General features: G+C 42.5%; 1 pseudogene; it reads right to left on the bottom strand.

The window, feature by feature from the left end:
* Positions 1 to 57,514: 57,514 nt before the first annotated feature.
* Positions 57,515 to 59,380, bottom strand: LOC100762606 (annotated as a pseudogene).
* Positions 59,381 to 72,089: the final 12,709 nt, after the last annotated feature.

Here is a 72,089-nt window from a genome sequence, read left to right as displayed (position 1 = left end):
CTTTCAATAAGTAATATAAAGACAATTGTTGGTTACAGTTCTTAGGAATATTTTCATTTTTAAATAATAAAAATTTCAACTCAAATTGACTTAAGGAATAAAGGAAATGTATCAGCTTATATGAAATACAATGTCCAAAATAGGCTAGATGTCAGACCAAAGATGACTATAGAACAGCCAGTGGGTGGAGGATGGATAAAAGGGGTCCCCTCTTGGAAGAAATTCAAAGGCAGAAAGCAACAAAGGTCATTGCAAGTTCAATCCTGGGGGCCAGACTGAGATGCGGTATCTCCTGTCTCAGTGGTACCCCATTCCTAAAGCATTTCACCAAGCTTTGAGAGACTGTCCCTCAGCCCGTCTTTGGTGGTGGCTAGGAACAGAAGTCTAGGGTAGCATGACAGAAATGGGGGTGAATGAGAATTGATACAGAACAGGCTAGATTTTTCCAGCTCCACAGACAGAAGTCTGTGTCTGTTCACATCCATGGGGAGGGGTTAAGGATGGAATCGTCACCTACCTTTTCCTCTAATGGAAGCCAAATGCCTTTTACTCACAGATGTACTAGCCAGAATTCCCTTCAGTAAGCCAAGTTAGAGAGGAAAGAGCCTGCCATCAGCCATGGCAAAGTCATTCTTTCCATGGAGAGATACCAGAGGCACTCAAGGCAGAGGGGAGCCCTTCTAAGCCATGGTCCAAAGGCCTAGGAAAGATGGCTAGAGATGTTGTGGCCTTACCTGCAGGAAACGGAATGCTGGGGGTGGTGTGGCTCAGAAAAATACCCTTTGGTTTTTTTATTGATCCACTTCTAAGCTTACCGAGAAAGTTCAGCCCAGAGCGGCAGCCTCGCCTCTCTCCACCCACTCTGCAGTGACTTCAGAGGAAACTTGTGGGGATTGAGTTCTCCATCCCAGGAAGAGGAGAAGAGGAGAACGTCTCCCCTGAGGTTAAGGTGTGAGATGACAAAAGCTACAGCAAACACCACGGAAGACCTTTCAGTGCTGAGACTTCCTGTGTCCACCTCCAGTGACTCTAGAGACCAGAGCAAGGTGATGAGTTCACTAGGCTCTTCACAGGAAGGCAAGCAGAGCTTTCGCCATCATTTTACAGCACAGTGACCTGCCCTCAACAGGGCAAGAATGTATATGGGTTTATTAATTTATTTATGCTAGGACCCGGGACCCACTTGGAAAGGGAGAGTGACCAGGGAAAGGAACAATGGTACTGCTCATTGAACACCCATCCCACCCCACCCCTACCCTGCCAGAAATCTGAAGGGCTCTGTCTCGCCTTAGGGACCTCCATTCAGGCAAAACCAGGATGGTTTTTGAGGAGGAAAAGAATTTCAAGATGGACCAAAAGGAAGCAGAGTTGGAGATTTATTAGGAGGCTTTTTTTTTTTTTTAACTTGGGTTACTAGAGAAGTGACTGGGGAGCAGGGATGAGACTTACCCAAGTTTGGGGATGAGCTTCTCCAGGATGCCACCCTTAGGTGTCTCTACAATGGGGATTGAATTTCACAATTTATATCTGTAAAGAGTAATAAGAAGCAGTACTATAAGACACAGACCACAAGATGATAGTGATATGAAAAGTACTGTGGAATAAGCTCTTTGGCACCAGAGATCTTCTTTCATAAGTGAGGTTTAAGGAAAAAGCCTAGGAAAGGCATAGTGGGATAGATATAGGGGATTCTGGGTGAAAACCTGATTTTTCATCCCAAGTAGTAAGAAGTCCCACTTCGGCTCTGGAAGAAGGATGTCCTCATCAGGACAGTGCTCAGTGTTTTCTAGATGCTTAGTGAGCCCACTATCTCCTCTCCTGTTCACCATGCCTTCTCCAAGGCATGAAGTGACACTCTCTCATGTTTCTCAAGGACAATCTCAACAAGACACATGATTGAAATTTTCTCTCAATATTTGCCCTGCGGGTCCTCAGGTCAGAGTCCAGGATGCAGGATTCCCCTTTGAGAAAGTCTAGTTTCCCCGCTGTATACAGAATACAGACATAGGGTACTAGGAGCAAATGACCTCATTTCCTACTTTGAGGATGGAAAGAATAAAAAGCCACTCCAGGAAATACCCCAGGAAGCTGACCCAGATGGAGGAAAGGAGAAAATAAATAGCGAGAAGGCAAAGTTAACAGGATACCTCTCATCACGTCAACAGTTGGAAATGTACCAACATGGCTTCCAGGAAGAGTTTTAACCATTATATCAAATGCCTTCAACCTGCAGCCATGGGAAAGGTGCAAGTCCTAAGTGTGGCAACCAAGGTTAGGTTCACTGGGTCACGACCCACTTGCTCTGTACCCTGCATGGCCTCAATATCCACGCTGATCCCTTCGCCCCTGCCACACACACACACACACACACACACACACACACACACACACACACACACACACACACAGCTGCTGACTAGGCCCTCTCTTGCTGTGGATTTTAGAGCCAGACCCTAAACTCTGATATCCCTAACAAGCTAGGCTCAGTTACCCACCCTCAATTTGCTCTTTTAAAGAAACAAACATTATTGAAAAAGCAGAGAGACCTTTTTATTTTATTTCAGTACAGCTGAATGGGGAAGATGAACAAAATGAAGAGGCCCAGCAGCACCACCGCAGTCCACTTCTGGTGTCCTGATGTGGGGAAAGGGAGTTAGGTTCAAATAGAGGACACGAGGCTGTAACCAAGATCAAGGTGTGGTCCTGCCCACCAGTGACCCGCCACTTTCCTTGCCTCCAGTCTATGCGGTAAAGTGGTCTGACAAGAGGGAACTGCAGAAAATGATGGGGCAATTTCCTCCTTGGTCTGGCGCAGACTTTGGCTTTCTATCCTCCTCAAGCAAGCCATTCTTGGCGACTTTCTAATTCTTTGGAGTACACTGCTTCAATGCTCTGATAGTACGAGCGACTCTCTTCAAAGCTCCTTCTCCCATCGGGATGGTCACACTTCAACAACACCTCTCTCAGTTTCTTCCACCACCTTAGCAACATTCTTCCTTTCCCCAACTCCTTCAAAACCCATTGCAAACTGCTCCCCTCCCCTGAAGCCTTCCCAAGGCGCCAGTTCAGAGGGCACCATCCCGTCTTTTATCACATTGACCAAGTTTTTGAGAAATGTTTTCTTTGCTATTCATTGTTCCACCTGGCTTGCTATCTCCTACTAGATGTAGCTCCTTGCAGAGATGCAGTTTTGTTTGCTTTCTTTTTAAATTTCTCCTCACTGTGCTTCACTTCAACAAATGAGTCAGTGAGTCAGCATTGTACCTGGAGCCACTTGTAAGTATTCCCATCAAGGTTAACCGGCAACTAAAGAGTCCAGCTTCAGACATAGCTGAATTGGTCCCTAAGTCTTCTGACTCTCCAAGGCTAGGAAACACCCTTTTGATGAAAGGGGCTATACCCATGTTATACATGCCTCTTCACCAACCCGTACCATTCTGTGATGTTCTTACATAATTCAGAATCATTTGAGCATTCAGGAATATACTTAATCTGTGGCAACCCCTCCTCCCATAGAACTAGTACTGGACACACTCAGACCTCCCTCGGCAGTGAAAAATAAACCAACCAAAAATGGTACAGTTCAAAAGAAGGGGGAATGAGTTTTCTGATGTGACTTAGAGGGGTGAAACAATATAAGCAGAATAGAAAAATGCAAAGAAAATGGCTTGATTGTAAAATTACAGTTTTAGATCCCAACAGAAGCAATGGATGTAATACCTACCACATAATACATGAAACAGGATGTGAGTGAATTAGTGAGAAAAACTGGAGAGTAATTTTCCAACAAATTGAAGGGAAAAATCATAAAAACAAGAAAGCAATAAAGCTGAAGCACCGGAAAAAGACAGGTAAGGTGTGAAAGATAGAAATTGTAGTGATGGGAAGAGGCTTGGCAACATAGTGCTTTCAGCACAGTCATGAGGACCCAAGTTTGGGTCCCAGTACTTACACAAATGCTGAGCATGGTGTGTGCCTGTAGGCCATGACTGGGGACATGGAGGTAGAAGGATTCTTGGGGTTCACTGGACCGTTAGTCTTGGCAGTTTGGTGAGTCCCAGGTTCAGTGGGAGACCCTGCCTCAAAAACAAAAAAAAAAGAAAGAAAGAAAAAGAAAAGTGGAGAGCAATTGAGGAAGATGCCTAATGTTGACCTGTAGCCTCCACATTCACCACAGTTCAAGCACATACCACACATGGACACACACACACACACACACACACACACACACACACACACACACACAGAGAGAGAGACACTGAAGTAAATGCCTGAGATATGAAGGCCTACTTACAGATAGTAGGATACAGCTATGTAAGCTATGTAGAGATTGGTGGAAGCCCAAAATAAATGAAGTCTTGAGGGAACATATGTTGTTGACATGGGCACAACTGTGTCAAGGACACTAGCACCTCAGACCTGTAGAGGAATGACAAGGCCTTCCCCAGACTCTGGGATCAAGCTCAGAGGAAAACTTGCAAAGCCTTCCTCCAGCCCATGTGTGGATATTGATAGTATGTGTGGAAAATGTCCACCATACATACACCCCTAAGATTACGGCATGAAGAATGCTCCTGAAGATTAGCCAAACCTGTTTCCTTGACCCAGCTGTACACCACAAACCCCACCTCCTTGTTTATCTGTAGGCAATAATCCCACCTACCTGTTCAAGTCTATATAATAAACACACTAAGCTTCCTGGGGTTTGCAGTTTCTCCATCCAGGAGCCCAATCTGCCTGACACCAGTTTTTCTGTGTGTTCATCTGTGTGTCTTTTCTTCATTCCCTCACTGCCTTCCCTGGAGCCATTCAAGGATGTGTATAGTACAGCTGTTGACTCATACAAGGTACTCACTTGAAGGTGGGGGTTTTAATGAGTTCACCAGACTCAAGATAAGTAATAAATAGGTTTTATTAGGGAAGGACTTACACAGATAAGAGTAAGTTGTAAGAGACTCCAGAAGATGCAGTCTCTGCTCTCCTGATGCTCTCTGCAACCCAGAGAGTGAGAGCCCAAAGCTCCTCTCCCTTAATCTATACCTGAAACCATGCCCCAAGGGTGTGGCCACTACTACAAGTTCACTGGCAAGGCAAGATGCCACTACAATTCCCTTTTTAGTCTACAGAAGACGGTTTTAACCACTACACTCACTCTAAGTAAAAAGGTAACATGATCAAGAATATTTCAGATATGGATAAACACTTGTAAGGATAAAGACTTGTAGTCTTCATTGTCAACTTGACACCATCTGCAATCACCTAGAAAGAGGTCTCAATGAGGAATTGTCTAGATTAGCTTGGTCTATGTGCAAGTCTGTGGAAGACTTGAATACATTTATTGAGGCAGGAAGATCTAGCCAGCCTGCTGTGGGTAGCACCATTCCCCAAGCACAGGATCCTGGTTGGATAAGAGTGAAGAGAGTGAGCTGAACACTGGCATGCATGCATTAATTCACTGTGCTCTGCTCTTGACTGGGGATGTATTATGACCAGATGCTTTGAGTCTCTGTTGCCTGAGTTACTGGCAGTGATGGATTGTAGCCTGGAGCTGTCAACCAAATACACCCTTGCTATTGCTTTTGTTATTGTATTTTATTAAGCAACAAGAAATGAAAGTAAGACACATTTCAAAGAAAAACAGTAACAACAGCAGGGTTTGGTGATGACTGTTCTGCTGTAACCTGGGGAGTCAGGGAAGAGTGCTCAGGAGGAAACAAGTGTGCTGAGGCCTGAATGAAAGAAGGCAAAACATGGGAAGTCTTCTAAGGAGAGAGACTAGTTAGTCAAGCATGCCATGGTTAAGGAAAAGAATTAAGATCAGGATGACCACAATGAGGCAGGAGAGTAGGGCAGAGTGGGGGTGCAGAAAGCCCACAAGATTAGCATATGAAAGAAGCTGATTTACATAGAGGAAGACTGGAAACCTCTCAAAGGTCCACAGGTAACAGATAGGGTATGTGTGGGGAAAGCCCACTGTGTACAAATCCACAAGAAAGCCAGAGCTATGCAAATGACTTAGGAAGGATCACAGCCCAGGGCCATTGTTGTAGTTTGTTTCTCTTCTGCTGTGATGAACACCATGACCCAAAGCAACCTGAACAGGAAAGGGTGCATCATCACTGATGGAGGCTAAGGCAGGATCCCCAGAGGAAACAGAAGGAGGGCCCATGGAGGAACACTGTTTACTGACTTTGTGCACTCCGGCTTGTTCAGCTAGCTTTTTGACAGAGCCCATGCCACCAGTCTGGGGATGGTATCACTCACAGTGGGCTGGCTCCTTGCAGGTCAATTAGCAATCACAAAAGTGTCTCACAGACATGCCTACCGGCCAGAGAGAGGCAATTCTTCAATGGACGTTTGCTCTCTTGAGGTATGTCAAGGCTTATGTCACAGTGTTGACCATGGTTTAGCCATTGCTTCTAGCCTTTCCTCCATCTCTGACCCGACTCCTCCCTTTGGCAGTGCACTCTCTCTTGATAACTATTCTGAGACTGCTACTTCGTGTTTTTCTATTCACTTTTTTCTTTCTTTCTTTCTTTCTTTCTTTCTTTCTTTTTTTTTTTTTTTTTATTCCAGGACGCAAGAACCTGAAAATTCCAGCAGTTGTTGACTAGACTCTGATAATTACTGATAACAACACATTGAGCAAGGCTGGGGAGGGGTTGGCAGTGAGAATGGGGAAGTAGGCTTGGAAAACATGATGATCAAGCATAACCATGACAATAGGAAAAAAGCCTGTGGGGTGCCACAGGAGAATTTGGCCTAACCACTGCTCACTTTGGTCAAATGGGGAGTGGCCTGTCACAGTAGACTAAGGGACTTACTAGGAACATATTTCAATAGCATCTAGACCCATGGTTTTCGACCTGTGGGTCACGACCCCTTTGAGGGTTGAATGACCCTTTTATAGGTCATTCATTCAGAAAATACAGATATTTACATTATGATTCATAACAGTAGCAAAATTAAAGTTATGAAGTAGTAACAAAAATAATTTTATGGTTGGGGGGTCACCACAACATAAGGAACTGTATTAAAGGATTGCAGCATTAGGAAGGTTGAGAACCACTGCTCTAGACAAAAGACGGCAGTAAACTTGGAGCTGAGTCTTATTTAAAAAATATGTCTTTTTGTTTTGTTTTGTTTTGTTTCCAGACAGGGTTTCTCTGTGTAGTTTTGGAGCCGATCCTGGCACTTGCTCTGGAGACCAGGCTGGCCTCGAACTCACAGAGATCTGCCTGCCTCTGCCTCCCGAGTGCTGGGATTAAAGGTGTGTGACACCAACGCCTGGCTAAAAATACGTCATATTTTAATGCAATATATATTAGCATATGCCACCTATAATGTACTTTGGTGATATTTACCTCCCTCTACCCTCTCCCCCTGACTCTTGCTGGGTTCCTTCTTCTTTCCAAAGAATCCCCTCTTCTTCATGTGTTTAAAAATCCCCTGTTATCTAGATTCTGCCTGTGAGAGAAAGCATGTGACAGCTATTGTTCTGAGCCTGCCTTATTTTGCTTAACTCAATCTCCACTTCCATCATCCATTTTCCTGCAAATGACATAATTTCATATTCCTTTATGGCTGAATTATATACACCATTGTGTGTACATGCCATATTATTTTGTACATTCCTCTATTCACACTGGCTGCAAAGGCAACTTGTGGTAGCTTTAACTTTTATTCCCCTATGGCTAAAGATATTGAACCCTCTTTGTGTATTAACTGCTGTTTGTGCTTCTTTTGAGAACTATTCCTTTAGTTCATTGGCCCATTTGTTCTTTGAGTGTTTATTTCCTTGATTTCTTCATATATTCTGATTATCAAACTCTACCAGATAAGTATCTGGCAACAATTTTCCCAAACATTTCCTAGACCAGTGGTTCTCAACCTTCCTAATGCTGCCACCCTTTAATACTGTCAGGCCCTTGTGTTATGGTAATCCCCAACCATAAAATTACTTTCATTGCTTCTTCATAACTGTAATTTTACTACTATTAGGAATCTAATATAGATATTTTTGGAGATAGAAATTTGCTAAAGGAGAACCACTGTTCTAGAATGTTTCTTCAGTCTATGAATTGTTTGCCATGTTGTGTGGAAGACTTTTAATTTCATGCCATTCCATTTTTCAATTTTGTTTTTTTCCCCCCTGAGCTACTAGTGCTCTATTCATAGTGCTACTGCCTATGTCTTGAAACATTTTCTCTCTTAACTCCAGGGTCTTGGGTCTTATATATTAAGGTCTTTGATCTATTTTAAATTGATTTTAGATTTGTTAAAGACTGTCTCCTTTATAACAAATGTTTTTGGTATCTTTGTCAAAAATAGCCAGGAAATGGAACCAGTCTAGATGCCCATCAACAGATGGATTGATAAAAATACAGTACACACACAATGGAACTTCATTCTACAGTAAAGGAAAATGAAATCATAATGTTTGCAGGAAAATGGATAAATAGTATTATATTTAGAAAGGTAATATACGCTAGGCGTTGGTGGTGCATTTCTTTAATCCCAGCACTGAGGAGGCAGAGGCAGGCAGATCTCTGTGAGTTCGAGGCCAATCTGGTCTACCGAGAGAGTTCCAGGACAACCTCCAAAGCAATACAGAGAAACCCTGTCTTAAAAAAAAAAGGGCAATGTAGATTCATAAAGACAAACACCACATGTTTTCCTTCATATATAGAAGCTAGAATTTAAATCGCTTATTAGTATATTGATATGTATAATGTATATTAGTATATATATATATACATACATATGAATGTTTTTGTGTATATGTATATCTGTGTAGAGGTCACTGAAAGGGATCATCATGAGGGGGGAAAATAGCAATTGGATACACATGATAAGAAACCATAACAGGGAAGGAAGGGATGCCTCCAGGAAGGGGCAGAAGCAAGGAAGTGAGGGAGGAGGAATAGGTGAAAATTCCATAATAAAATAGTTTATTTTGTATGCTAACAGATTAAAATTTACAAATAAAGAATCAAATGACTTCTGGGTCCTCTATTCCATGAGTGTCTATTCTTTGTAGCCATATTGTGCCTGCTCCTGATACATTGGCTTGTGCAGTATTGCCTTAGGTATTCAAGGTCTTTGTGGCTTCCAGAATCATTTAGGACTAATTTTTCTATTTCTGGGCAGGGAGCCACTGGCATTTTGATAATGTTAACTGCACTGATTCTGTGGGTGGTTTTTGGCAACATGGTCACTTTTATATTACTGATTCTTCATAATCTACAAACATGGGCGGTTTTCTTTCTTAGTATTGAATTTGTGGTTTGGAAGTAGGGTACCAGGAGATGGATTAAAATAAAAAAGGTGAAATAGATGAGACAAGGAGAAATCAGAAGCCTTAAGAGACAAAAATGACTAAACAAAATGAAACTGATTTGTTATAACCCAAAATAATGATAAATATTCATAAACATTTGCAGGCTGAATTATAGCTTTGGAAGGCAATAATAAAGAAGAAAAGGATTGGTTGCAAAATTGATAAAACTGTAATCATAATACACATTCTAAGCATAATTATCTCTAACTTTAATAGAACAGAGAAACATCCAGAAATTTGACCTTTATTAATAAATAAACTGAGCTTACTAGAGACAGTAAACACCATATTTTATAAACATTGATTATACATTTTGCTAAAAGACTCATAAAAACAATCTTAATGTATTTTCCAAAACAAAATATTATTGTTTAGATTTTTTGAACCATAATATTGTAATAAAAATAAGAAAGTTAAAACTGCCCTAAATAAATAAGAACAAATCATCTAAATAACTTTGAGCCGAATAAATCTCAAACTGCAGTGCTGAGAAGACAGCTCAGCTGGTACAGTGCCTGCTCTGCAAGCATGAGGACCTTGTTGAGTATAAGCTGGGTGCAGCCTGCACATGTGTAACCGGGTGCTGGGGCTCACTGGCCAGCTCAGTTGGTGAGCTCCAGGTTTGGTGAGAGACCATGTCTCAAAAATAAGGTGGACAGTGATTGTGGAAGATACTGACCTCTGTCCTCATCATGCATACACATACATGTGCATGTACATTGCCCCTACACACACACACACACACACACACACACACACACACGTAAGAATATAAAATTTTCAAATAAATGAAAGCAAACACCATAGTATCTATGTATTAAAAACATATGGAATGGATTATAGAAAACAATTCAAAGAAAAATTCCAGGATATACAACATTACAAAAGTACTGCCTACACCCTCCTTACAACAGCAACATCTAGATACATTAAAAGAAATCATAATCTTTCCTCTGCTAGTCAGAATGGCAGGATCCCTGGGAATCAAAATGCTTAAAATCCTAAGAGACAGCTGGGTGTAGTGACATAGGCATTTAATCCCAGCACTTGGGAGGCAGAGGCAGGCAGATCTCTGTGAGTTTGAGGCCAGCCTGGTCTACAGAGTGAATTCCAGGACAGCCAGAGCCACACAGTAAAGCCCTGTCTTGAAAAAACAAAACAAAACAAAACAACAAAAACCTAAGAGACAAACTTGCAGACCCCAGAATAGTAACAATCACAAGCATGGGGTCACCTGTGGCAGAACACAGGGGAGAAATGATGGGTACCACAGATACAGGTGAGAAGACTTCCTGTGGACCGCCTAAGTCCATGCCAAGGGCACAGCAGGGCTGAGGTGAAACAGGCAGCTCCTAGGTGGTACACCTAGGTGCAGTATAGGGGGAGCCTCACTGCTCACCTGGTGCTTTGCCCAGGCCTTACTAGATGCTCATAAAATAACAGAATGGCCCCTTTGGCTGGGGACTTCTCAAGGATGCCTTCATTTTGTAGAGATAGCAGGAGAATGAGGTCTCCTCCCATAGCAGTAGAACAGCCCAGTGGCCTGGGGCCAGGTAATTTACTGTTCTTCTCATTGTTTGACAGTTTCCAGAATCTGGAAAAAGACAACAGATCACTCTCACTGGTACCCACCACTGGGAAAGCAATTGTGAATAGGAAATAACAGATCACTTCTGGAGGAGCAGGAAGAGTGTATCAGGAAATATCCCCTAGACATCCATGCACAAAGTCTGAAAGCACAGTAGGACCATAAAATACACAAGCAAGTGCTCCAAGGGGCAGCACCTTCCCTGGGCACAATATTTTGAAACTGGAGGTCTGCAGAAAGCAGCCATAAAATTAAAAAAAACCAAAAACCAAACAAACAAAAACAAAGTTAGCAATAATAATTAAAGAATAAAAGACCACGGATTTGAGAAGCAAGGGTACATGGGAGGGATTGGGGAAAGGAGACAGAGGAGGAAATGATGCAATTATTTTAACTAAATCTTAAAAATTACTTCAAAGCCAAAGTCACAATTAACTATGGTGACCAAACTGCCTACACCACTGACTTAGATGGAGAAGTAGACACATTGTCAGAAAACATGAGTGATAATAATAGTAATGTCATTGCTTACATAATTTTACATGTAATGTCAGTGTGTAATCAAAATTAAAGAGGCAGACATGCTGGGAGACATAGCAATTATTTCAAGAACAACTCTGATACTTGAAATATCCAGTTAGGAACTTAATATACCTGTGGTTAATAAGGTTAATTTTTTAGTTTTTTTTTTAAAAAAGATGATATACACAAACACACAGAGAGTTTGAGAAGTTGGAAACCTCAAGAAAGATCTGATGGAAATGCCAGAGTGAAAAAATAAAATAGAGGACCAAAGGTGCCATGATGGGCTCACTGGAGACCTGACAAAGCTACATGGTCTCAATCCACCCTGGGACCTGAGGCCCAGGGTGGTGGTGATGAGGGGTGGGTGGGGGACATTTAAGAGATTAATCACAAGAGTAGAGTGCTTGTGAGTGGGCTGAGGTACTTCATGAAAGATCTGAGGGACTGGCTAAGCTCTTTCTGCCCATTTCTTCTGCCATTTGAGGACACTATATTCAAGGTGCTGTCCCAGAAGTGGAAGCCAAGCCTCAGCACCTTGATCTTACAGTTGCTGAAACTGTAAGAAAACATTTTTATTACTGAAAATATTAAAAAGGCAATACTTGAATTTGCATATGTGCTGTGGAATATTTGTTTAACTATGCAAAAATGTGTTGCATTTAACTATATAAAGATGTATTGCATTTGTTTAATTATGTAAAGAAGAGCTGCATTTGTTTATGTTGTGGAATATTTGTTTAGTTATGTAAAGATGTGTTGCTTTTTGACCTTGCTTGCCTAAGGCACCTGATTGGTCTAATAAAAGGCTGAATAATCAAAGGTAAGGGATGAGGTACAAGCAGGACTTCTGGGCAGGGAGAGTAAATAGGAGGAAGAATTTAAGCTAGGGGAAGAAAGAAAGAAAAAGGAGATGCCAGGGAGACACGAAGGACCAGATAGCCAGACACAGGAAGCAGGAAAGTAGGACATACAGAATGAAAGGTAAAAAGCCCTGAGGCAAAACATAGATGAACAGAAACAGGTTAATTTAAGTTAAAAGACCTAGTGAGACAAGCCTAAGCTAAGACAGGGGGGTCATAATAAATAATAAATCTCCTTGTCTTTATATGGGAGCTAATTGACAGCCCCCCAAAAAAAGCCACCTACACATATGCCCCACCCTGTGCTGGGCCTGTGTAAATGACAGGCAGTGTAAGCACACCTTGCAGCCTCGAAGATCTTCAGTCTTGCACCCACACTCTGCTTAGCCTTAGGCCCCATTCATTTGTATACTTGAATTTCAGCCCGTGACAGACATGTCTGTACTGAAGCCCCAGGGGCTGTTTTCCTTGTCATTCCCTAAGCAACAGAGTGCAGCTATTTATACAGCATTTACTCGAAGTCTGGAGAATAAGTCATCTGGAGATGTTTTAAAGTTCAAGGGAGGGGGCTGGAGAGATGATTCCACCATTAAAGCTGTTGTTGCTCTTGCAGAGGGGCCAGGATTTGTTCCCAGCACCCAAATGGTGATCACAGTGAATTATAGTTGATCCAACACCGTCTTCTGCTCTCAGCAGGCACTGGGCCTGCACTCAGTACACATACATACATGCAGGCAAAACACACACATGCAATAATATAAATAAGTCTTAAAGAATGAAACATCAAGTATATACAAAGATGTGCACATTTGATGGCTAATGCCGATTGTCTACTTGACAGGGTCTAAAATCATCTTGAAAACATATCTCTAGACACGTCTATGAGAAGCCTTCTAGATTAGGCTAAATCTAGAAGGCAGCATTTTGTTAGCACACAAATGCAGACACTGAGCTGAACAACAGCATCCATCTCTCTCTCTGCAACCCGAGTGTGGACACAGTAGACTGGTTGCGCCATACTCCTGCCACCATTCCTCTCCCACTTTTTTTAATGTTTTATTTTTTTTTGGGGGGGGGGGTTCGAGACAGGGTTTCTCTGTGTAGCTTTGGAGCCTATCCTGGCACTCGCTCTGGAGACCAGGCTGGCCTCGAACTCAGAGAGATCCGCCTGCCTCTGCCTCCCTAGTGCTGGGATTAAAGGCGTGCGCCACCAACGCCCGGCTTCCTCCCCCACTTTTAAGCTGTGAGCTAAAATAAACCCTTAAATTGCTTTTCTCGGGCATTTTGGCACAGCAGACAGAAATAATTGCTACACATAGGTTATGTGAAGATACTGCCCCCCCTTTTTTTAAGAAGAAAGGGGCTTCAAATGTTGGGTTATATCCTCAAATGTTGGGTTCCTAGACAGCAGAGTGAGACTTTTAAACAAACTTAATCCAGAATTCCATGCCTAGAGAAATAACATTTAAAATTAATTGATTTGGTGGTTTAGAGCGATGGAGCAGAAAGGACAGTTTGCATGCCATCCCTACTGCTGCCTATGTAAACCTCCTCCACCGTTAGACACCTACCTACTACCGTGTATGTGCTATAACAATGAATCTGTATGCTGACATGTGGTTAACACTGTAAGTTCACAGTTTACAGTTCACACCGGGCATGGCATTCTGAAGATATTGACAAACACATTCTGTAGTGTCAACAAGGATGCTGCCATTTCCCTAGAACTCCCCTATGTGGTATCCATTACCACCTAGTCACCATTGACCTCACTGTCTCAAGAATTTAACCTTTGCCAGAATGTCCTCCATGTATTAGAGACTTCACTCAGTCCTTCAGAAGAGCTGCCTCCACACAGCAGGCCCTTAAGCCTCCTCCTTATCTGCTTGTGCTCAATACCTGAATAGTCTCAGTGAGTGCTTCACAAATTTGTCTGCTCACCCGTTGATGGGTATCTTGGAGGCAAGCAGGGTATGGAAACTATGGAAAAAGCATCTATGAGCATCTACATGCAAGTGGACATACACTTTCTTTTTTTGTGAACATACACTTTCATTTTTAAGTGTTGAGTGTTTTATTAATTTAATTTGTTCTTTGGCTATTTTATATACTATATAATCAAGATTATCTGGAAAAACGAAAGTGATAGAATGAAATCTATGTGTGTACAGATATGAATTGTGTATGTATGTATGTATGTATGTATGTATGTATGTATGTATGTATGTATGTATGAAAAAGGGAATTTTTAGAGGCTGGGGTCTGGCTAGTCCAACAATGGCTGTCCCAGTAGAAAAACACAGAATTTTGGTAGTTGTTCCTTCTGTAAGGCTGGATGTCTTGGCTGGTCTTTGGTAGAGCCCTGAAGAAATGGGTTCTAATACCAGCAAAGGAATGTCTCAGCAGGACAGGTGAACTTGCCAGTGACAGTGAGGGCAAGCCAGCAAAAAGCAAGAGCTTCCTTCTCATGTCTTGTTATGCAGGCTGCTACCACGGGTGTGACCCAGACTTAGGCTCAGTCTTCCTACCTCAAATGATCCATATTTAGGGGAGGTCATGTATCTTCTCACCTCAGTTGGTAAAATCAAGAAAAATCTGTTATAGGTATGACTGGCTGCTTCAGTTTCAGTTGACAGCCAAGATTAGCCATCACAATAATGACAATTTTCCTACATAATGGGCATGTGCTATTTGAGCTCACTAAGTAGCCCTAGAGGTAGGATCCCCACCTCACCCCCCATTTTAGATGCAAGCCTGTTTGTTTCCCAGTGTCCTTCATCTTGTGTGAGATGGCCTACCCTTTTGACTCTATGACAGGGTGAAGAGGACAACAAAACAGCCCAAGAAAAAACACTGTGCTCTTGATAACAGTAGAAGCTGAACCACCCCCAACAGATGTTACTATTGTTTGTCCTGTGATACAAAAGCACCTGCAGTGTGAATAGAAAACAGACATTTCACAAAAGGAAAGCTTATTCAGGAACTCCAGTGACTGCCTCAACTTCCCCAGTTGGTTTCTGCTGGATACTTTGAGTGCCCAGTTTGATGATGTTTCTCTGTGTTGCTATTTCTTTCATTTGGAAGGCTTGCTTAAGGGCCTACTCTGCTCTGTGGCTGCCTGCCTTTAGGGGCACTCTCAGACAATTTCTGCTGAGCATTTTGAATACCTGTTTCCATCATGTTTTGCTCTCTGTCTGCTGCTTCTGTCCACCTGCTACTTGCTATTTCTTCTTTTACTTTGGCTTGCTGTATATATTTTAAACTTACTCGTTCAGAATAAAAAACATAGCTATCATTGACTGCTCTCAATTCTGTACAGAGTTCATGTGTATATACTCTCTATATATATATCTTCTGTGTCCACCCTGACCCTGCCAACCCCTATTACAAGTTCTTTCCCACATAAATATCTTTTTGTTTTGTGACCCACTGGTTTTAACCAGGGTCTCCTGTTGGAACTACTCATTGGAGCCTGATAAACTCACCAGTGAGTACAAAGATAAAGACAATTAATGCGCCTAGTCCTAAATTATAGTCAACAACAGTTCATCTGCAAGAAGTAAAGCCTCACAAGCTCTTTCCTGATCCATGACTGAGAACTGACAAGCTCAATCTTCTGCCAGCCAATTAAAGGCAGCTGTAGCTACTATGAGTTATTTTAATGGCCATGTCATACTCTGAAGGTAGCATTTTCAGCCTTTCTTCCTACCTTCCAGCTCTCATATTTTTTTCCACTCCCTCTTCTATGATGTTTTCTCTGTCTTAGTTAGGGTTTCTATTGCTGTGAAGAGATACCATGACCATGGCAACTTTTATAAAGGAAAACATTTAATTGGTGCTTGCTTACAGTTGTAGTTCATTAGCATGGTGGGATATTGTGGCATGTAGGTAGACATGGTGATGGAGAAGGAACTGAGAGTTCTTTCTACATTTTGATCAGTAGGTGACAGGAAGTAAACTGTATTACTAGGTGTAGCTTGAGCATAGGAGACCTCAAGGCCTACCCCCACAATGGCACTTCCTCCAACAAAGCCACACCTGGTGCCACATAGTGCTACTTCCCTTGAAGGCATTTTCTTTCAAACTACCACATCCTCTGAACCTTAAAGGGACTGGTCTAAACGTCCTGTTTAGGGCTAAGCACTCTATGGTCACTTAGTCTCAGTACTTTAAGCAGTCTTGAGTCTCTTCATCAATTGCTGTTCATTGCAGTGAGCAGCTTCTCTGATTAAGGCATAAATAGTTTGTGTCATGTCAAATTAGCTAAAGAACAATAGTAAGCTCTCTGTTAGAGCCCATGAAACCCAGCCATTTTTTTTTTCATTTTTTTAGGTTTGTTTTCGGTTTTGGGGTATTTTTTGTTTGTTTTTCTCCTGTGAAGGAGACCTCAGATCCATTTTAATGATCATTTACCCCACAACAGTTGAGCCACGATTGCATCAGTGGCCACATCTTGCCTGATAGGTTGGCACTGTAGTTCATAGGGGTTTTCAGATGAGTAAGACCATTGACACCTTTTCTCTCCTCGCAGCTTGCATAGCTATGAAAGCTAACCAGCAGGGAGGAAGCTTCCAGCCCAATTCTATCTTGATTTCTCTATGTCTTGAAACCAAGGTTGGTGGTATCATCAGCAATAGGGTCTCATCATCGTGGCAATAGCCTGTATTGTTCGGGGGAGGCCCAGGGCCTCCCTGAAAAGAAGTGTCATGTGGATTTAAGTTTTCAACTTGTATGGCTAAATGCCAGAGTGTGGTTACTGGATCATATAGTAAGAATATATTGGCTTTGTGAAAGACTGAGATTGCCTTCCAAAATGACTGTCTGTTAATATTTAGCACATTTGTAGCCTCTGTTCTTTGTTTCTGGTTTTGGTCTGCCACTTCCTTTATGCATTTTATAATATTCCACAAGTATTTGGGCCTTCTATTTCTGTCCTTTCTTAGAAGTTATATTTTATTTCTTTGCCATCTTAAGTGATTGCCTTAAGAGTTTGGTATCACATTTCCACAGTGTCAAGTCCAGTGTCAAAACAAAACATCACAACGTGATGAGAGACCCTGACTTGAAGTTTAAAGTAGAAGAGTGCTGGAGGGCGATTTTATAGTCAACATCAGACCTGCACTTGTATTCCTTGGGGAGCCTGTGCCCTGGAATATGAACTTCTCCAGTGTATCTCAGAGTCTGTCCCTTTAGGAGGAGCAAGATGGCAAAAGTGCCCCAAAGATGGCATTTCTCCTTTCTCCATATTCATTAGGTTCTGATAAAGTCCCAATCGGTCACTCTGGTAAACAACTTCTCCCAAAGGAAGAATGTATTAAAAAGAAAAAAATTTACATTTCAGAATGAGTGTAGAACTAGGAATTGATTTTTCTCTCATCTTCCCATGAGAATATGAAAGCTCTTCTGGAGGTAAATATAGAAAAGCATGGTGATTGTCTGGGTGCCTGGGGGCTCATGCAATTTTTACCTCTTAAATTTGTCCACCCAGAGTTCCCAGCAGGAGCTTCAGGTGTCTTCTGTGTCCCTCCTGGGTCCTCTGAGGTGATGCTGGATTGGTCCTTCTACTCTAGGAAATTGTGGGCTGGCTTTATTTTGTTTTTATGTGTGGCTTTTTTCCCCTCTTTGTTTCTCCAGTTTGGGAAACAGAAGCTATCCTATGATGTCACTTTCAGACCCCTTGAAAAACTGTTTGGCTGTTTTTTTTTTTTCTCCCAGTTTGATCATCTTTTTATTTATTATTAGAACATAGTAGCAACTTCTGCTCACTTATATGCCAGAAGTCCTAAATCTTTTTGCATAAAAGCTGAGAAAATTCATTGTTCACAGATCTGCCCCACAAAAGTAGTAGAGGTGATTGGAAGTAAATAAATAGAGATAACAATAAGTATTTTTCAATGCAGGGGTGAAGAAGGGTGAGCAGTTAACCCACCAACTGCCTTTTGGCTTTACAGAGGAACAGGGATTGGTTCCCAGCACCATGTCACATGGCAGCTCACTACCGCACAGAACTCCAGTCACAGCAGACACGATGCCCTCTTCTGACCTCCACAGGCATGAAACACACTGCACACATAGTGTGTACATGGGTGCACATGTGTGTGTGAAAGAGAGAGCACACATTTATGAGTGTGTATAAGGGAGAGAGAGAGAGAGAGAGAGAGAGAGAGAGAGAGAGAGAGAGAGAGAGATAAAAAGACTAAATGTCATGCTGTGGATCACACTGTTGCAATTTAAGACAACAATGACACTTTACACACATGTTATACACCTGCTTCTGCAGAACATAAAGTTACAGAAACCTCATTCATTACTAGTAGGAGTGAAGAAATAGTACAGTCATTTTGGAAGATAGTTTGGCAAGTTTCACACAAACCCAAATGCTCTTAACCTATGATCCCGTAACCACACTCCTTGGTAGCTAGCCAAATGAGTTGAAATGGACGCCCCCACAAAATATTTGCATATACATATTATAGCAACTTTACACGAAGTTTCCAAAAACATGCTTGCAGACAATAGATGAAAGGGCTGACAAACTGTAATACAGCTTTACAGTGAAATACTATTTTGCAATAAGAAAAAGAACCACTGGGAAATCTACACACAACTGTGGAGGAACTATAAATGCACATTGCTAAGTGAAAATGCCTCATTTAAAGGGCTATATAGTGTAAGAATCCATAAGACATTTTGGGAAAAACAGAACTATTGAGGCAGTAAATACTAGTGGTTATGAAGGGCCAGGGGGATGAATTGGTGGAATGCATAATTTTTGGAATTTTTAAAGTGTGACACTTATGCTTACTCTGTGTGATATTCTAATGACTGATCCACCTTGTATATTTGCCAAGTCCGTAGACCTGGTTATATTGAGGCATTAACATCTGTTCATTGTTTATAACAAACCTATCACATGGATACAAGATGTTGGAAAGGGGAAACTGTGCAGAGATGAAGACAGGATAAGAGAGGATACCCCCTGTTCAGTATCTCTGTAAACTTAAAACTAACCTAAAAATAAAGTCTAAAGGCTGGAATCAGGGCTTCCAAGATGGCTCAGCTGGTAAAGGTGCTTGTCACCACAACTGATAATTTGAGTTCCAGCCACAGGACCCACATGGTGGGAAAGAAGGGAGATGGCTCCCACAAGTGCTCTAACACACACACACACACACACAGACACACACACACTTGAGATAAATAAGTAAATTAAATGCAACAAAAGTAGTAGTTTTAATGGTTGGAGATACAGTTAGTTCAGTGGCCAAATGGATACTGGATTAATTCCCAGTCTCAAAGGTAAAACAAGTCTCCTGATGAAATAATGCAAGATGACTATGTTGTATAGTCACAACACAATTCAGGGGCAGTGAGAAGGCTCACCGGGTAGAGAGGCACCCACTGCCAGGTCTGGCCAGCTGGGTCTGTTCACTGGTATCCACAGAGCGGAGGGTAAAAACTGATTCCAGCAAGTTGTGCTCTAGACATGTGCTGTGGGGTGAGAGCACTCCACAGCACACACACACAGTTGTAATTTAAGAAATCCTTATAGTCACAAGCCAGAGCAGGCAAATTACAGTTCAGAACAGGAAATCTGAATATGTATCAAATTAAATATCTATGCTGATAAAGTGGTAGGCAAATTAGCTCAGAAGATATAATAATCCTAATTTCCTGTATGCTTGACAAAGGTTTTCCAAATATGTGAAGCAACAATACAACTAAGCCAGGAGTATAGCACAGGCCTGCAATCCTAGAACTCAGAAAGCTAAGACAGAAGGGTTGCCAAGTTTGAAGCCACTCTAGGCTACACAGTGAGATCCTGTCTCAGAAAAACAACCCCCCATTCCCCCCGCCATAAAAAAAAAAAACCAAGAAACCTAAGAGAACTGAATAGAAATCTATAATTACAATGAAACATCAATTCTCTGTTGTCTATGGAACAGAGAATGTCAATCAGAATGTCAAAGACCTAAAGAACACTACTAACCCACTGACCTTGCTGCCCTCTGAAGCACACTCAACTCAACAATACGAACCATTCACCAGAGGTGCAACTACATTCCTGACACTAAAGCAATTCTCAACAAGTTTACAAGCATTAGGAACACATAAAGAATGTCCTCTGACCACAATAGAATAGAATTACAAGTAAATAACAATGGTATCTGGAAAAAAAAAACCCAAATACTTGGTTATTAGGCAACATGCTATGAAATATCTCATGAGTCAAAGTGGAAGTCATGAGGGAAATTAGATAATATTCCCAATAGAGTTGAAATACAAAACAGCTCGAAATCTGTATGGTGACTTTGACTAAATAACCAAGGTTTGCTTCATCAGCATCGCTGCGTGCCTCTAAGTGTTGCAGTACAAGGCCATACAGCCCATCCATAGCTTCTGCTAAGTCATAAGAAAGCAGCAGATAAATCTAAGGTGATGGTCATAGTTTAAAATGTCTCAACAGAATTCTTTGTCTTGTCAAGCCCATTGACAATAAGGAAAGAGTGACCTCAGGAGACATGACAGATGTGTATACTGAGGTGTCCTGGAACAAAGGAGGGACATCAGCAGGAAGTTAGTGAGGGCTGGGGAGAAGGCTTATACTGCTCTCACAGAGGAGCCAAATTCGGTTCCCAACACCCATACTGTAACTCCAGCTCCAGGGAATACAGCATCCTCTTCTGGCTCTGCATACAACCACATCATGTGACACATGCATACACACACACACACACACACACACACACACACACACAGAGAGAGAGAGAGAGAAAGAGAGAGAGAAAGAGAGAAACAGAGAGAGACAAAAACAGAGACAGAAACAGATACACAGAGAGAGAAACAGAGACAGAGACAGAAACAGAGACAGAGACAGAAACAGAGACAGAGACAGAAACAGAGACAGAGAGACAGAAACAGAGACAGAGAAACAGACAGACAGAAAATAAATCTTTTTTTAAAACCAAAGTAAACATATAGAGTGGAGAGTAAGCTCAAGGGTCATAAGACTCTGAACTTATCATCATTTTATTTTGAGACAAGGTCTTCTTAATGCAAGTAACTAAAGACAAATTTTGTCTGCTGAGATATACTAAATGGACAGACAGCCCTTAAATGCTCAGAGATCTAGAGAATATGGAATTTAAAATGTTTTATTAAAAACCTTTCCATAACAGAGAGACAGGCTGGCAGCTGGCATCAGCCCATTTCCTCCAAAGAATGAACACTGAAGAAACTCCTCCGACAAAAGTGGCACCGATAGCCACTGAGAAATCCTGCCTTTCACCTCAATTGCTGCTAAGGACTCTTTGGACCATGGACAAGAGGACAGTGGAATCGACTATCTCTATGTTGCTTGGACCAATGGTAGGCAAGTCTTTCTATAGCTCCTAATCCACAGGTCCCATGCTATCAGCAGAAGGCAGGTGTCCTTAAAGCCTCTGCCCTCAACAACTATGGAGGGCCTTGCGGGTGGCTGTTCATGTGGCCAGCTAGCAAGTCTCTCTCGTTTCTAATAATTAACTCAGGTAAAATTTTATCCTTCTCCAGAACTCTGATGCTTTTACTATTCCTTTCTTTAAGAAGATGTTTTAAGGTTTAAAATTTATGTAAAAACATAAAAGCTTAAGATATATAAATATAGCATTGGCACAAAAATAGATAGGTAGACCAATGGAACTGAGTTGAAAACCCTGATATTAACTCACACACCTACAAACACCTGATTTTTGACAAAGAAGCTAAACTTATACAATGGGAAAAAGAAAGCATCTTCAACAAATAGTTCTGGATGCTTCTCATGTAGAAAACTGCAGATAGATCCATGTCTATCGTCATGCACAAAACCTAAGTCCAAATGGATCAAAGACCTCAACATAAATCCAGCCACACTGAACCTCTTAGAAGAGAAAGTGGAAAATACCCTTGAACAAATTGATACAGGAGACTGTTTCCTGAGCATAACACCAGTATCACATATACTGAGATCAACAATTAATAAATGGGGCCTCCTGAAACTGAGAAGCTTCTGTAAGGCAAAGGACACAGTCAACAAGACAAAATGGCAGCCCACAGAATAAGAAAAGATATTCACCAACCCCCACATCTGACAGAGGGCTGATCTCCAAAATATACAAAGAACTCAAGAAGCTAGTCTCCAAAATAACAAACAATCCAATTAAAAAGTGTGGTACAGAACTACATAGACAATTCTCAATAGAGGAATCTAAAATGGCTGAAAGACACATAAAAAAGTGTTCAACATCCTTAGCCATCAGGGAAATGCAAATCAAAACAACTCTGAGATACCATCTTACTCCTATCAGAATGGCTAAAATCAAAAGCACCAATGACAGTTTATGCTGGAGAGGATGTGGAGAAAGGGGAACACTCCTCCACTGCTGGTGGGAGTGCAAACTTAAGCAGCCACTTTGGAAATCAGTATGGTGATTCCTCAGGAAAATGGGAATCAGTCTACCTCAAGATCCAGCAATTCCACTCTTAGGCATATACCTAAAAGAAGCACATTCATACAACAAGGACATCTGTTCAACTATGTTCATAGCAGCATTATTTGTAATAGCCAGAACCTGGAAGCAACCTAGATGCCTCTCAACTGAAGAATGGATAGAGAAAATGTGGTACATTTACACAATGGCATACTACTCAGCAGAAAGAAAAAAAACAAACAAACAAAAAACAATGGAATCTTGAAACTCGAAAGCAAATAGATAGAACTAGAAGAAACCATTCTGAGCGAGGTAACCCAGTCACAAAAAGACAAACATGGTATGTACTCACTCATATATGGATTTTAGACACAGAGCAAAGGATTACCATCCTACAATCCATACTGCCAGAGAAGCTAGGAAACAAGGAGGCCTCTAAGAGAGACATACATGGTCCCCACCCCCCACCCCAGAAGGGGATAGGGACAAGATCTCCTGAGCAAATTGGGAGTATGGGGGAAGGGAGAAGGAGCTAGGAGAATGAGAAGGGAAGAAGAGGAGGGGTGAGGAGGACATGAGGGAGCAGGAAGGTTGAGTTGGGGGAAGAATAGAGGAGAGCAAGGTAAGAGATACCAAAATAGAGGGAGACATTATAAGTTTTAAGAGAAACGAGGCACTAGGGAAATGTCTGGAGATCTACAAAGATGACACCAACTAACAATGTAAGCAACAGAGGAGAGGCTACCTTAAATGCCCTCCCCTGATAATGAGATTGACGACTAATTATATGCCATCCTATAGCCTTCATCCAGCAGCTGGTGGAAGTAGAAGCAGATACTCACAGCTAAACACTGAACTGAACTGGAACCCAGTTGCAGAGAGGGAGGACTGATGAGCAAAGGGGTCCAGACCAGGCTGGTGAAACCCACAGAAACAGCAGACCTGAACAAGGGGGAGCTCTTGGTCCCTAGACTGATAGCTGGGAAACCAGCATGGGACTGATCCAGACCCATGAACGTGGGTGTCAGTGAGGAGACCTCGGAAATCTGTGGGGTCTCTTGTAGTAGATCAGTACTTATCCCTAGCATAGGTGTGGACTTTGGGAGCCCATTCCATATAGAGGGATACTCCCTGAGCCTAGACACACGGAGGTGGGCCTAGGCCCTATCCCAAAGAATATGACAGACTCTGAAGACCCCCTATGAAGACCTCACCCTCCCTGGGGAGCAGAAAGGGTATGGGATAGGTAGGGTTTTAGTTGGGGGGGGAGGGGAGGAGGGGAGGGAGAGGGAACTGGGATTGACAAGACTGAGCAAGACAGTAAGCAGAGTCCCTTTATGGTTTCTGCTTCAGTTCCTTCCTCCAGCTTCCTGCCTTGAGTTCCAGTCATGACTTCCCTCAATGGTGGAGTGTGACATGGAAGAGTAAGATGAAATAAACCCTTTACTTTCCAGTGTGTGTGTGTGTGTGTGTTAAGGTATAACTAACAAGGTATACAAATGCAAGTTATCAAATTTCTTTCTTGTTCATAGTCTTAATCAATAAGGCTTTAATGAGCTACAAATCCAACTCTGACAGGGTACTAAACACCATACTATGCCACTATATGATTATAACTGCAAGGTCAAAATTAAGGTCCTTTTCATTGTCCTAAAGATATTTGTCAGTTTTCAAAGTGTTAATGCTTTCAACAAAATCGTTTCTGACATGAGTGTACTGCTAATGATTCTAAAATTTATGTTTTCACAAACTCAAAGGATTCTTGTAAGTTCCAGAGAGCCAAATTGGCCCACCCAAACAGGTCAGATTCACTCCAAATTTCATTCAATCTTTCCCTGATTCGGGGACTCCCTTCCCTCATCTTAGGACACCCCCCCCAACAATTCCCTCATCTTAAAATCTTCCTCTCAAGTACCAGAAACTAAGAAAAAATGTTTTCTAAACTTAACCTTGTCCTCTGCTCTGCCAACATCTTGCCAGGTCTAAAGAGGTGCCAGAGTTCCATACAGCCAGGACTGTGATGAAACAACCAGCTACCCCAGGACGTGGCAGCATCCCAACCTTCTCAGGTCCCCCCAAAGATGGTCAATGCCCCCCAGATCAGCAGGAGGTATTCTTGAGAACTTGACGCCCTTATTCCCTAAACTGCCATACCTAACTCCCAACCTTTTTAATAAGAAGTGGTGAGATTGTTGGAGCCCAGCATTATGCTGACCCCACCCCCTGACAATGGGTAGGACACATGTATCAGCATTCAGGCAGATACTTAGGCAGCTCAAAGGGCCATGTTTCGTGGCCATGACATGACTACATCACAAGTAACCGGGCTGGGTAAGGACTCATTACGAATGTGCAAGCTTCCCCTTTTAAGTGAGCACCCCCACGTGTCCTTTGTCTCTCCTGTCACTCTCCCTTCTCCGCCCCTCTTCTCCGTTTCTTTCTCTCTCTCTCCCCTTCTCCCTTTTCTTCTTCCCTTTCCCTTCAATAAACTCCATCTGGGTTAATGAGTCTTTTGGTTCATGTTCCATCACACCTGTAATTTAAACAAAAGAACAACAAGGTCTCCATATGTGACCCAGGCTGCCCTTGAACTCACTATCATCCTTCTGCCTCTATCTCCTGATTGTAGCTGTGCATTGGTTCTCAAAATTCTTAAGACATTAATTCTCTTCAGAATAACCTGTGGAACCTGTTGCAATCCCAACTGAAACCCCAGCATTCATTAAAAGTAGTAATACTTTACTCAGTCTGTCTGGATGACTACCACACACAACTCAAGCAGGACAATTCACTGACAAAGGCACTTGTTTCTCACATAGTTCTGAAGGCGCAGAAGCCTAGGACAAAGGAGTCTGCTAATTCATTGTCTGTAAGGGTTTCTTCTCTACTCCACAGATGGTCGTCTTGCTGCAGCATATTCATGTAGTAGAAAGGTGGGAAGGGTTAACCTCACCCCCTAAAGCCCTTTTATAAATCGGTAAATCCAGGAGGGTGGAACCACACCATCTACTCTTCCCCAGAGACCCTGCCTCCTGAAACTGTTGCCCCAAAGGTGTTAAATTCCAACACAGAAATTCTGGAGGAAGGACAACACACAGGCCAGAGAAGACCCACTAGCAATGAACATTAGAAACTTGAAGTTTGAAAACAATTCCATTTCAAACAGTATACCCCAAAGGCAGACAAAGGCAGAGGTAAAGGCACTCACTTACTGCCAAGCCTGAGTTGGTGCTCTCAGACCTACATGGCAGAGAGAACTGACTCCAGTGAAGTGTCCTATGATGTCCATAGGCTCTGTGACACAATCATGCCCCCTCCACTGCCACACACACAATATAATGAAATGAAAAAACAGTACATGCAGAACCCCATCACAATAGAACCTGAATCTACATGGAGCTGCAGGTATTAGCTTTTCACAAATTCAAAATGGAGATGTGCCTAAAGAAACAATGAGAGTTGAGAGTTCCTTGGAAAGGTTTTTTTTTTTTTTTTTTTTTTTTTAAGTACCTAAAAAACAGTGTATGAATGAGAGCTTGTCAGACCCTCAAAATAGAAGCACAAAATAAAGGCATGTCTGAAAGAAAGTGGAAAATAAAACATTTTAAAAAATCCCCAGAAAAGTAGGGCACAGCAAACTCATTGCTGTGTCCAAAGGATGTGTTATCCATATATCAAAATTACAAAGACACTCAGTAAAGAAGTAGCCATTAAAGAAACCCAGAACAATCTGAAGCTTCAATCTACTTATAAGCTGTAAGGCTTGTAAGGTGGTAATGTTAATCCTTCCAAAGTTAATTTGGAAAAGCAATAATATTTGAATTTAAAAATCCCCGGGGAATCAGCAATACTGCATCCTAATTCAGAATTAGAGGAGGAGAAGGAAGAGGGAGGGAGGGGAAGGATGTGGGGAAAGGGAGAGGAGGAAGAGGGCGGGAGAATGAAGTAGGGAGGAGGGAGAGGAGGAACAGATAAGGGGAGGGGGGAAAGGAAGGAGAAGAGGAGAGGGAGAAGGGTAAAATGGAGTGGGGGAAGAAGATAAGGATGGCAACGGAAGGAGGGAAGGAGGAGAGATTAAAGGAAGAAGAAGAGAGAAGGTGTTGGAGGAAGAGGAGGGGACTAACTCTGGGCCTGATAGTAAAATGCAAAAGTTGAAGAATGCAGTGAGGTTCCTGAAGAAGCAGAAGATAGTATGGGGAGGCCAGAGAACAAGGGAGGCACAGAGAAGCAACCTCAACAAGTTGGCTTGGCAAAGATTTCTCTGAAAAAGGAGCCATTGTGTGTAGGTGTTGATGATGAAGAGCTGCCACAGTGGACGGATGATGCTGGCCAGGGATGCGGTACTCTGGTGCCTTTTAGTAAGAAATGCTATTTCTGGGGCCTACCGAGATGACTCAGTTGGCAAAGTTCATGGAAGCATGATGAGAATTTTCAGTCCTCACCATCATGTAAGAAGCTAGATGTGGTGGCCTGCATCTGTCACCCAGCACTGGAGAGGCAGGGACAGGCACATCCATGGATCTATTGGCCAGCCAGTTTAGCCTAAATGGGTCAGCTTGAGGTTCAGGGAAAGACCCCGGTTCAAAGAACAAGTGTGACTGAGGAACACATGTGATATCCATCTCGGGCCTCCAATGTGCACATACAATTTAATATTGTATTAAATTTAAACACAATTTAAATTTAAAAATTAAATTTTTTAAGTTTAAATTTTAAAAAAATCAAAGAAAGAAAGACCATTTCTAAAGCAAAATTGTTGTTAGGTTGATCATGTAGATTTTCTTATGCTTTTTGGCTTTTAGGGATGGGATGTGGGACTTTTCCAAATCACACTACACGAAGCCCTCAGATCCGAACAGCCACTTGGGGAAGAATTCAGGAAAGACTAAAGCCCTGAATGCACTCAGAAAGAAAGTACAAGAACAAAAACAACAAAAGTCTGGTCACTAAGACACATAGAATTCAATGTTTTACCATAGGTGGAATGAAAGTGAGATAGAATTCAGTTCAGCCATGGAAAAAATAAGATCCTGTCTCACATTGGCTTTCCTGTCTGAGATTTTGTTTCACTGCATTTTTTTGTTACTTCCATGCACAAGGGAGGGTCAATAGCTCAAAGTGAAATGACAAGGGATATACGGGATGTGTTTTTGGGCAGGAGGTGTAATTTTTTTATTTAAGGACAAGAAAGATGGCTCAGTGGTTAAGAGCACATGTAGCTCTTACAGAAAACATGGGTTTGATTCCCAGCACCTACATCAAGGCTTACAACTGCCTATTGTAACTCCAGTTCCAAGGGATCCAGTGCTCTCTTCTAGTTTCTATGAGCACTGCATGCACATGAAACACATACATACATACATACATGCCGGCAAAATAGCACACATATATATGAATGGATTGAAGCTAACACCCATTGGTAATCTGTCATTGTTGACTTTTGCCCCTATTGGCTCCTCACTTCCAACTGGTGGCTTCTTTTTTTACATTAGAATTTTATTTTTATTTATTTACTTCTATACATAATTACATGTATCTAATTATATAATATGATATATTACATGAATATTTAAAATCCTTGTCAAAGAGAACACTAAATTTGCTGGGAAATGTGGGTTGACTGAGCAATATTGAGTGTTCTTTGAGGTTTGTGGCTATGAAGTATCAACTGTCACGTTGATTCAAAGGACATTTCTAACCATCTGTAAGAGGGAGGGCAAGCTAGGCTGGGGCCTTGAACTGCTGTATAATGGGGTGTATAGAGAGGAAACATTGCTTAGTGAGAGCCAACAGTGTAGCCGTGCCATGTTTTAATATGTCAGATTTTGAAATGTAGGGCTGGGGAGATGACTCAGCACCCACACTAGCCCACTCACAGCCAGCTTTGTGTGACTCTAGCTCCAACATCTGATGCCTTCTTCTGGCCTCGCATCAATAAAAAATAACAACAAAGAACCAAACAATGTAAAGCACTAATTCATAGCAATTGTAAAACAAGTGAAAAGGCAAGCCTTTTGTGTGCCAAAGGAAATCATGAAGAAAGGATTCAAAATGCAGTAAGAACACGTGTAACAAACAATCCACTCAAAGAGAGAGTCAAGAACCTGAGTAGACGTTGTTCAAAGATACACAAATGAACGGTATGTACATGAAAAGATACTTCACAGTATTAACCATCATGGAATTATAAATATAAAACCACAGGATATGACATGAAGCAGGGGCTGAAGACATGGCTTATGATTAAGAATGCTCCCTGCTCTTATAGATGACCCAAGTTCAGTTTTCAGCACCCCTGTAAGACAATTCACAACTGCCTATAGCTCCTGCTCCAGGTGATCTGACACCCTCTTCTGGCCTCTGTGAGTACCTGTACTCCCTTGTACATTTCTGCACACAGACACATACCTGGTTTTTAAAAACTAATAAAATTACATAGCAGAAAATAGTGTTGATGAAATCATAAAGAAGTAGGAACACTTATACATGAGGGTGGAACCTCTTATTTGTCAGATAATAGAGACCCTTTAGCTGATACTATCACCAGAGGGTGTGATAACAGCTACCTAGCAAGTTAAACTGGACCCTTCAACCCAGAAATAGAACTTCATCTTAATAGAAATCAGCTGCCCCAGAGACGGTCAACACTATTACCCAAAAGCAGAGTATTTGGCCCACCATCATGGGATCCATGGAACGTATCCTCAAACTAAGACATCCACTCAACAAAATACATGTGGGAATGTGGAAATGACCAAAGCAACCACTGGTCTCATTATGTTATCCATCATCAGCAAACTGGTCCCTTGATAGGATAAAGGATGGTCTCTTGAAGCTTTGGGTAAGATGTCAACTTGAAGAGAGTGTTTTGGAAAGGCAGCTTCCTCTTCCAAGGCTGTATGTATGTCCAGAATCAACAAGCATGACATGTAGAATACATGGGTCTGGAAACAGAAAGGTGGAGATAGGAATGACCCCTCTGAGTGCAGGACTGACTCATCGGAAGTGTGCTGCTTCCTCTCCTCCCATTCTTAGACAACTACACTATCTAATAAAGTAGCCCTCTAACCATATGCGGGTGTTTAGACTTAAATATAATTAAAAGTGCAGTTCCCCATTCACACTTGTCACATTTCAACTACTCAATGGCCACATGAAAAAGTAGCAAGGATGTTGGACATCACAGAAGATTTCCATTATTGCAAAACATCCTACCAGACTGCACTACTCTATGGGCCTGAATCCCGGAGGGAATGCTTGCATCAGAGGAGATGGATCATCTCATTGGAATTTAAACTATGCCTGTTCCCCTGTCACATTGAGGTCCATGTGTTTTCAGATCAGCAGGAAACACACAGTCACTATTGGCCAAGGTCATTAATCCTACTCATCAAGAGGGGCTAGTGATCCTGTTACATAGTGACAGGGTAGAGTGTGGCTCTAGGTGACTTGCTGGGGGACTCTCAGAACTCCCCACAAATTTTCAGCAGCAAATGGACAAGTGTATTGTATGAGCTTTCAAAAGATAATGGTGGGTGTGGCCCAGAGTCCTAAAAGATGAAGATTTGGATCAGCCTACCCCAGTGAGTGGATGCCTCTGACTCAAGGTCCAAATAGATAGACCTCAGTGCTTTAGTTACTGTTCAAGCTCCTTGCAACTCTAATCCTTTGGAAAGTCCTAACTGTGAAAGCTAGGTGACAAGGATTGTCTGTGGTTAGATTCCTGTAAATATGGAGAAGGCAGTAACTACAGCAGGACAGGCTACTTCCCAAAATGATCTTGATCAGGCTGGCCTCCCTCATGCCCTTTGTATCCTGATTGACCTAGGATACTCACTTTCTAGACCTTTCACAAGTTGGCTCCTTACCGTTCCAGCGTTATTTTCTTTTCAATGTTTGATTTAATTTGATTGGCTTGTGTGCAGGTGTGTGTGAATGGGTATACATGCATGTTTAAGAAGAGAACAGAGGTCATCCTCAGGGGCTGTCCACCTTATGCTTTAAATTCATTTTATGTTTAATGATATGAGGGAGGGGTGCACATTCTAGGTGCAGTGCTCCTAGAAGCATCTGATCTGCCCACAGATGAAGTTATAGGCAGTTGTTAGTTGCCTGGCATGGGCAGGTGGTGGAAAGGAGCTAACATGAGGTTTAGCTATGGATGATCCATACCTGGAACAAAACACTCTGGAAGCAGAACAATTAAAGAGGTCCACAACACCATATGCTTGATTTTGGTTTTTAATCTTGATTTTCCTACTTCACCTTCGGGAAAAAAAAAATTGTGACTACAGTTCTTTAGACTAATGTACTGAGCCCATGTTCTGAACCATATGTGCACACTCCAACAAAGAGAACAATCCATGCAAAAGAAAGGATACCTGCAAGAAACCTAATCAGGATTCTGTTGTTCCCCCTAAGCTGCGATACTGTTACTGAGACCTCTGAAGAGGCTTGTCATAGACAATAATCTCAAACTGGGTAAAAAAAAAAAAAAAAAAAGTAATGGAACTTCAATATTGTCAGTCATTTCTTCTAAAAATGAGTGAGTCAGACACAAGATACTTTAGCTACATACGGGGCAGAGAGAAATCAGTAAAATTCTTCCTTACTGCCCTACTTTCAGAGTACTGGAAGGTGCCATTCACACTGCAGGAGAAAAGGCACCAATAGCATTACCCATCATGAAGTTTGAATGCTACAATACTGATCAGCCAGGCACAATGTGTAATAGTGGGATAACTGTTATAAGGATACCCAACTTTTTTCTGACTGGATCTGGGGCTGAATCCACAGGAAGGAATTTGTGTTTGGTACTGTAAACCCATGTCTTGCAACAGACATGTTGCCAAACTGCCTTCCAAATATGTGTTTAGCTATAAATCATTGATGCTTGGCCAGAGAAGCTGCTTCTGTGGTGGTCAGAGAGACCCAACTATTCAAAGTGCTGAGTTAAGTGACTGTTGGGTGTTCAGTCCTAAATGGGATATCTATATTAATACCTTCAAGGCTCAGGGTATATTTTGGAAAGGAAAGCAGAAAAAAATGTAAGTAAGAGACAGAAAAGGAGAAGTGCTGTGATATGCTTTCTTCAGAATATGGCATGGCTGTCACATTCATGAACTCACAGCAGCTATGACTACCAGCACAAAGTCAAACCAACAAGATCACTCAATATTCCAACACAATGGGTTAAAAAATGAGAAGACATGTAGATCAAAGGGGACATATTGGCATTGAGAGGGGGAGTTATATATGATTAATATATATATCTATATGAAATTATCAGTGAATAAATACAAGATTAAAAAAAATAGTGAGTCAAATCTTTGAAGCAGCCACCACTGAAGAGCAAAGTTGTCTAGTGCTGTCACCCACAGGAGTGAAGGCCTAAGCCTGCCAGGCCTTCAGAAACAAGAAAACTGAAAAGCAAGGTACCCACAACTGAATGCTATTTGATGCAACTTGGAGAAGAGATAGGAAAAGGTCTTGTGTACATTATCTAGAACTCCTGAGATTTATGTTTTAATCTCCATTTGTCCTTTTATAAAGATTAGCTAAGGCTGTGGGGGGAGAGGGAACTCAAGAGCTGGCTCATCAGGTGTTGGCAATGGCCATGGGAGATTGGAGACCTGAGCTTATGATCCAAGACTCAGGTAGAAGGAGAGAATAGATTCCATGGAGTTGTCCTTAATAATAATGTGCCCCTTAATAATAATGATGATAATAATAATAAATTTAATTTTTTAATTTTTTTTTTTTGGTTTTTTGAGACAGGGTTTCTCTGTGTAGCTTTGGAGCCTATCCTAGTACTCACTCTGGAGACCAGGCTGGCCTCGAACTCAGAGAGATCCGCCTGCCTCTGCCTCCCTAGTGCTGGGATTAAAGGCGTGAGCCACCAACGCCCTGCTAAGTTTAATTTTTTAAAATTAGCTAAATAAGATATGGGGGAGGGAAGACAAAGTAGGTAATGGGCTAATGACTATCAAAGTAAGGTATATGGAGGTAAGATGCCACAATGAGACCCAATGTTATATACAATTAATATATGCTAGTAAAATCAGCTACAATTAATTGTTTTAAGAAAGAAAAAGGTAATTCTAACCTAGAGGAGGGAATGACACCTGATTGACAAGCTAATGATCATAGGTCTTGGCCCCTCAGTAGAGAGACTAATGACGTAAGTAGTTACAGAGTGAAGAGGTGTTACTAACATGGCAAAGTCCCGAGTGGTTGCATCTGTCCTTTCTATCCTACCTTCTCTTTTCACCTCTAACCACCATGTGATAGAGGCCACTATACCAGGCCAATCATTAAAATTAAGTTACACAATAGAATTTCTAGTATGTGGAAGCTTTAGAAAGATGTTGACTAGATTATGGAGTGGTGGTCCCAGGAGGCTGGAAGGGCCCAGGGGGAGTTTGGATGATTGATACTAGGATAGTTAGGTAGACGGAATAGGTTCTTTGTTTGACACTACAGTGGGCTGATCACAGTTCAGTACAGCCTGGTGTGTATTTTAGAAAGGAGTTCAAAGGTTCCAGACAAAGAAACCACACAGCAAGGGGTATGCTAACTGGCAGTTCATTCTCTATGCCTCTGTTGTTGTACAATTAAAGCATCTTAAGAAAAAGAAAATGGAGGCTGAGACTATAGCTCAAAAGCCCTGGGTCCCAAACCAGCCCCCGTATCAACCATACATGACAGCATATACCTATCATTCCAACCCTGGAGGGGTAGAGGAAAAGTTCAAAGTATTCTTCAGAAAAAAATTATAAAAATTTTAAGTATATTTAAAATGAACTAAAGACACCTGGAGAGTTTTATACTTTTTTAAGACATAAATTATTGGATCTTAACCCTCAAGAGCTGGATTCAATATGAACCTTTCAACCCAGACAGTGGGGGAATTCTACACATTCTATTGGCCTTACTCAACACATTCAACAAACATCACCATACAATGCCCCATCTTATCAGGTTCCAAAGCTTCAGTCTCAAATAGCCACGAATTTGAAGTGAAAATAAATATGGCAACCTGAGACATATCTTTTCAAAATCATGGAAGACACCCACTGCCCTACCATTTATGTGGGTGGTAAGGAAAAACCCATCTCAGTCAATGACCACACCTCCAGGATAAAGGGCGTGGGGGGCGGTACAGCAGGTCAGACCAGAACTGACTGGAAGGGCAGCCCCAGAACAAATACCAATCCATGCATTTATTCATGGTAGACCAGAGGGTTCAACATAGGGAGTGAGAAAGAAATGATAGCAATAAGGAATGGCATACTCAGAAATATGTTCAGTCCTAGGACTAGTCACGTGAGGGACAGTTCAGACTACTCAACAGGATGGGAGGTTAGCTTTTGCTTTCAAAGTATATGTGGCTTTCTTGGGAAAGTTATTTTGACAGCGCAAGACTGAGAGGGCTGTGGTGGGAAGTGGCATAGAAATGGGATCTGGAGAATAGAACCCTTCAGAATAAGCAAGCAAGCGAAGCTCACTGCTCCAGGAAAGAGCAATCGGGAGGCCAAGATAAGTCTGTGTTCAAACTGATCAGCATTTCCCACCAACAGGTTCATCTCTTTGGCTGCAATAAGTTGAACTCTTTGACCATTCACAGACTTCCTCCGCTGTCAAAAATACACTAGGCGGGCAGAATCAGGTGGGAGATGAGGGAATGGGAGAGGGAAGGGGAGGCGTGTGAGTCAGGAGACACGGAGCAAAAACGAGGGGGCATGGGGGTGCTCAGAGACAACTCCTCTTATCTATGGATGTAATCACACAGTTGCTTCTGGTTCAGATATGCCCCGTGAGAGGTTATAGATCCATGCAGAATTCTATCCCACCTTTCTCATCTGACAGTGGGATTCCTAGGCCACATTGAGGAGTACATCACCCAACTTATAAAACCAGCAAGGGCACAGCTGAAATTAAAGTCTTTATGATTTCTCTCTCTCTCTCTCTCTCTCTCTCTCTCTCTCTCTCTCTCTCACTCTGTGTGTGTGTGAGAGAGAGAGAGAGAGAGCAAGAGAAAGAGAGAGAGGGAGAGAGAGAGAAAAAAAAAAACAAGGCCTCCCACATTTTTAAGTAAAACTAAATGAGTCAAACTCCTAAGAACAACATGTAGGATAGAAATCATCACTCCTGGGACCCACAAATCCCACATACAAAGCTAGAGTGAGAACTCAGTGGATAAGAGTGCTTGTTTTGTAAACAAAAAGACCAGATTTCGGATCCCAGCACCAATTTTAAAGTCACCACACGTGCCTGTAACTCCAGAGCTGGAGGCTGGAGGACTCTTGGCAGGGGGTGGGGGGGATGGGGATAGTAAGAGGACTACCGGGGCTTGCTGGGGCCTACTGGCTGTCCAGGCAACCTAGTGGGAAGTGGGAGAGGGGTAGACTAGTGAATTTCAGGTTCAGTGCAAGGCCCTGTCTCAAGGAAATAAGGATAAGATGGAAAGTGATAGAGGAGGACTCATGCACACACACAAAATCCCAATACACATAAGCACATAAGGCTAATGTAAGAGGCAAGTTGTAAACAAGAGGAGAGACACCAGGTGGCCATCGGGCTCAGAAAAGGATAATGGGAAACACTGCCAAACCACGAAACCCACCAAGTTACCTTTGGCTGACCCTCACTTTTGATGTGATTAAGCAGAAGCTGAAGTGACAAGAAAAACTCTGTACCCTTGACATGGACAATGCAGCTTGCACACAGTTTCACTTCACTCCTGCTTACAACGCTCGTGTTCAGGGGCCCTCGACAGAGCCATCATTCATTCTTTTGAAATATGCTAGCATACAGTTAGGAATAGCACACCTTCATGGGTACTTCACCCGGGCCTGTCAGGGTTGACATTAATCATAAGAGGCAGAAACTAACCATTCTCAGGGCTGGCTGGAGAGACAGCTCAATGGTTAAGAGTGCTTCTTGCTCTTGCCCAGGAACTGGCTTGAGTTCTATCTAAGCACCCATGTTGGGTAATGCACAACTGCCTCTAATCCCAGCCCCCAGACCCAACACCCTCTTCTGTGTGTAGGTACATGATACACATGTGACAGCTAAGGGACAAATTGAGGAAGTTGGTTTTCTCCTACCATATGGATCCCCGGGATAGAACTCGGACCCTCAAGTTTGGCAGCAAGAAGTTTTTCCTCATTGAGCCACTGAGCCAGTCCCTGTACCTGACTTCTGACTCAGTACCACATCTGTGTGACACCTATGAGCATCTTGAGCTCCGGTTCCCTTGTTTCCATTACAACTGAGTATCGGATTGTATGCATAGTCTACTGATTTGTGTCCATTCTCTTTGATGGACACCCAGCTTTCTACAGCCCTTTGCTATTGAATGGCTGTTTAATTTCAACTCTGTGTTCACATGCTCAGGTGGGAATGACACTGGTCTTCAGAGCCGGGCATGGACACCATGAGGCTTACATAGGTTAGTGAGAAATGCGTAAGATCTGATGACTTTCTTCCATAGCTTTGTTCAACTTCTTGTTTAGAGTAACACTTCTTTCCACTCTTCAAAATAAAGGCCCATTCTTTACATACCTACTCCCTGACCATGTTGTACTGTCCCTAGGGATGTATTTTTCCAGGGCATTAATCATAGAAAGTAATATGAAATACTGTTTTGGTAAACTTTGTCTAATAACTAATCAAGGATCTTTGTGCTGGCTAGTTTTATATCAACTTGACACAGGCTAGAATCATCAGAGCTTCCATAAAACTGGGCTGTAAGCAAGACCATGTGACATTTTCTTAGTGATTGATGTGAGGCAGTGGTTCTCAACCTGTGGGCCGCTACCCCTTTGGCAAACCTCTATCTACAAAAACATTTACATCATGATTCATAACAGTAGCAAAATTACAGTTATAAAGCAGCAAGGAAAATAATTCTATGGTTGTAGGGTCACCACACCACTAATGCTGTATTAAAGGGTCACAGCATTAGTAAGGTTGAGAATACTGAGTGGGGGGGTCCAGCCCATTGTTGGTGGTGCCACCCCTGGACTGGTGGCTCTGGATGCTGTAAGGAAGCAGGCTGAGCCAGCCATGAAGAACAAGCCAGTAAGCTGCATTCCTCCATGGCATCTGCTTCAGCTCCAGTATCCAAGTTCCTGCCCTGATTGCCTTTGATGATGAACTGTGAAGTGGAGGCATAAGCTAAATAAACCCTTTCCTCCCCAGCTTGCTTTTGCTCATGGTGGCTCATTACAGCAATAGTAACCCTGAGTATGACAATTCATTATATTCAAAATGGGGTTTTCCAGCTTTAACTTTCTTCTGTTAAACATTACATACGACATTTTAAAATGGGCATTTTAGTCCTAGCTGGGCTGTTTGGAATAAAAATAATTCATAAAGTGGGCAGTGGAAGTGATTTATATTTTTGGTTGATAATTTTTTCTCAGACATCAGATAACAGCAGAAAGTTCCAGAAATGACTAATGAAGAATCATTCCGGAGTTGTAGAGGCAATGATGTTAAGTGCTGCTTTTTATTTATTTGTGAGACAGGGTCTCATGGTGTAACCCTGACTGGCTTGTTTTGGAACATGCTGTGTAAACCAAGTTGGTGTTGAACTCACAGAGATCTGTCATCTTCTGCCTCCCCAGTGCTAGGATTAAGGATGTACACCTTCATGCCCAGCTGACACGTAGCTTTAATGGTGGTGATAAATACATAATATCATCTAAGGTCTTGCTTCTAGAGGGAAAGGTCTCCTCTCTGTTGGAAAAACACTGAGAAAGCCAGACCATATCACTGGCTTTTGGATATTTTTGACAAAAGAGATTAGAAAATGTGCCAGACCACAGGTCACAATGCAGAGAAGGTGCTGTCTGGAGGGTGAAAAGGGAACCTTGGAAAGTGAAATGTCCTTTAGAGGTTTGGTGGTGAAGAGAAGGAGGAAGTGGCTGAAAGCAAAGGTCTTTTATAATCACATAAGAAACAATTCAGAGAAGACAAAACAAAAAGCATCATTAAAGGGACCACAGTTCAAATAGAGGGGAAACACTTGCCTTAAGATCAATGATACAGGAAAGCCCAACACAATAGCCATGGGAATAAAGGAGACATCACTACCTATGCTACTATAAATAGCAAACATAAAATGAAAACCATCTCTTTGGAAATTGAAAACACAACAAAACAGTTAAGCTCAGGCCAAGAAACAAAGGAGACAATAATAAAATAGTGACTAATTAATTACAGCTAGACAGTAGTTAATATGATATCACAGATCAGGTAATCACAAGAAAAGCCAAGGAGTAAGAACTGGTCAAGCTCAGGAAAGACTGCAAGAAACTTGGCTCAGAAATGAAGGTTAAATTATAAAGCATCCAACAAAGAAGGAGGTTTGTCCAAATGTGCTTAGAAACATGAAAGTCAAAAAGAAAAAAATAGAAAATAAAACAGAAATGAACATTAAAAAAAAAAAAACAGGATCAGAAACAGTGGCAAACAAATGATAAATGAAAAATGTGGGTATGAATAGAAAAAAAGGAAACGGAAAGCCAGGTTGGGACCAATAGCTCTGTCAGTAAAATAAAATGCTTGCCATGCATTCAGGCATGAGGCCCTGAGCATGGTATAACTGTAATCCCAGGTTTCAGGAGCAAAGGCAGGTGCCAGCCAGCCCTATCGATGAGCCTCAGGTTCCAGTGACAGAGCCTACCTCAAAAAGTAAGGTGGAAGTCAGGTGTGACAGACATTCCATGCCTTTAATCCAAGCACTCAGCAGGCTGAGACAGTTAGATCTCTTAGAAATGATGTGTTTTAATTTTATGTTCAAATTGTCTATTGCTATTGTACAAAATCTTGCTAAATTCACTAAATGACAATGGTACAAGTATTGTTTTAGGCTTTCTACACTTAGGGACAATCATTGCTGTGCTTTTTCTTTCAAATACGTATTTGCCTTTTCTTGACTTTGACTTTTCTTGCATTAAACACAAACTCCTCTACCATGCATTTAAAAAAGCATACATACTGAGAAGAAATATCTAGGCTTGTTCCTAAATTCATAGGGAAATGCTAATTATTTTACCATTAAGTCCAATGTAAACTGTGGAGTTCTGGTTTTTAGTTTTGACAAACTATCAGATTAAGGAAATTTCCCTTTGTTCTTTGAGAAGACATTTTATCAGAAGTAAATATTGGGTGTTATCAAATTCTTTTCTCACTATCTATAAAGAGGATCTTATAGCCTTTTTTTCTTAATTCTTTTATTGTGGTAAATTAGGTTAATTTACTTTTAACAGGAAACCAACCTTCCACTAATGAAACAGATCTAATTTTATTTCATTTCTGTTGCTGTGACTAATACCTTAACCAAAGAGCAGCACACAGGGGAAGCATTTGATTGACTCACTATTGTGGGTGACAGTCCATCAGAGCAGGGAAGTCACAGCAACAGATCATCACATCATATTCATGGCCAAGAGCAAAGAGAGGATGAACACATCCTTGCTTGCTTGTCTCAATTGGCTTTTTCCTCTTATACTGTTCAAGACCCCTGACATAGGGACTGGTATCACCACAGTGGTCTGGGTCTTCCCACCCAAGTTAAGAATTAAGACAATCCCTTACAGACATGCCCACAGTTCAACATTATCAAAACAATTCCTCAGTTAAGACTTTCCGGTGATCCTAGGTAGTCAAGTTGACAGTTAAAAATTAGCCATCAAAGATGTATTTGTGCATTTTATACATTGTTGGATTCAATTTGCATAAGACTTTCATCTGTGTTCAAGGAATATGTAGCCTGTAGTTTTCCTTTTATGCCACACCTTTGTTAGATTTTGCTATAAGACTTTCGGTAATCTGATGATAATTTTTTGGATAATCTTTAAAAACATTGTTCTTTTGCTAAACTAGTCCAGAACATAGAAAAAGCAAAGGTGCCACAATTTGTTTTACATTGTTAGCACAACTATAATATCAAATATTCCATTAAAGCAGTTTGAAGGATATAGTTATAAAATACGATTTAACAGAAAGAAATTTTTGAGGGCCAGTGGATGGCTCAGTGAGTAGGAACACTTGCTGCCAAGCCTGACAACCTGAGTTTGATCCCCAGAACCCACAGAATGGAAGGAAAGAACCGATTGTCACAGTAGGTCTCTCACTTACACACCATAGAACCTTCATGTGAGAACGCATACATACCACAAATAGATAAAAGAAAATTCTCCCATTTTCACTAATAAAAAATAGAAGCAAAGTTGTGCAAATGTTGATGAGTAAGATTTCCTGATGCCTTCAATATATCCTGCAAGCCTGAAAAGAAGAAATAGACTTTTTAAGTTTCTAAAGGATCACTGAGAACTGATTAAAAACAAAGCAAAACAAAACAAAAACAAAAACCCATAATTACCTACCAAAGGTATTTTAGAAAGAAGACAATGGTTTCCATCGAAGCAGACTTGCCCAGAAACATCTATCACCCAGAATCCAGAGGAATGAGTCCTCCTCAGACTCCAGCAGAAAAACAGAGAGGACACCAGCTGAAATTGAACACATAACAAGTTTAAGCCTGTAGCTCTCTGAAGTTGACCGGATTTCTATGGGTGCAAAACAGATTTCCTGTCATGGGTCACAGTTTGTATAGATTGATGAAGTCATTTTAGAATGTGTTTATAAATAGAATCAACTTTAAAAAAAAAAAAAAGCAAATTAGGGCAGAGGACATGGCTCAGTCAGTCAACCACCTGTCACATAAACATAAGGACCACCTGAGCTTGAGTCCCAGAACCCAACATTGTTTTGGTTTTCATTTCTTTATGTGTATAGCTGTTTTAGCTGCGTGTCAATTTGTGCAGCTAAAAGTGCATGCCCAACACCCAAGAAAGCCATAAGAGAAATGTTGGATCCCCAAGGACCGGAGTTACAGACAGTTGTGCGCCACCACACAGGTGCTGGGAATCAAACCCAGGTCCTCTGAAAGAGCAGTCAGTAATCTTACCTGTTAAGCCATCTCTCCAGCCTCAGAACCCAGATTTTTAAAAAGCTAGGCATGGTGGTTAGCACCTAGTGTTGGGAAGCTGGAAACAGGCAGATCCTTGGGGCTTGCTGGCTGATCAGCCTAGCCCATCTGTAAGCTCCAGGCCAGTAAGAGACCCTGTCTCAAAAAACCAAGGTGGACAGCACCTAAAGAATGGCAGCCAGTTGAATGACACACCTAGCTAATACCAAGACACGTGTGACTGTTTCAGAAGCCCATGCCTGCTCTCCAGTGCACCTCATTCATTCTTTTCATTGAACACCTCCCTTTCCATTTTTAATAAATTCCAACTTCGTTTCACGGAATTCTTTACTGCCTCAAAAAAATAGGGTTCTATTTTATCTGAGACCAGATCCCTAGAAGATTAAGGGACCTCCTGACAGTGACATCATGGAGCCATTCTTCCATCCTGCTGACAGTATGAGTGAGTGTTCGGGTGGGAGTGGGGCAATCTTATGTTGATACCAGAAGTCAGGAGCTGATAGTGGCAGCAATGAAGTTTTGTGTTGGAGGGTTTCTTTGTTTTGTTTTGTTAAAGGAGATCACAGAGTGGCTCTGGAGATACCTTGAATGGAACTTCAATCTGGTCAGATGGAACCAGGAGCTAATAGGGTTACACAAGGACATTGTTTTTGTTTTGTTTTGTTTTTGTTTTGGGGGGGGGCTGTTGTTTTTTTTTTTTTTTCCTGTAAATGGAATTTCCAGTCAGAATTCTAGAAAATTGTGGAGTCACTTAAGCAAATTCTGGAGTCTCAGCAGGGGAGTGTCTTCAGATTTGGGGGTGAAGGGCTCTTCTTTTCATGTCCATAATTTCACTATGGGGATCCTCCCAGAGCTGAGCTGATGTCATTGTTATGCCTTTAGACATCCAGGACTGTGGTTTAAATAAGCAAAGGAAAAAATTAATAAAAAAAATAACACCCAAGGTTGAACTCTGACCTCAACGTTATCATGCACACACAGGTGCCCACACACACACAAACATGCACACAAAATAAGTAAATTATAAATAAGCAAAAGCTCATTGTTGTCAAAAATCACACACACACACACACACACACACACACACACACACACACACACACACACACACACACACACGCCACACACACTATTCAATGTCACCTTCTGTTGTAGGAACCTCCCTCCTCACATTTCCCAGACCTTTGGAGGAAGTCACTTTCACACTAGACTAGAATAGCAGCAACAATTCAACCACACAGGTTCTGAGAAAGCCTTCCTCTCCAAACACATTCCCAGGATGTCCAGGAATGATTGACGAAGTGGACAGTTCTGTGGCCCCTATTCTCCACAGCCTCACTACTCACATTGTAGCTGACGTACTTGCAGCTCGGTGCTGTTAGAAAAGAACCTCTTAGACTCTCTTCATTATCAAACAACAATCTAAATTTATTAAGATCCTAAAGTGAGAAGCACCAGTTAGCAAAACAAAACCTCTACATCATGGCCTTCCCAATGAGGCAGCTCATATTAAAACCACGAATGCAAAATTGGATATTGGGTATATCCAATATCCCTTGATTATTGGCACTTGAGATGCTGAGGCAGTGGGATCAAGTGTTTGGGGCCAGCCTGGGCTACATAGCAAGACCATGTATCTAACATTCTGGGTTATGCATTAAAATTTCACATAAATAAAACCCAAACACTATCATTTATTTTTTTAAATGTCTGGTCTGCTAACAAAGCACAGAGTAATTGCTGCACTTCATAATCTTTAAAAGTACACCTTTTCCGCCGACCGACCCAGGAACGAGGTGAGTGAGCCTCTGCCCTTACCCAACCCCGCCCAAACCATCACTCACTCCGACCACCCGCACCCCTCCACCCCCCATCCCTTCACCCCCCCCGCCCCCCCCCCCCCCCCCCCCCTGCCTGCGCCTGCCTGCTTGGGGTAGACACACACAGACAAAGAGGAGCTCCCTGAATCTGGAAACACCCCACTCTTCCTTCTCTTTCTGTCAACCGATCCACACTGAGTGAGGAGACTACCATGGGAGGGAAAACCATCCAGAGTTTCGGACTTTGAATTCCTGGCCCCCACACACCACTGGGTCACAAGAGGAGATAGAGAGACCCCACCTGCACCCACTAGAAGAAGATATGGGAAGAAGACAGAATAAGATTTCACTCAACAACAGAAAGACCAATATGACACCGCCAGAATCTAGGGACTCCACTCTAGCAAGATCTGAAAAGCCCAACACAGCATGAAGATGAGATGGACCTCAAAAATTATCTCCGCAAGATGATAGAGACCTTTAAAGAGGAAACAAGAAAATCCCTTAAAGAAATAGAAGAAAAAGCAAACAAAAAATTACACAAAATGGAGGAAAAGACAAACCAAAAAATTCAAGAAATAAACAAATCTCTTAAAGAATCTAAAGAAACCCAAGAAAAACATCCAAACAAGTGAAGGAAGCTCTTGAAACAGTTCAAAGCATGAAAGCTGAAATAGACACAATAAAGAAAACACAGAATGAGGCGATGCTGGAAATGGAAAGACTGGATAAACGATCAGGAACTAAAGATGTGAGTATAACCAATAGAATTCAAGAGATGGAAGAGAGAATCTCAGCTATTGAAGACTTGCTAGAGGATATACATTCATCAACCAGAGAAAACCTCAATTCCAACAAATCCCTAACACAAAATATCCAGGAAATATGGGAAACTGTAAAAAGACCAAACCTAAGAATAATAGGTATAGAAGATGAAGAAACACTGCTCAAAGGTACAGAAAACATATTCAACAAAATCATAGAAGAAAATTTCCCCAACCTACGGAAGGATATGCCTATGAAAGTACAAGAAGCATACAGGATACCAAACAGACTGGACCAGAAAAAGAATTCCCCCGACACATAATAATCAAAACACCAAATCTACAGAATAAAGAGAAAATATTAAGAGCAGCAAAGGAAAAAGGCCAAGTAACATATAAAGGCAAACCAATCAGAATCACACCCGACTTCTCAATGGAAACTCTGAAAGCCAGAAGGTCTTGGATAGATACCCTACAAGCACTAAGGGAGCATGGATGTCAACCCAGACTACTGTACCCAGCAAAACTTTCAATCACTATAGATGGAAAAAACAGGATATTCCATGACAAAAACAGATTTAAACAATACATATCCATAAATCCAGCACTACAGAAGGTCTGGAAGGAAAACTCCAACCCAACGAACATAATTATACTCACAAAAACACAGGCAATAGATAATCTAATTTTACCAAACACAAAAAGAAACAGGAGGGCAAGACAGAATCCATCCTTCTGCTGTTTACAAGAAACATACCTCAACTCCAAAGACAGGCGATACCTCAGAGTAAAAGGATGGGAAAAGATTTTCCAATCAAATGGGCTCAAGAAACAAGCTGGTGTAGCAATTAGTTTTCTAATATCTAACAAATTAGACTTTAAACTAAAATCAAAAGAGATAAGAAGGGCATTTCATACTCATCACAGGAAAAGTCCATCAAGATGAAGTCTCAATTGTGAACATCTATGCTCCAAATACGAAGGCACCCACATTTGTAGTAGAAACATTACTAAAGCTCAAACCACACATAAAACCACACACACTTATAATAAGAGACTTCAACACCCCCCTTACACCACTAGACAGGACCACCAGACAGAAACTTAACAAAGAAACAAAGGATCTGACAGAAGTTATGACCCAACTGGGTTTAACAGATATCTAAAGAACATTCCATCCAAACACAAAAGAATATACTTTCTTCTCAGTGCCACATGGAACCTTCTCAAAAATTGACCACATAGTTGGCAGCAAAGCAAACCTCCACAGTTACAAAATAATTGAAATAGCCCCCTGTATCTTATCAGATCCCCATGCATTAAAGCTAGAATTCAACAGCAATACGAATTGCAGAAAACCTACATACTCATGGAAAATGAATAACACCCAATTGCACCATTCCTGGGTTGAGGAAGAAATAAAAAAAGAAATTAAAGACTTCCTAGAATTTAATGAGAATGTAGACACAACATACCCAAACTTATGGGACACTCTGAAAGCAGTGCTAAGAGGGAAGTTCATAGCACTAAGTGCCCACATGAAGAAACTGAAGGAAAGTCACATTAGAGAATTGACAGAACAACTGAAAGCTTTAGAGCAAATAGAAGCAAACACACCAAGTAGGAGTAGATGCCAGGAAATAATCAACCTGAGTGCCGAAATCAACAAAGTAGAAACTAGGAAAACAGTACAAAGAATCAATGAAACAAAGAGTTGGTTCTTTGAGAAGATCAATAAGATAGACAAACCTCCAGCCAAACTAACCAAAAGGCAGAGAGAGAGAGCATGCTAATTAACAAAATCAGATGAAAAGGGGGATATAACAACGGACACTTGAGGAAATCCAGAGCATCTTCAGGTCATACTTTGAAAACCTGTACTCCACAAAATTGGGAAATCTAAAGGAAATGGACAGCTTTCTGGATAAATATCACTTACCAAAATTAAATCAAGATCAGATAAACAGTTTAAATCGACCTATAACCCCTAATGAAATAGAAGCAGTCATCAAAAGCCTCCCAACTAAAAAAAGCCCAGGGCCAGATGGCTTCACTGCAGAATTCTATCAGAAATTCAAACAAGAGCTAATTCCAGTACTCCTCAAACTGTTCCGCACAATAGAAGCAGATGGGATATTGCCAAACTCTTTCTACAAGGCTACAATCACTTTGATATCAAAGCCACACAAAGATATGACTAAGAAAGAGAACTGCAGACCGATATCCCTCATGAACATCTATGCTAAAATACTCAATAAAATATTGGCGAACCAAATCCAAGAACATATCAGAAAAATCATCCACCATGATCAAGTAGGCTTCATCCCAGGGATGCAAGGATGGTTCAACATATGAAAATCCATCAATGTAATCCACCATATAAACAAACTGAAAAAGAAAAACCACATGATCATCTCACTAGACGCTGAAAAAGCCTTTGACAAAATCCAACATCCCTTCATGATAAAGATCTTGGAGAGAACAGGAATAACAGGAACATATCTAAACATGATAAATGCAATATACACCAAACCAATAGCCAACATCAAACTAAATGGAGAGAAACTCAAAGGGTTTCCTCTAAAATCAGGAACAAGACAAGGCTGCCACTCTCTCCATATCTCTTCAATATTGTATTTGAAGTTCTGGCTAGAGCAATAAGACAAGAAAAGGGAATCAAAGGGATACAAATTGGAAAGGAAGAAGTCAAACTTTCACTATTTGCAGACGACATGATAGTCTACATTAGTGACCTGAAAAACTCTACCAGGGAACTCTTATGGCTGATAAACACCTTCAGCAAGGTAGCAGGATACAAAATTAACTCAAAAAAAAAATCAGTAGCCCTACTATATACAGATGATAAATCCAATGAGAAAGAAATCAGGGAAACATCACCTTTCACAATATCCACAAGCAACATAAAATATCTTGGGGTAACACTAACCAAAAAAGTGAAAGACCTGTACAATAAGAACTTTGAGACTTTAAAGAAAGAAATTAAAGAAGATACCAGAAAATGGAAAGATCTCCCATGCTCTTGGATAGGTAGAATTAACATAGTAAAAATGGCAATCCTGCCAAAAGCAATCTACAGATTCAATGCAATCCCCGTCAAAATCCCAACACAGTTTTTCACAGACATTGAAAGAACAATACTCAACTTTATATGGAAAAATAAAAAACCCAGGATATCCAAAACAACTCTTTACAATAAAGGATCTTCTGGAGGCATCACCATAGTTCTGAAAACAGCTTGGTATTGGCACAAAAATAGACAGATAGACCAATGGAATTGAATTGAAAACCCTGATATTAACCCACGCACCTACGAATACCTTATTTTTGACAAAGGTGCTAAATCTATACAATGGAAAAAAGATAGCATCTTCAACAAATGGTGCTGGTACAATTAGATTCAGACATGCAGAAAATTGCAGATAGATCCATATCTGTCACCATGCACAAAACTTAAGTGCAAATGGATCAAAGATCTCACCATAAATCCAGCCACACTGAATCTTCTAGAAGAGAAAGTGGGAACAACCCTTGAACAAACTGGCACAGGAGACCACTTCCTGAACATTACGCCAGTAGCACAGACATTGAGGTCTGCAATTAATAAATGGGACCCCCTGAAACTGAGAAGCTTCTGCAAGGCAAAGGAAACAGTCAGTAGGATAAAACGACCTCCCACAGAATGGGAAAAGATCTTCACCAATCCCACATCTGACAGAGGACTCATTTCCAAGATATATAAGGAGCTCAAGAAGCTAGCCACCAAAACACCAAACAATGAAATTAAAAAATGGGGTGCAGAACTAAATAGAGAATTCTCAACAGAGGAATCTGAAATGGCTGAAAGACACTTAAAGTGCTCAAAATCCTTGGTCATCAGAGAAATACAACTCAAAACAACTCTGAGATACCACCTCACACCTGTCAGAATGGCTAAAATCAAAAATACCAATGACAATCTATGCTGGAGAGGATGTGGAGAAAAAGGAACACTCCTCCATTGCTGGTGGGAGTGCGAACTTGTAAGACCACTCTGGAAATCAGTATGGCGGTTGCTCAGAAAAATGGGAATCAGTCTACCTCAAGATCCAGCCATTCCTCTCTTGGGTATATACCCAAATAGTGCATGTTCATACAACAAGGACATATGTTCAACCATGTTCATAGCAGCATTGTTTGTAATAGCCAGAACCTGGAAGCAACCTAGATGCCCCTCAACTGAAGAATGGATAGAGAAAATGTGGTACATTTACACAATGGAGTACTACTCAGCAGAAAAAAGCAATGGAATCTTGAAATTCGCAGGCAAATGGATGGAACTAGAAGAAACCATCCTGAGTGAGGTAACCCAATCACAAAAAGACAAACATGGTATGTACTCACTCATATATGAATTTTAGACATAGAGCAAAGGATTACCAGCCTATAATCCTCTTCACCAAAGAAACTAGGAAACATGAAGGACTCTAAGGGATAAATGGTCCCCAGGAATGGGAAGTGGCATGAACTCCTGAGCTAATTGGGAGCATGAGGGTAGGGGAGAGGGAGCTGCTACAATAAGAGCAAGAGAAGAGGAGTAGAGGAGAGGAAATGGAGGAGCAGAAATATTGAGTTGGGGGAAGAATAGAGGAGAGAGACCAGGATGAGAGATACCATATCAGAGGGAGCCACTATAGGTCCGAGAAGAGATCTGGAACCAGGGAGATCTCCAGAGACCTACAAGGATGACACGATCTGACAATCCAGGCAATGGTGGAGAGGATAACCTAAAAGCCCTTCCCCTAAAATGAGATTGATGACTTCTCTTTATGCCATCCTAGAGCCCTCATCCAGTGGCTGATGGAAGCAGAGACAGACATCCACAGATATACACTGAGCTGAAATCGGGAATTTAGTTGAAGAGAGGGAGGAATGAAGAGCGAAGGGGTCTGTACCAGGTTGGAGAAACCCACAGGAACAGTTGGCCTGAACAAGGGAGAGCACATCGACCCCAGATGCTGTCTGGGAGGCCAGTACAAGACTGATCCAGACCCCTGAACATGGATGTCAATAAGGAGGCCTCTGCACTCCAGGGAGCCTCTGGTGGTGGATTAGCATTTTTCCCTGGTGCAAGAAGGGACTTGGAGAGCCCATTCCACGTGAAGGGTTACACTCTGGCCCTGGACACATTTGGAAGGGCCCAGGACCAGCACAGGAGGATTTGGTGGACTTTGCAGAGCCCCCATTGAGGGCCCTACCCTGCCTGGGGAGTGGTGGGTGGATGGGGAGGGGGGGGGGGTAGGCTGGAGTTGGGGAGGAGGACTAGGGGTGGGGGGAGGGAGAGGGAGAATGGACTTATATGTGAAACAAGCTTGTTCCCTAACTAGAACTAATAAATAAATTTTTAAAAATCTTTAAAAGTACAGTATGTGCTTCCTTACTATAGATTTGCAAACAGTTTGGCATCAAACTAAAACTTCTCCCACTTGCCTGAAATCTGCAAGTCTTCCCTGGAGAATCCTCTCCTCTCTGTCCAATAGATACTTTTTCTCTATTGCCATGAAGGTCGGTGTACACCACTACTACATTAAAAGTAAAGTAACTGGTGTGCATTTTAAGTTTTCCTTTAACAGACTACATTCTTCCTGGGTGGAAGCATGTATTACTCACTTTCCATCAGCCATCACTATGACTGAGGCAAGAACATGTTGGGTACACACTGTGGCTACCCATCCCCAAATAAAGATAAAAAGGAACTTTCCAAAGACAGTATATAAACAAACTATAAAGAACCAGAAGAATTCATACAAACAAGGGACTGGAGAGATGGCTCAGTGGGTAAAGAACTTGCTGCCAAAGCATGAGGAACTCAGTTTGGATCCCAGGAACCCATCCAAAGCCTAATGTGATAGCAGGCATTTATAGTTCCAGTGTTACTACTCAGAGATGGCAGGAGGAGACAGAGCATCTCGGGAAGCCAGAAGTCAGAGGGCCTGGGGCACACAGAAGCAAACCACAAGAGACACTGTGGTGGAAGGTAATGACCAACACCTGTGGATGTCCTCTAACCTCTACACATCATGGCATGTGCACACCTACACTCATACATGAACATACACACGTCATACACATACATACAGTCCAAGTAGAATACAGTAAATATATAATGATGGCAGTGTTTGGTAGATGACACCTTTGATCCCTGCTTCTCCTTGCCAGGCTAAAGCAGGAGACTCACAAGTTCAAAGCCTGCCTGGACCACATAGCAGGCTCCAGAACAACCTGGGGAAGTCAACAAGACTCTGCCCCAATGTAAGAAGACAAATAAAAGGGCAATGGTATATCTCAGTGATGGGAAATTGGCCTAGCATAGGAAAAGTGCTGTTCTTCCTGGGACTGAAAAAGAAACAATAGAAAAACCATTCTTGCCTTGACAGGCACACAGTGAAAATGCTGAGTAGATAATACCTACAATGCCAGGCACCATGCCAATCATCACAAGAATAAGGGCTAAAGGGGATGGAGGGCAGCTCAGTAGTTAAGAGCATTTACACCTCTTGAGTTTGGTTTTCAGGACCCACATCAGACATCTGCACTCATGTTCACACATAATTTTTATGATTTAAAAGAATTCTTGCCAGGCGTTGGTGGTGCACGCCTTTAATTCCAGCACTCAGGAGGCAGAGGCAGGCGAATCGCTGTGAATTTGAGGCCAGCCTGGTCTCCAGAGCGAGTGCCAGGACAGCCTCCAAAGCTACACAGAGAAACCCTGTCTCGAAAAACCAAAAAATAAAAAAAAATAAAAAAAGAATTCTTAAAGCCCGGCAGTGGTGGTGCATGCCTTTAATCTCAGGAGGCAGAGGCAGATGGATCTCTGTGAGTTCAAGGTCAGCCTGGTTTACGGAACAAGTTCCAGGACAGCCAGATCTACACAGAGAAACCTTGTCTTGAAACAAAACAAAAACAAAATATTCTTAAAACAGTAAGTGTTAAATATAACTGTAACACTGAAGGAGATCCAGTCCATGTTCAAGTGATATTTCATTAGTCAAGTCTTACCTTTCCACTCCTGTATCTCCAAGCCCTCTTATTGCCACATGATCTTCTGTCTCTCTAGGATGTTCAGGCCCATCTCCAACTTTACAAGTCTCTGTAAGTCCCGTGGCTTGCTCCCCGTGGCTTGCTCCCGGTGGCTTGCTTTCTTATACAACCCATGCCCACCTGCTCTGGAACCACCCACAGTGGGCTGGACACTCCCACATCAATCATTAATCAAGAAAATGCCCCACAAGCAAATCCACAGGCTGATCTAATGGAGGTAATTCCTCAATTGAGATTCCCTGTTCCCCAGTGGTTCTAATTTATGTTAAATTGACAAAATCTAACCAGCATGAAGTATCATAGAATAGGTAGTTTACCAACTATGTTTCTGGGAAGCTGGGAGGCCAAGGTCATGGTATCAGCAGGCTCAGTTTCTGGAAAGGGCCTGCTTCTAGCTGCATAGATGGTACCTTTTCACTACACAGTGAGTCAGAAGTAGACAAGCTCCCCTAGTCTTCATTCCTACTATAGGCCTATCTTTTAAGGATGCTAATTCCATTCATGAGAGCTCCATTCCCTCTGAAGAACCCATCTCCTAACATTTTCACTTTGAGTTTAAGATTTCAACACATAAACATTGGTTCAGACTACAGCAAAGGCCATGGTAGCCTCTCCACAGCAGACACCCTCACAGGTTTCCCTGAAGGTGGGGTTTAAATGAGTTCACCAGACCCAAGATAAAGAGGTGTTTTATTCGTGAACAACTCACACAGATAAGAGTAAATAACCTCCAAAGCCTTTCTGCTCTTCATGACCCCAGAGAGGGAGTGTATGCCGGCCCACAGCTTCTCTACCTTAAAGCAATCATATCCGCACCTGAAACCATGCCCAAAGGATGTGGCCACTTCTTCAAGTTCACCGGCAAGGCAAGATGCCACTATACTCCCTGTTATTCAGATGGTCCAATGAATTCTCAGGGACACTGGTGAATGCCAACTTCTTGGTCTCTGATGCCTTGTTCTCAAGATTATTGTCCTTTCTTCATCTGTCAACCTCATAAAGTATGGCAGATTCAGCTTATCATGTTTCTGACAGCCTGGATGGAGGAAAGCTGAGGGGGGGGCATAACAACAAGGGAGGTCACTCAGGAAAGATGTAAGAATCCTATCAAGCCAGTCTGACAAGCCTGTATGGAATTTGAACATGGTCCAGAATGAGACTGTTGTGGTTTGAGTATGAAATGTGTTCTTCAAGCTGATATGTTTGAACACTTGGTTCCCTGCTGGTGGAGCTCTTTTGGAAGGTAGTGGAATCCTCACTGGGGGAAGTGGGTAACTGGGAGTGGGCTGTGACTTCTTATAGCTGCATTTCCTGCCCATTCTCTGCTGTAAGATTAGTAGTCTTGCATACTCCTGTCATGGCGAAAGCTGCCTGCTGTCATGCTGTCTCCCACATGACAGACTGTATCCCCTTAAACTGTGAGACAGAGAGTAAACCCTTCCTCCGTTAAGTTGCTTCTTTCCGGGTATCAAAGAAACAAGAAAACTAATACAAGGACTGAGAGAGAAAGCTTCCTTGCTCCTCCAGTCCCAAGGACTCTAGACAAAGGCAGGCAGCCAAGGGTTCTACCTTTCCCCCACCAAACAGCTCTGCACGATTACACATGTGCCAATCACCTAGGATGTACACTAGAGTCTCAGTTGACCTGGATCTTCCCAGATAACTTTAGCCTGAGTCATCACCTCATAGACCCTCACCCCACACAAGGGAAAAGTGTGCGGGGTTCCACTATAATCGAAGAGTTTAGGTCAGGGTCATCGAAGTGAAAAAAGTGAACCAATCAGAACTACCACCAGATGTCTAACTCTTAGTCCAAGGGACTTACCAAAAAGTTCAAGGGAGTTTCCAAAGTCACGGAGGATATGAAGGACACTTTCATACTAGCCAAAGTCCAAAAAAGAACTCTAGTAACAGTGTCAGCACACTGACTCAGGGAAGCAAGGTCAAATTGTGTGAAATGATCCCAAGTTTTTGTGATGGCTTAGTTGCTTTTAATGAAAAGAAAACACAGGGCAATTAAATTAGATGTGGCCCATTCTTCGCCTATGAATCTAGCTTTTGAATACCTTTCCCTGAACACAGTACTTGGGACTTCCAGCATACTATTTTCCATAACCTAATTTCCATTGCCTAATCTACCATGCCTGTGTCCAATGAGAACTTCTGACATTCTGAACACAAACTAAAAAAGTCTCACTGGTGTGCCTAGTGGAGAATCTAGCATGCAATGAGCACTAATAAGTTCCCCAAATTTATTAAAATGTATGCTCCATCATACCCATTGTTGGTTGTCTGCTCTGTGGCTGAACATTTGTTTGAAAGGGAAAGGAAGACACTATCTGTCAAGGAGCTCCATCCACTTCTTAGAAATTATGTTTGAAACAGGGGTGGATGGTATGATCATATTTCATCATATACACATATGAAACTCTCAAAGAAAAGATTAGTAATAGCAATGATTAAATTGTGTTTAATTTTAATTCAAACTCAAGCATATCTAATCATCATAACTTACTTGTGTGCTTGTGGAATGATCTTCAGGGCCACTGGCAGCAAACACAACCAACTGCTCTAATTCCTTAGCTTGTCTTTCAGTGAGTAGCAGGTGGGAGCGATAGCAGGTAAAGTCTGCTAGTGTTCCAGTCCCTGTGGGCCTTGACAATCATTACTCTTAGCCTTGCTTGTTACAGATCTCAGGCAGGCTTAGGAAGGTAGGATTGACTCCTACCTTGGCAGCATCACATCTTCTGGATAGGCCTAGGTGTGGGGATTCCACAGCCTCTTTTTCAGATGCCAAGCAGCCAATTATTTTAAATATTTATTCCTGGTAGTGGGGATTTATTCCTGGGACCACATGTGTGGAATAACTATTTAGCCATACCTTCAGTCCTGTCTTCTCAGTTTTTCTTCTTGGCCTGCTGTGACCTCTCATGCCATTGCTCCTCCCATTGTCACCCCTCTATTGTTGCTCCCAGTCTGCTGTCTCTACTGCTTCCGTTTTCATTTCCCAGTCTAGACTCTACTACTAAAAAAAGGTAAGAGAAGACAACATGGGTGGCGGGTGTGGGGTGGAGGGTGGGAAGCTTTTGTTGGCTCATGGGAAGGCAGTGCAGGAAGGTGTCTAGAGTAGCCTTCTTACATAACTCAAGAAGGGGTATGTGGACCAATTACAGCACACCCTGCATAAAAACAGGGGTTTGTGGTAGCCCTACTCACAGCCTTCAGCACCTTGGCATAGGAAGTCTCTATCTGACCTAGGGGGGAAATAGTTGCAGGGTCATTTAGAGTTTACTGAGACTTGCGATAGCAAAACCCAGTTACAAACTGTTGCAAAGATCCCTGGCTGCAGCCGCATCTGCAAGACCCACAGATGTCTTTTCTGAAGACTTCCATGGGTGTTTAAGAGAGCTAACAGCTGGCTGCTCATCTGACAGTCCTCCCACACAAGGCAGCCAGAGCAGGAAGGAAGAGTCCCTCTGTTAACTAGAGAAACATTGCCACATCTCCCATCTTGAAAGCCTGAGGTGATAGCTCGGTTAGTAGAGTTTGATTCACAAGCATGAGGACCTAAGTAGTTAGACCCTCAGAATTCATGTAAAGAGAGCTTAATGTTGCAGGTGGAGAGATGGCTCAGGGTTTACGCATACATACCGAACTTGCAGAGGACCCAAGTTCAGTTCCCAGTACCCATCAAGCCCATCAAGCATCTCACAACTTCCTGTAACTCCAGCTGCATGGAGTTCCAATGCTTCTAGCCTCTGAGGTATTGGGACTCATGTGCACATCACACACACACACACACACACACACACACACACACACACACACTAAAAGAAAGGCATAGTGGTAAAGTACTATGCATTTGTAGTCCTGGCATTGGAAAGTAGAGACAATTGGACCCCTGGGGCTCACTAGCAGCCAAGCTAGCCTATTCACCCAGTTCTAGGCCAATGAGAGACCCTGCCTCAAAAAGATGAGGTGAATGGCAAGCAACAACACCTTCCTTCTCCCACTCCCTGGTAGTATATAAATAAATTCCAGAGAAGTCCCAAGACTTCCCCAAGTCATACAACTGTAGAATAGAGTCAGGATATGGACCCAGGCATGGGTAACCCCTAAGCTAGTGTTTATAACCATGAGTCTTTGCATTCACAATGGCAACTGAAGAGGCTCAGAGAGAAGAAAGCCCTCCTGTGCACTGTCAACCAGATAGGCACTTCTGAAGGGCAACCTTGCAAGTCCAGAACACAGCAATTCCATTTCCATGGCTCTAACTCCATTTTTAAAAGGCAGATTGAAAAGTGGGGCTCTCAGGAGTATTATCCTCAGAAGCTGTTCACCAAATACTTTAAAGGCTCAGCAACAAGATGGTATTGACTTATGACTCAGATGCATAACTGAAGTCCATGACACCATTAAAATGAACATCTAGGGGGCTAAAGAAATGGCTCAGTGGTTAGATGTGCTTAGTGATCTTGCAGAAGACCTGAGTTTGATTCCCATCACCCACACCGGGCAACTTACGATCCCACCTTTAACTCCAACCCCAAAGTATCTAATGTTTTCTGGCCTCTGACAGCACTGCACACATGTGCGCACACAGACACAGACACATACAAGTACACATCATTTGAAATTTTAAATATAAAACAATGAACATTTAGTAACAGAAAGGCACAAATGGCCATGACGTCAAAAATGAAGGTGAAGAAGCAACAGCAGCAGTAGAAATCTTTAAAACAACAATTTTGTAAACAGCAAACTGCCTCCTTGAACTTCAAGAAAAGACTACTGCTGAAGACACCACACATTTTGGACAAAGGATTGCAAGGAGGTGAGCTAGAACTGACTTGGAAGCCTCTTCCATGAGGACTAATTCCCAGGGTATCAGAACATACCATGCAAGCAGCTAAGGGAGAAAAGTAACCAATGACTCTACCCAGCTAACCCAGCTGTGAAGCCTAGGAACCACAATGACTGACCCAGCATGCTATCCTCAATGAGTGGCACTTTTATCTTGTGGGTAACCAACTGCAGTCTAACTGGACCTAAGTTCTACTCGATGGGAGGGAATTCATGCCTGGTGCTGCAGACTTCACAAACTGCCTGTGAGAGGGTTGCAGACACCAGAGAAAAACCAACCACTGTTATTTTCTTAAACCAGTATAATTTCTAACTTATCTAAATACTCAACTTTATATCCACAGAAAAGTGTAGCTCTCTCTCACTCCTTATCACAGAAGCTTCTTTTCACCACACATGGAGACTATTTTAAAAGGCTATAACTTTCTGTAAAAAATCAGAGAATAAGAGTGTGGATGCCCAACCCCAGGGGATACATTTACAATGCAACCCCTCCTACCTAAGTCTTGGGAAATTTCACAGAACAGGGGGTAGAAAGACTATAATGGCTAAAGGACCAGGATACCTACTGCTAGACAGTGCCCTAGACATGACAGAAAAGCTGAACCCATGAAATCTCAACAGTATGGTCTCCTAAACAAGATATAGAAAAAAAGGGGGTCCATACCAGGCTGGTGAAACCCACAGAAACAGCTGACCTGAACAAGGGAGAGCTTTTGGTCCCCAGACTGATAGCTGGGAAACCAGTATGGGACTGATCCAGACCCCCTGAATGTGGGTGTCAGTGAGGAGACCTTGGAAATCTATGGGGCCTCTTGTAGTGGATCAGTACTTATTCCTAGCATAGGAATGGACTTTGGGAGCCCATCCTACATGGAAGGATACTCCCTGAGCCTAGACACAAGGGGCTTGGCCTAGGCCCTATCCCAAAGAATATGACAGACTTTGAAGACCCCCTGTGGAAAGCCTCACCCCTGTGGAAAGGGTATGTGATGGGTAGGGTGTTAGTTGGGGGGTGGGCAGGGGAGAAGGGGAGGGAGAGGGACCTGGGATTGACATGTAAAATAATTTTCTTTCTAATAAAAAGAAAGAAGAAGAAGAAAAAAAAAAACAAGATACACAATAACAGGCAATCAATGGCTGCAAAGATACAGGCTCCCTCTTCTTCAGGGATGAGCCCCAGATGGGATAGGATAACCTATCTCAAGATGTCAGCCCTAAACACATCTACATACCAGCAGCACTAAATGAACCCAGCATGGTGTGTGTGTGTGTGTGTGTGTGTGTGTGTGTGTGTGTGTGTGTGTGTGTGTAAAACACAGGAGTTAGAAGAGGAGAGGGAGTAGTGGAAATTATGTAACTTGTGTATGAAATTCTCAAAATAATTGTAAAATTAAATTTAAAAAAGAAAACTAGAAATAAAATTGAACATTTCATTTTTTTCTTCATTGGTCTAAAGTGTGAAAATTATTTTGATCTTTCAAAAAAATTCAGCTTTGGGTTCACTGTTGGGTTGGGGGGGGTTGGTTGATTTTGTTTTTTGTTTTTTCTTTTTTCCGGTTCTACTTCCTATTTCTGCTGGATCCAGGTTATGTTTGCTTTTCTGTTCTAATTTCCTACAAGAGACATCTGATAATTGATTTGAGATATGTGCTTTTAACCTAAGAATTAGCATCTAGAAATTTCCCTCTCAGCACTGCTTTAGCTATCTCTGTAGATGTCTGAATGCTGCTTTCATTTTCCTCGACTCCAAATATTTTCTAGTCCCCCTTAGGATTCCTTTTTGACCCACTGGTTATTCAGAAATTTGTTGGTTAATTTTCATGTTTGTGAATCTCCCAAATTTCTGTCCATTATTGATTCCTAGTTTAATTCAATGTCTTTGAAAAACATAGTTTAGAGCTGGGCATGGTTGTGCACGCGTTTCCTCTCCCCCGCCCCCCCCGCCCGGGGGGGGGGGGGCAGAGGAGAGGAAAATAGATCTCTGTGAGTTCAAGGCCAGTCTGGTTTACATAATGAGTTCCAAGACAGCCAGGATTTCATGGGGAATCTTTAAAAATAACAAAAATAAAGGAAGAAAACTATAGTTCCTATGTCCATTTCTTTTTCTTAAAGCTTTTCGCTTTGAGACATCATGGAAAAACCATACAGGGACACAGACAAGACATGATCACAGAATGAAAATAACACAATTAGAGGAATCAATGCCTGTCAGCTAATGTTGAAGCCGAAGTTCTAGGAGTTTGACATGATCCAGGGGCTGAAAGAATGGATTCGTATTCTTCTCCTTCCTCACACTCTCCTTCAAAGGAATCCACACCAACCTCCTCATAATCCTTCTCTAGGGCACCCATGTCCTCACGGGCCTCAGAGAACTCCCCCTCCTCCATACCCTCATCCACATACCAGTGCACAAAGGCACACTTGGCGTACATCAGATCAAACTTCTGATCTAGGTGAGCCCAGTCCTCATCGATGACTGTGGTGTTGCTCAGCATGCACACAGCTCTCTGGACCTTGGCCAGGTCTCCAAGTACCACAGTGGGAGGCTGCTAATTAATGCCAACCTTGAAGCCAGCGGGACAGCAGTCCACAAACTGAATGCTGTGCTTTGTCTTGATGGTGGCAATGGCAGCAAGCCATGTATTTACCATAGCGAGAGTCACATTTCACCACCTGGTTGGTGGGATCAAAGCAAGCATTGGTGATCTCTGCTACAGTGTCGTGGCCCTGCATGTCTCAGCCCCAAACCACAGAAGCCACAAGGTCTGGCCCGAGTAGGGGAGCGTGGACTTGGGAATTCCTAGTAACCCAATGGCAATAAAGACCAAACATAGGCATCTTGTCATCTTTAGAGAGCTCTCAGTTCCATGCTGCAAAACTGGAGTCTCTTCTTTATTCAGCATTTTCCTGGCTGTTTCCTAATCATGCTTCTCTGACCCTTCTCTTCCATCTTTCTGGACCCTATCAGCAGATCTCTCTCTGACAGATACCTCCTAACTCTCTCTGTCCTCACTTATCCCATACACCTAGCCCTCTGCCCTGGTGCAGGCCTATTCAAATGCTTAGTTCTGTAGAGATGCAAACTAGGAGGCATTCTCCACTGAGGCTATGCTATTCAATAGCTAGCATCTGCAATACAATTGTAGACCGGAGCTCCGGGTTACTTGAACCAGAGGTTTGGACCCCAAGACACTTTCTAATAGCACAATATTTGGCTCCTGATAATAGAAAGGCTTTCTCAGCAGAGATGACAGGGGCATATGTGGCCAGAGGAAATGGATGTGAGGGTAGGATACCTGGTTGGTACCAGGTCAAGTCAACATTCAGGGCTCCATCAAACCTAAGGGAAGCAGTGATGGAAGACACAATCTGGCTAATGAGGCGGTTAAGGTTAGTGTAGGTGGGATGCTCAATGTCGAGGTTTCTACGACAGATGTCATAAATGGCCTCATTGTCTACCATGAAGGAACAATCAGAGTGCTCCAGGGTGCTGTGGGTGGTAAAGATGGAATTGTAGGGCTCAACCATAGCAGTGGAAACCTGGGGGGGCTGGGTAGATGGAGAACTCCAGCTTGGACTTCTGTCCATAATCAACAGAGAGCCGCTCCATCAGCAGGAAGGTGAACCCAGAGCCAGTCCCTCCCTCTCATCAAAGTTGTAGAAAACCAAGAAGCCCTGAAGACCTGTGCACTGGTCAACCAGTTTGAGAATTCTGTCCAAGACAAGATCAATGATCTCCTTGCCAATGGTGTAGTGGCCATGGGCATAGTTATTGGCAACATCTTCCTTGCCTGTGAAGAGCTGCTTGAGGTGGAAGAGCTGGAGGTAGGTACTTCATCAATAACTGTGGGTTCCAGGTCTATGAACATAGCCCAGGGCACATGCTTGCCAGCGCCTGCCTCACTGAAGAAGGTGTTGAAGGAGTCATCTCCTCCCACAATGTTCTTGTCACTTGGCATCTGGCTGCCAGGCTGTCTGCCATGTTCCAGGCAATAGAGCTTCCAGCAGGCATTGCCAATCTGGACACCAGCCTGGCCAACATGGATGGAGGTGCACTCACGCATAATAGCTATGGGTTAGAAGGTGAGGGTGATAAAAACAGACACTGGATCACAGTTACCATTCCCAACAGCTAAGAGTTGAGGCAAGTAACACAATCCTATGTCCATTCTTTTACATTTACTGATGTTTATGTCCTGACATGTAGTCTATTATAACTGAAGAATGTTCCATGTGGAAACAAGAAACTTGCGTGTTCTGTTGTTGGATAGAGAGCTTCATAGATTTCTATTAGTCTAAGTGATTTGTAGAATTCTCTGTGTCTCCTAGTTCTGCATTGATCTACTACCTACAATGTGTATGTGTGCATGTGTGTGTGAATGCCAGCACATAAGCACACGTGCTTGTGTGTTGTCTTATTTCACGTTGCTTTTGTTTTTTGAGACAGGGTTTCTCTGTGTAGCTTTGGAATCTTTCCTGGAACTCACTCTGGAGACCAGGCTGGCCTCGAATTCACAGAGATCCACCTGCCTCTGGCTCCTGAATGCTGGGCTTTTGCTTTGCTTTTTGAGAAAGGGACCCAATCTGTGGTGTCAGATGCTGTGGAACTTGAGTTACTCCTGCTCAGCATCCTGAATGATGAGATGACTGGTGTACGGCACCAGACCTAGGTCTTCATGTCTTTCTTGCCCTTTTCTTTCTTCTCTTTTTCTAGAACTTTCTTTGTATATAGTTTGGTGCACACAGTGTTTTCCTACAGGTTGACCTGGCTGTTCTTGTTTTCCTTCATCCTTTTCTTTACCTCAGACTGAGGAAATGACTGATTTTTTTTTCATTTGCCAATTTAAATCTGAATGTTAACCTCCTTAGTAAAATTTGTATTTCACTTAAAATTTTAACTCTAGCATTTCCATTTGGCTGCTTTTATACATATTTTCATCTATTTATATTCTCTGTTTGGCAAGAAGATACCCACATCCTTTTGTTCTTTCCACACAGCTATCACTAGTTCACTGAAAATATTTATTAATAGCTGGCTTGGTGTTTTTGTTTAGTAATTTTGGAGTTTGGGCTTCCAGATTTTTCCCCCTCACAGCCATACTTCCTTTTTCTTACATGTCTTGCATTTTTGGTTGACAGCTGGACATTTTAAGCAGGATGATACGGGAACTGATAGTCACAAATTCCCTGGTGTCCTACTCCAATGACTTGGTGGTGATGATATCTGTTCCATGACTTTGCTGGGCTTTGAGTCCATTAAAGCACCGATTCTCTGTCTTGTGTGGCAACTGATGTCTCTACTCAAGTTAACTTGGTAGTCTGCTAATGCCTGGAGAGATTTCCTTAGAGTCCTGAACTACTGACTTCCCTGCCTTAGCTGAGAGATTTGTGCCTGTGGAATGCTTTCAATACTCAGATCATTATTTCTACTCTCTAAAGTGTTGGTCCAAAACAGAGGAATTCCTAGGGACCTGTTGTTCTCCTTCTTGAATTCTCTATGTTGTGCACTGATCTTCTCAGAATGCCCCAGCTGATCTTCTCTGACATTCTGTCATTACCTGTGCCTAATCTGTTGGGCATTGGTCAGAGTCCAATCACAAAAACAAAAACCAGACCTTGCAACAAATGAGAAAGGAACCGGGACCATGCTGTGAAGTCAGAGACTGCACTGAAGAGAACGGGACAGGAGAAGAGAACAGCTCCCAGATCTACAGCCAGGGCACAAAGAGAAGAGGTGCAAGTGTTAGATCTAGAACCTTGGTTGAAACCTATGAGTCCTGCAGAGCTATATCCAAGACCCTGGAAAAGTGTGATGCTTTACAAGTGTGCCTGGGACTCCAAAGGGGACACTGAGGGTCCCAGGACACAGAGCACCAAGAAAGTAAGGAAATGGTTCGCTTGAAGAAGTGCATGCTTTGCAAGCATGAAGATTTGAGTTTTATCTCCAGAAGCTATATAAAAAAAAATGCCAGGCATGTTGGCATGTGCTTATAATCCCAGAGACAGGGGGCAGAGACAGGCACTGTAGGGAGCCGTTCCTGCATTCTCCATTACAATGATGGTGCCTGCAGGCACTGAATGTAAATTATTTCGCAGGCGCTGGGTAATTTCCATTCCTTTGATCTCTGCCTATCCCATGGCTCATATGGCCTGAGGAGCTGAAGCCATTCATAGGGTAACACATCCCAGGCGGGGCTGCCAGCCTTTATTAAGGGATGGGATTCTTGGCTCGGGGTCTCCGCTCTGGTAAGCTTATGCTCTCCTCTCCCAAGATGCATTAAAGCTTTCCTGCAGAAGGATCCGAGTGTCCTGTGTGTTTCTTGCCGGCGAGAACATAGCGCGCGGGACAAGGCACATCAGTGAGGGCTCACTGGCCTTGCTAACTTGGTGAGCTCCAGGTCAATAGAGACTCTGTCTCAAAAAGAAAGGTGGACAACTCCTAAGGAATGATGCCTGAGATTAACCTTTGGCCTAACACAGACACACAGACACAGACACAGACACATACATGCACACACACACACACACACACACACACACACACACACACACACACACACACACAGGCACATAGGCACACACATGCCCATATAAATGTATATAGACATTCACGGCACATAATACTCACACATGTGTACATACATGTGTGCACACACAGAGAAAGAATACCAACTCACTGATATTGCTATCTGTGTATAAGTAATAAGCATATTTCTACAAAAAAAAGATGCTTCTAGAAGACTAGAGAGAAAATGGAAAGTCCAAACAATCCCCACCATGAGGGTTTCAGAACTGTTGATGGACTGGCCTGGATAGGGACAGCCCGGCAGACAGGAAGTAGTGTCTCCCTCCTATTGCGTTCTGGTCTGCCTCTCGTGCCCCTCGTTGGCAGAATCTGACAGGAAACCAACTGACAAAGGGGAAGTGTAGTTTGCCAAGTCGTGACTCAGAACCACAAAGTAGAGCATGGGAGGGAAGCAGAGTGAGGACTTGGTGCCTCTCTTGTTCCTAGCCAGTGAATTCTCAGTCTCAAGAACCAGTGTTTTAGGAAGCATATTTGGTTCTTGTTTGGATCTCATTGCTTTTGAGGGAACCATGTGACCTCCTTGCATTTTCTGCATCATCCATCATATGCAGGATCAATTCAAGTATACGTCTCTCCTAAGCGCCTCCACTCTCTGAAGTTCATTGTGCTTTTGACTGTCTTTGCTAACAAGATGAATTCTTTTGGGGACTTAGATTGTGAACTCAGCTGACAGGAAGCCAACTGACAAAGGGCAGTGGTTTGCCAAGTCCTGGCACCAGGACCACAAAGCAGAGCAGAGGCCTGGATTTCATGTATGTTACCTCAGACAAGACTTAAACTAGTACCCTAGTATTTTAGAAGTATTATCTCTAGATGCAGACTAGTGTTGATGTCTATGTGTGTGGGAGCAGGGTAAGAGGAAGCTTAGTCCTAGTCAGCTTGTGGATGGGAACTTTACTTTTCATTCCAGAGTTTCCCTTCATCCTACAGGACATGTGCTTTCATCTTGTTTCCCACAGAAATCAAGAAGTTTATGTGCCCTGGAAGAAGAGGGAGGCATTAGACAAGACAGGATATGTCATTTCCAAGCTTCCTTCATTGATCCGGGACTCTTCCTGAACACCCCCCACCCCCAGGTGTTAAGGCCAACAAACTCTGATGTTCATGTGATATTCATGTAGCCTACGGTTTCAAACTCAGAGAAAGATAAGAACTCCCATAGAGATGTTTAAGATTACAGCCTGCACAGTGTATTTGATCTTCAGGAAGGAGCCTGCATCTCACCTTTCACCTTACCGCTAACTATGTCATGTGTCATGAGTGTCACAGAAACCCTGAGAGGCAAAGTCTCTTTAACACACAAGAGTATGCTCTGATGTTTCAAGGAGTAAGAAGGTTGCAGACAAGACTCTATCCATGGATCAAACTCTGCCCATGACCGGTGACATTCCACAAAAAGGTGCATAATAGTCCAGAGGCCATGAGAATAGTTAACACCTTACAGAAAAGAACACACCACAATTGTTTGCCCCTAAAAGTCTTTGTATTAATAAACACCAGTCCTTTTATGTCCTTCAAAGAAGTATCAATATCTTGTCCATTCACACTGTCTGCAAAACATGGGGGGGAAAGATGCAAATGAAGCTTCCCCATCCTGGGGAGAGCAGGTGTACCCTGAAGGCTGTTAATAGTTTCACTTCTACTGCTATAACAGATACTCTGACAAAAAGCAGTTGAGGAGAGGAAAGCTTTAGTCATCTTATAATTCCAGGTTATAGTTCATTACTTCTAGGAAATCAAGACAGAAACTCAAGCAGCCAGTCACATCACATCTATCAAGAGCAGAGATAGACAAATGCACTCATGCTACCTGATTGCTTGCTGCTTATACTCAACTATCTTTCTCCTCTTATACATTCTGGGCCCCCAAGGCAAGGGAATGGTGCCACCCAACATAGGCTGGCTATTTCCATACCACTTAAAAATAAGACAACCCTCACAGACATGCCCACAGGCCAACCTGCTCTAGATAAGTCCTCATTAAAGCTCTCTGCCCAAGCTTGTTTTAGAGCCTGTTTGACTGGGAAGCAATATGGTTTATCTTCTTGCCTTGGGTATAAAAAGAAATGGGCTTGGACTCACTAAGTTGAAGGAATGACCAAAAGAGTTCAGATTGCTTGCAATACTCGGGTAGTCCCTAGCCCCCAGGGTGTACCTCATAGTGGGGATGACATACTGGCCAAGAGCTCAGACCCATTGGTGGCGGCCCATGTCAGGCTATCCTTGCAAGGAATCTTTTCTCTATCTGCTTTCCCACCTATGGTCTGTGACAGCTGAAAAATGCAGGGACAACACCTTTGTCTTGGGCCCTGTGGAAACTGCTCTTCACCTTTCTGACTGTGACATTACAAAAGTCATTGCTGTTTGCCATCAGTTGCCATCTCTTTTCCAGCAGGTTTCACCTTCTACATTCTGACACTTTCATGCCCACTGGGAACCAGAGAGTAACTTTAGCCACCTTCATACCCATTACCCAGTGATAGAAGACCATGTGGCCAGGACCAGCCTTGCTACTATGCCTAAGCTATTGGGATAACCAAGTGATTGTGTTTATGATTATGAGGTAAGAGCACAATGACACGAGGGTTCTTGTGCCCTTACCACCTTGTGAGTTCTACATATTTTATTATTTCCTTTGAGACTGAAGGGGCCACAGCAGAAGTGCCTACTACAGTGAACTCCAAATGAGTAACAGCAGAGGACTCCTAAGTCAAACCTCAGGAGTCTGGGAACAAAAAAAACAGAGGGTGGTACCCATATTAAAAGCGTATTTGTTGTATGCTATTTTGATCTCATTCTGACGCTGCTGGGACTGCCAATAAAGTTTGCTTTGAATCAAAGGGTGGAGCTAGGTACTAGCTGACCAAATCATGACCATTTGCCATGCTGAAAAGTTGATGAAGGAAGTCCATTATGCCATTACCAACAGATGTGAAAACTTCAGGCTGTGTGAAGCCCAGGAGTCTAAAGCAAGCCTCCAACCATGGGGATTAAAAAGTTCATGGTTTCAGAGGTCTGCATCTGCAAGGCATTTAGTGATGCTCATTAGTCAGCTGCACTTGTTTTAAGTGACTAATATGAGGAAACTAATACACAAACATGTACAGATACATGTTACAGAAGGCAAATAACTAAGGGACATGTAAATGCTTAAAGGAGTCCATGTCATTACAGGCACCACAGGAAACCAGACAACGAAGAAGCATCTTGCTAGGATGTAACCAGTACTTAAGCATGGTTGAAATAGTTTAGTCTGAAGATGAAGCAAACAGGTTGGGCATAGAGGTCACTTCAGAGTCAGCCCTAATCTCTTAACTGGAGGCTTTGGTCCTCACAGTGATGATTGTCAAAAATAGTGGAGATGGGGCTGGAAAGATGGTAAAGCAGATAAGAGTGCTGGCTGCTCTTCCAAGAGACCTAGGTTTGGTTCCCAGCACCCATATCTAGCAGCTCACAAGCACCTGTAACTCTAGCTCCAGGGGATTTGATGCCCTCTTGCTACCACATAGACACACAGACATAGACCAGACATATATACATATATACATACATACATACACACACACACACACACACACACACACACACACACACACAAATAAGAACAAATCTTTGAAAACTGGCAGAGATTTTCAAGGAAATGAGCTAGAACAGACAAGGAACAAACATGGATTTAACAAATTACTTGGATGTCTCTAATTACATTTGGTCCCAAATCAAGAAAACAAGGCGTGTCTTCAAAAGTTTCCAACCTCACTGTGAGAATAAACAAGAATGTAAGAGAACATATTATTTAAAAAGCTGCCCATAAGCACACAGGGGACATGAAGCCAACACTTACCTTTCACAGGAAAAGGTTCTTTATCAGTGGGATAATATATCGGGCGAGGTGATCATTAAGGTCACCCTGGTTCTATTTGCATCTGTGATATTCATCAAAACCCACTTCAAAGAAGAAATACAGGTTTGTATTTTTGTGGTATTTTGTGGTAGCTATAGAGCAAGAGATTTTCCATTACAGGCTGCAGTATCTTGGGCAAATTAGTTCAGCTTCCTAAATTCTGTTTCTTACTGTATAGTGTGATTAGTATAATAAGGATTACAACTAATGGGCCATGCCTGGCACACAGCCATCTATCCACGGTAGCTAATCACCGTTGTCTCATAAATATACAGTATCTGCTTGTTTTTAGAATTCCCATATTTCCCAAATTCTGTTCTTGTGTCCTCCGTGCTCTCTACATTTTAAATAATGATTGTAGCTACATTTATTGAAAAGTTACCACAAACAAGGCCCTGTTGTGAATGACAAATATGTATAAAGTCATTTAATACAACAATTCCAGGGAGATGAGAGAACTTACCATAATTTAATAAAGCAGGGAGCTGAACCCTGAGAGTTTAGTTACCTGTCCAGATCATATGGTCAAGTGTCAGAACCAAGCAAGCCGACCTTGAAGACCATGTGTCAATCACTGGGCCAAAGCTACCTCAGCTTAAACCTCAACGATACACTTCCAAACTCTAGTATTTGAGCCCTGTGGAGCAACAAAAAAAGGACTGGAGTTATGTCAGTGTAATTTCTGTCCCTGTGGGTTGGTTCCCAGTGATCAAAGCTACAGTAACAAAAATGCATTGTCAAACCAGCCAATAGTGATAAAGGGCTCAGTAGGTAAGGGGTCTGCTGCCAAGTCTAACAACCCATGCTTGATTCCTGGAGCCCACATGGTAGAAGCAGTGGAGACAAGGTGTTCTCTGCTCTCCATGGCTTCGTTCAAACACACACACACACACACACACACACACACACACACACACACACACACTCATGCACACAGTAAATAAATAAACGTAATTTAAAATTTTTAAAGTATCGATAAGGCAAGGCTTCTTCAGAAAACCCCAAACCCCACCACACACTCATTATACAGGCTCACACACCAACATCTGTCACTCTTCTTACTCAGGAAGACTTTGCTGTGCCCTCTCAGGCTTGTCCCTACCCTCTAGAGTACAGCCTGCAGGTAGAATTTGAATGCGCTTAGGAAAGGTTATTACTTCACCCACAGTAGCGTGGAATAGAGCTGGGGACATGAAACAGAATTCAGAATTTTACTTACGGTGCTGGGAAAGCACAGACACCACCCCCACCCCCACCACTGCTTGAGTGCGCATCTGTACCCAGTCTACCACCCAACTACAACCTCAGCCCTTCTCAGTGCTTTTATTTTTTTAATTAATTTTTATTTAAATTAAAAACAATCTTATTTTACATACCAACCCCAGATCCCTCTCCCCCCGTCCTCTCATTCTTCCATTCTCCCCACCAAAACCCCATCCACCCCATATCCACTCCTCAGAGAGGGTGAGGCCTCCCATGAAGGATCATCAAAGTCTGTCACATCATTTGGGGCAGGACCTAGGCCCTCCCTTGTATATCTAGGCTGAGAGAGAGAGTATCCCTCCATAGGGAATGGGCTCCCAAAGCCCATTCATGCACTAGGGATAAATACTGGTTCCACTGCCAGTCTATGCCCCATAGAGTGCCCAGGCCCCGAAACTGACACCCACATTCGTGGGACCTGGTTATGTCTTATGTAGGTTCCCCAGCTGTCAGACTGGGGTCCCTGAGCTCCCACTCACTCAGGTCAGCTGTTTCTGGGGGTTTCCCAAGCATGGTCTTGACCCCTTTGCTCATCCCTCCTCCCTTCCTACAACTGGATTTCAGGAGTTTGGCTCAGTGTTTATCTGTGGGTGTCTGCTTCTGCTTCCATCAGATACTGGATGAAGGCTCTTGGATGGCATTTAAGGTAGTCATCAATCTCATTATAGGGGAAGAACATTTAAGGTAGCCTCTCCACTATTGCTTAGATTCTTAGTTTGGGTCATCCTTGAGGATCCCTGGATTGCCTGTAAATTCTCTGCAGGAATACGCTGCACAGAGAAAGGTTGGGTATTGAGTGGAAGGTGATTTTAGGTAAGGGTGGGGGGCTGGCAGCTAAGGAAAGAGCAATATGTATGAATCGTTGAATGAATGAGTAAATCAACGAGTCAGAGCTGGAGAGATGGCTCAGTGGTTAAGAGTACTGGCTGCTTTTCCAGAGGACCCAGGTTCAATTCCCGAAACCCACATGACAGCTCACAACTGTCTATAACTCCAGCTCCAGGGGATCTTACACCTTCACACCAATGAACACAAAATAAATTTAAGTGAATTCTTTTTTAAAAAATCAATGAATCGGCAAAAAATAGGGCTACTGTACAGATGAAGTGTGATTGAAATAAATTAAAAGTATTTGGGATAAAGCCTGATGCATAGTATGTCTTCAAGAAATGCCAGGTGTCTTTAAATTTAGCAGGGTGAGTAATGAAGTTGCCACTACTTTTTGTTTCCTGAAAAGTCACTTTCTCTTTCCCCTTCCTCTCTCTCTCTCTCTGTCTATCCTTCACTCTCTCCTACATTGCAGTCCTAGAAATGGAACCCAGGACTTTGCTCATTCTAGGCAGGTACACCCTGAGCTGTGTCTCCAGCCTGGGACAGTCCTTGGAGGGTTTGGAAGCTTCGGTATAGCTTGTTGTTCCAACAGCCCCATGGGGTTGGCAAGGCAGTTCCTCCCACCTCCCACCTCCCCTTGGAGAGGCCAATGGGTCAGGCGTTTCCTCTAGGGTGGTAGGCTATGCTCTACCCAGCACCTTAATCTGCTCTGTGCTTTTAAAGCCTGCTATTTCCTAAGCCCAGCGTACTGGCATTTAGAACATACACTTTGTAAATATTTGATCCTCATTTCAGTAATTAACACACTGTTGAGCCTGCTCAACCAAAAGGCAGTTGACTCATCTCTGACTCCTCTTTTTCCTTTCACAGCATACGTGCAACTCATTACCATATCCTGTCATCCTTATCTCCTAGATGGAGGCCAAGCCCAATCAATTCTCTCTGCTTCCACCACTGTCACTTCATCTGTGCTACTGTAACCTCTCCTTGGATGACACAATGATTCCAAAGAGAGCCACTCCCTTCTACACTCATTAATTCTCTCCTGTCCTCCTCACAGAGCAAGAGAGCCCCTGTGACCTACAGACAAATTCTGAAAGCCATTCCCGTGTCCATGGGCCTGTATGCCCTTCTGGCTGCCTCATCTGCTGGACTATCCTGCCTGACTTTGTCTTCTCTGAGATAACTTGACCTTCCCTTTCTTCAGAAACCTGACTGCTTCCCAACGCCAGGTAGTCTATGCTTACCGTTATCCCCACCTGAAATTCTCTTTTCCTTGATTACATTCATAATTCTAACCAACAAAGGACTGTATTAGGAGAGGCCTTCCCTGCTTTATGCAAAACAATAGACTCTGGCCTGGGAACAGTGCCGCATACTTGCTGTCCCAGGGGGCTGTTGCTCTCATAAAGCCACCAGAATCCAACCATGGAGGCTCCAGCTTTACAACATCCTATCCTAGTCATCCCCATAGTCATTTCCACCTTCTCGATGCCTCACAAGGGAGATCAAACTTTAGTATGTGTTGGGGGATGGGGAGAAATAAGCTATATTTAAACCATGGCAACTGAAACAAAACACATTGCAATAAAAGTAATAGCCTTCACTGTACAGTTTAATTCAGTACCCTTAAGTATTGCTTAAACCCTTAAGTTGTAGTTATTATGCCTGAGGCATTGAACCTTAATGTTCTGGTGGAAGCTTCACCCCAGCCCCTGGCATCTACATACCCAAAGAGTCTGGAATGTTCCAGTGTAACCTTCACCCCAGGTCCCTCTCTCCTGTCTCTCTCTAAACCCTGCTGCATCTCAGAAAGCCCAGCAAGTGATGACCCCTCCCCTAGAGATGCTTAAGACCACTCCCACAGAGTATTTAAACTGTCCCCCAGAGACAGATCTGTGGTTTTCTGGTCTCTCTTTTCTATTTCCTCTCTGGGGGGCTGGAAAATTAACCAGGAATGTTTATCCATTAAACGTGGGCTTTTTCTAATTTGGTTTGATTTGGTCTGATTTGGATTGCTGTGTCGGTGGAGAGGCTTATTGGGATGCAGAAACTTCACTTAATCATTTCTAATCCAAATGGCTTTGTGGCTAGCAGCTGCAGGACCAGACAAGGTTATTATGGATAATTATGTAACTATAAAGTGAGTACATCTAGAGTGGAGTCTCAACTAAGACACTGCTAACTTTGGGGACAGTATGGGGATGTGACTGCATAGTACATCCTGGAGCATCCATGGGCTCCACCTGTGGATTTCAGTAGTGTCCCCTCAGTGAAGACACTTAAAATTATCACCAGATTGTAAGCAAATGTCACCCAGGGGCAAGATTCCCCCAGCTGAGAAACCACTGCTCTAGAGGCAGGAGGGAATGGGGCAGGGAAACACCACAGCACTTTGCTCTACCTCTGATGGAATATGTTCATACCAGTATATATACAGACTTAGCTTACAAAACTAAGTCTATTTTGGTGCTTTCTGTTGCTGTGATGAACACCATGATCAAAAGCAGCCTGGGGAGGGAAAAGGTTTATTTCACCTTATAGGTTACAGTCCATCATTGAGGGCACCAACACAGGAAGTTGAGGCAGAAACCACAGGGGACCACTCTTCCTGGCTGCATCCCAGGCTCACATTCAGTACAGTTACCACTTTTATACAGATCTGGCTCATCTGCCTAGGAACAGCACCACTCACAATGGACTGAGCTTTTACATCAATTAGCAGTTGAGGAAACGCCCACAGACATACCCACACCTAGTCTGATGGAGGCCGTTCTTCAGTTGAGGTTCCCTCTGCCCAATTGTGCCAAATTGACAACCAGGATTAACCATCACACATCCCTGGACAAAATTGAAACTATATGCCTAAAACCCCAAGGTGTTCCTTAATAGTGACTGCAAAACAAACAAATCATTAATTTCCTGACTCAGTGGGGAGAAAACTCAACAAAAGAAAGTTAAGTGAATAGTTAACAAGACCCATGAAGAGAGAATCTCCACCTACTTAGGTTTGTGACCAGGAGAAAATTAGTGGTTTGTTTTTTTTTTTTTTTATTCACAAAGACAGGAAAATCAGAAACAGGAAGCATTTAAGGGAAGTACAATTGTCCTTTGAGTCTTTGTACATGTAGTAGGGTAGGTTGAGCACACACACCCCATACCAAAACCTGAAGACCCTCAAGTGTCTTATATAAAATGGCACCGCAGGAGCTGGAGAGATATCAGTGGTTATGAGCATGTTGCATGTTGCTCATTCAAAGGATCCCAGCTCAGTTCCCAGCACCCCATGTTGGGTGACTCACAACTACCTATAACTCCAGCTCCAGAGGATCAGATGCCATCTTCTGGCCTCTGTGGGCACTTACACTCAGGTACACACCACACACACACACACACACACACACACACACACACACACACACACACACACGTGTGACATAATTTTAAAATAATAAAAATGTAAACAAATAAAATGAGCCAACATTTGCATATAACAAATACACATTCTCCTATACACTTCATATCCTCTCTAGGTTCTTTTACTATCTAATACAGTGTAAATGCTAGGTGATTATTTGGTACATTGTGCTATTCAGGGAATGGTGAAAAGGAACAAAACCTATGCCTGCTCAGCACAGATGCAACTAAAAATTACTGTGATGCACAGACAGTGAGACTTGCACAATGCAACCCACTTTAGAGGCTGAATACATAACAATCCAGTTTGGGAAGTGTTGGCACTGAAGAACTCATGAACTCATTGGCCAGCTAGATTAAACCTGAAGCTTCAAGCAGAAGAGTGATAAAAACTGGAACTAGAGTCAAGCATTATCAACCCTTAGGTTGTATTTAAAAGTCACAGTCATTAAGAGACAGGGAAAGCTCTACAAGAAGACTCTGATCTATGGGGTAAACTATTATACTCCTATAAGTTGTTGGCTAAGGAGTCCTCTGGGGACTTTAGAAAAATATAGCCTACTGCCACTGCTTCTGAATGCCCACCAGGGCTAAATGTTAACACCCTGCTGCTGAATATAACACATGCTTTCATTGTAGGATGTAAAATATCAAGTGGTAACTGAGCTGGAAGCTTCCTCGTTGCTGGCTAGCTTTCATAGAAAGATGTGATCCAGGTTTCTGGAGGAGAATAGTCATTAACAGTTTTATTCAGCTATGGACTCTGCAAGCTATA

This window comes from Cricetulus griseus, chromosome 7 (assembly GCF_003668045.3).
Source record: "Cricetulus griseus strain 17A/GY chromosome 7, alternate assembly CriGri-PICRH-1.0, whole genome shotgun sequence".
Classification (NCBI taxonomy): Eukaryota; Metazoa; Chordata; class Mammalia; order Rodentia; family Cricetidae; genus Cricetulus; species Cricetulus griseus.
The sequence above is the reverse complement of the archived record's forward strand: the minus strand, read 5'-3'. Positions and strand labels throughout refer to the sequence as shown.